The sequence below is a fragment of the Oryza sativa genome, chromosome 2 (genome assembly GCF_034140825.1).
Source record: "Oryza sativa Japonica Group chromosome 2, ASM3414082v1".
Classification (NCBI taxonomy): Eukaryota; Viridiplantae; Streptophyta; class Magnoliopsida; order Poales; family Poaceae; genus Oryza; species Oryza sativa.
Window position 1 is genome coordinate 25,370,171 of NC_089036.1, and position 70,222 is coordinate 25,440,392.

At 45.1% G+C, this 70,222-nt stretch overlaps 7 protein-coding genes across 10 annotated transcripts in view; 6 read left to right on the forward strand and 1 right to left on the reverse strand.

Annotated features, from left to right (window-relative positions):
• The first annotated feature begins 15,421 nt into the window (after nt 1-15,421).
• On the forward strand, nt 15,422-20,950 carry LOC4330028 (inositol phosphorylceramide glucuronosyltransferase 1). The gene is made up of 10 exons (XM_015770001.3): nt 15,422-15,863; nt 16,803-16,923; nt 17,088-17,273; nt 17,570-17,718; nt 18,753-18,860; nt 18,944-19,081; nt 19,169-19,309; nt 20,017-20,296; nt 20,367-20,490; nt 20,640-20,950. The coding sequence occupies exons 1-10, from the start codon at nt 15,606-15,608 to the stop codon at nt 20,776-20,778; spliced, it is 1,644 nt and encodes a 547-aa protein (XP_015625487.1). The 5' UTR covers nt 15,422-15,605; the 3' UTR covers nt 20,779-20,950.
• A 3,257-nt stretch (nt 20,951-24,207) lies between these two features.
• LOC136355277 (vegetative cell wall protein gp1-like) lies at nt 24,208-24,627 on the forward strand. The gene has a single exon (XM_066307663.1). It carries the CDS (start codon nt 24,208-24,210, stop codon nt 24,625-24,627), a length of 420 nt encoding a protein of 139 aa, XP_066163760.1.
• A 7,190-nt stretch (nt 24,628-31,817) lies between these two features.
• Nucleotides 31,818-38,012, forward strand: LOC9270575 (cryptochrome-1). Of its 3 annotated transcripts, none has more exons than XM_026022711.2 (6): nt 31,818-32,078; nt 32,157-32,681; nt 33,839-34,060; nt 34,328-35,043; nt 36,285-36,926; nt 37,739-38,012. In XM_026022711.2, exons 2-6 carry the CDS (start codon nt 32,369-32,371, stop codon nt 37,799-37,801), a joined length of 1,956 nt encoding a protein of 651 aa, XP_025878496.1. In that variant the 5' UTR covers nt 31,818-32,078; nt 32,157-32,368; the 3' UTR covers nt 37,802-38,012. The 3 variants fall into 3 exon arrangements, with proteins under 3 accessions (XP_025878496.1, XP_015625486.1, XP_015625483.1); XM_015770000.3 differs by having other exon boundaries at nt 31,818-32,031; nt 37,157-38,012; XM_015769997.3 differs by having other exon boundaries at nt 31,818-32,031.
• A 1,791-nt stretch (nt 38,013-39,803) lies between these two features.
• Nucleotides 39,804-42,186, forward strand: LOC4330030 (pentatricopeptide repeat-containing protein At3g29230). The gene has a single exon (XM_015768580.3). It carries the CDS (start codon nt 39,813-39,815, stop codon nt 41,292-41,294), a length of 1,482 nt encoding a protein of 493 aa, XP_015624066.1. The 5' UTR covers nt 39,804-39,812; the 3' UTR covers nt 41,295-42,186.
• Nucleotides 42,187-50,932: 8,746 nt separating this feature from the next.
• LOC4330031 (phosphoenolpyruvate carboxylase kinase 2) lies at nt 50,933-52,396 on the forward strand. Its single transcript, XM_015768034.3, has 2 exons — nt 50,933-51,785; nt 51,903-52,396. Exons 1-2 carry the CDS (start codon nt 50,963-50,965, stop codon nt 51,956-51,958), a joined length of 879 nt encoding a protein of 292 aa, XP_015623520.2. The 5' UTR covers nt 50,933-50,962; the 3' UTR covers nt 51,959-52,396.
• Nucleotides 52,397-56,790: 4,394 nt separating this feature from the next.
• Nucleotides 56,791-62,590, reverse strand: LOC4330032 (adenosine kinase 2). The gene is made up of 13 exons (XM_015771198.2): nt 62,402-62,590; nt 61,713-61,766; nt 61,516-61,562; nt 61,395-61,426; nt 61,204-61,305; nt 61,018-61,085; nt 59,729-59,805; nt 59,100-59,197; nt 58,960-59,030; nt 58,646-58,712; nt 58,445-58,567; nt 57,582-57,642; nt 56,791-57,134 (listed from the first exon to the last, which is right to left on the reverse strand). Exons 1-13 carry the CDS (start codon nt 62,482-62,484, stop codon nt 56,992-56,994), a joined length of 1,026 nt encoding a protein of 341 aa, XP_015626684.1. The 5' UTR covers nt 62,485-62,590; the 3' UTR covers nt 56,791-56,991.
• Nucleotides 62,591-69,093: 6,503 nt separating this feature from the next.
• Nucleotides 69,094-70,222, forward strand: part of LOC9266596 (uncharacterized) — a 7,108-nt gene continuing 5,979 nt past the window's right edge. For both annotated transcript variants that reach the window (XM_015768361.3, XM_015768363.3), the window contains exon 1: nt 69,094-69,339. The gene's annotated coding sequence lies outside the window, so the exon portion shown is untranslated. The remainder of the gene's footprint in view (nt 69,340-70,222) is intronic.

Sequence of the window (70,222 nt, forward strand, 5' to 3'; positions counted from 1 at the left end):
TAGGCAATATATAGTACTACCGACGTGAAGAACCCTATTTATACCAAATATGATTGTGTATAACTAATCACTCGAGGTAGTAGAACTCGTCTTATAGATAAGTCTTATGCCAACATTAGGAGCTCGTCTCTATACTAAATTAATTAAGTCTTGTCGACGTTTGAGAGTTATGACTAGGGTATTTGGATAGTATGGGGATCGTTGTACTAGGATATATGCGAGATTGAGGTAAAATAGATCGAGAGATGGATTTTTATACAGGTTCGGACCCTTTATCTTACAGGTAATAGCCCTACATCCTGTTGGACGAAGCCGGTGTTGCTCTTTATTCATCTGGATCACACAAATACAATATCTGGGCTAACCTATCTAACTGTCGTCGACTTAACGGCTAGATAAACAACCTGTAGTCGACGGCAGGGTAGTCTTCCTCCTCGAATGCAAACTCTTCGAGATCAGAGATAGCGCTAGATCCCTCTTGCTTGCTTCCGTAGACACCAGATGGGGTATGGCTAGGCTAATTTCTTATGTCGAGATCCGGTGACGTGTGTTGGCTTATGGTTTTGTGGCCTATGGTGGGTGTGTCCCCTCTCCTCCTAGGGGGCTTGTATTTATACCCATAGTTGTCCCCTTGTCCAAGTAGAACTAGGGAGATAAATATGATACGATCCAAGTAGTCCTTGTCGTTTCCATGCAGAACTTTATTTGTCCTGTCTTATCCGGAACTCCTTCTATATACGAGGTTTGTTTCCATATAAGACATGGTATGTGGTGGGTTCTGCCGAGTTTAGTCGATTACTATTAGGTATGTGGTATCCATAACCTTGACAATTCTTGTGAGTTTTAGATGAGAACTTCTATGGCTTGAAAAAATAAGGTGGATTTAAATTTGTAAGGATGTACTCACTCCGTCCAACATAAATACACCTAGGATTGGATGTTACCTGTCTAGATTCGTTGTAGTATGAAATATCACATCCAATACTGGGTGCGCTTATATGGGCTTCAAAACTTTGTAAATATCACATTCGTTGTACTATGAGTAGTCATAATATAGAGATCACTACTACCTCTAGTTCTTTTTGTCATGTTTACCGTAAAATCTCTCCAATTAAAAGGTACTAGCATGTATATCATATTACCTTCAACACACAAATCTTAATAACCCTTTTTGCTGGTTCACTTTTACACTATATCACTTTTTTTACTCTTTTTTTAAATATTATGTAAATGTTATTTCTTACCTCATCTTTTCTCTTCTTACTTCTCTCATTTATCTCATCACCTAATCCTACGTGATGTTTTTAGGGGCAGCAGACAAACACTCATGATACTTGCACTGATAGTCCAATTACTACAGAAAACTAAGCAACGTTTTGGACGGATGCCGAAGATTTCGAGTTATTTTTAAGATTGACCCGAGGACACCGCAGAAGTTTCTTTGCACGGCAGCACGTGCGCGGGTGCGTCCCTAGGTTGACCAATCTAAGGAGGACGCAAGCCAGTACTACGGAAGTACGCAACTGTGCATGCATTGCCACTGCCGCTGCAGGCTGCCCCAAGACCAAAAGTGACCAAAGAGAGCAGAGCAGAAGAACGGTCAAACCGTTCAACGGCCCTTCGCGTACATGCATGTGGGTGTGGCTCCGTCGAGTCAAACTGGCTGCGAACGACGATTGGCCGTTGGCGGACGCATATGCATTCGCTATAATTCTTTAGATAAGGTTATTGATATTTTAGATAAGATTAAAATTAATTTTTATAACTTTAACTATCAATAACTTTCATATCAAAATATTAAGTTTAAAACACTACAACAATATATATATATATATATATATATATATATATATATATATATATTTATATATTTGTCTTACAAGGTACAGTAACAAAAATAAAAAATATTTATTTATTATATATTAAAAATCAGTAAAATATATATGTTGTAGACCGTGCCATTATCTAAAATATAAAAATTAAAATTATGAAAACAGGAGAATGGCTACTTGAAGGCCAAAGCATCAATTAGAAATTTCTTTTTTATAATATTTAGGGTGTAATATTTGTCCAATTAGACGATATGCTAGATTATCAAACTTAGTGATAATATCTTGACAGTAGAAATGAATAAGTTAATTAACTATTACTAACTTCAGTTCGAAGATAAGGTTTTTGTTCCACTAAAAAAACTATCGCAAAATTTAAAGGTTGTTTTAAAATACGACTCTAACAAAATTATATTCAAAAATCTTTTGTAAAAACCGCATGAGCTTAAAAGGCGAACCCATAACCATCTGTAATCCATACATAACAAAAAAAAAACAGGGCTTTCGCGTACACTTTTTCCCACTTCGCCATCGAGTGTTTGATGAAATTAACCTCCCTAAACAAAATATAGACTTTGATCGACGAACTTGCATGCTTCAAAGATGAGGGACGGTTGACCACTGTCACGTTACGTTCATACACTTGATGTGTGTACTCGTCCATCACTCCATCGACCGTCGTACTATGCTGAAGTGTTGACACTGTCCTGCCGGCTATGTCGTTGTCTTCCCCGACGTTTTACCGGCCGCAACTTGCTCGATCGATCTCCGTTGGAAAGGTCTAATGCGAGAGACAAGTCACGCAGAGCTAGCTGCATATTACTCCCTTCCTTTCTCTAGTATTGATACATATAGATATTAATAAATACACACACACAAACATATATATATATATATATATATATATATATATATATATATATATATATATATATATATATATATATATATATATATATATATATATATATATATATATATATATATATATATATATATATATATATATATATATATATATATATTCATTACCATCTAAATGAATGTGGGCAATGCTAGAAAGTCTTACATTGTGAAACGGAGGAAGTACGTGCCAATGTGCTGTATTTAGAATGGCTAGTGAAGTGTGCATATATGCTTTCTGTGATCCCTAGATACTCTAACTGTCTTATAATATAAGGTATTTTGAAGAGATATGGCATTCTAATATATAAATCTGGATAGAGAGTGCCTTCAAAATTCTTATATTACATTTTAGGATGGATTAGTTATCTATCTTCTTCTCTCCTTGCAAAATCCCAGTAACCAATGTGGCGTGTCACTGCTTGTATTATATGCTTCTTCTAATATATTAATGTGTGTAAAGCTTTTAGGTGTTTGTAAAAAGAAAATTTGCTACAATAAACTTAAGAAATGGTTTCTGTACGACCTCTGCAGAAAATGTGTATACGCAAGGCAATATAACATGTTAATCAGTTGGAGTAGTTAGCAGTGCTAGTTTTCTTTTATGGTAGTGCCTTTTGGATAAACAGAAAACGCGGCGTACGTACGTAAGGTTTAATTAAACAGAAAACGTATCGTACAGTTCAGGCGAAAAAAGGAAAAAAAACAAAAAGAAGAACGACAACAAACGTGACCAGTTTAAAGTAAGACGCTTGTGCCCTCGTTTTTCTCCTGTGGGCTTGACAGTTAAATTAATCGCAAAAGGCAAGATACATGCAGCTAATATACTGACAATAGATCATTTAACTAATACTAATGTCCTGCGAGTATTTCTTTTTTTTTTTCATGAATGAATGTCCCGTGAGGATATTATTAATACAATACTATACTACGACTTTGTTTGGATTTTTCGGGCTATTAAATAGCTCTCCGGAATATTACTATTTAGAAGTATTAAACGTATATTACTGACAAAATCAATTCCATAATCCCTAAGCTATTTTACGAGATGAATCTAACGAAGTATATTAATATATGTTTAGTAGATGGTTACTGTAGTATCACTGTAGCAAATCATAGATTAATATACCTCGTTAGATTCGCCTCAAAAAAAAGCCCAGAGATTATGGAATGAGTTTTATTAGTAATATATATATATATAATACTTCTAAATAGCAAGATTTTAGAGTGCCATTATAGCCCGAAGTATCAAACATGGCCTACATGCACCTTTGATCGATACGCATAGGACAAGACACAGGTCGTTGCAAATTACAAAAGCCTACGACTATAGTAGAGAAACTGCCGCTTTGGCGGTCATCATCACCATATGGATACATTTCGTCGCCTTCTTCGATATATCCATCTCCTGCTGCCTTGTCCATTTGTCAATTTGTCATACATCAAAGCCCATCGCTCGCAGGTAGCAGCTGCCAGGATCGTTCCTAGCTGATCGAGCTGACAAAGTCATGTACAGTAATCTCAAGAGTGGATCTGCAGTTGTCGCCAATCATGCCTGAATTAAGCTGCGGGATCTCTGTCGTTGTACAAAGTTTCTTTATCCGATCCGTAGTAGTAGTACTACTAGTACTAGCATAGTGTGACGATGATAGTTTTCCAAGACACTCCCTCCGTACTTTAAAAAAAAGCAAACTCTGGGCTTCCATGTCTAATTTTGGCTATCCATCTTATATGAAATTTTTTTATAATTTATATTTTCATTGTTGTTAGATGATAAAACATGAATAATATTTATCGGTGATATGGGCCCGGGGGTAGCTTGGGGTCGGGCCGCCCCCAAACCCACGTGGCTCCCCGCGAGGGGGGATCAAGCCCGAGGTGGAGCGGTGGCTACCCCCACTCAGCTAGAGGGAGGAGGCTACCCCCTCCCAGCTTGGGGTCGGGCCACCCCCAAACCCACGTGGCTCCCAGCGAGGGGGGATCAAGCCCGGGGTGGAGAGGTGGCTACCCCCTCCCAGCTAGAGGGAGGAGGCCACCCTCAAACCCATGTGGCTCTCCCCGAGGGGGGTCGAGCACGGGGGTTGCGGCGGCTGCCCCTTCCCAGCTTGGGGTCGGGCCGCCCCCAAACCCACGTGGCTCCCCCCGAGGGGGGTCGAGCCCGGGGTGGCGCGGCGGCTACCCTCTCCCAGCTATAGGGAGGAGGCCGCCCTCAAACTCACGTGGCTCTCCCCGAGGGGGGTCGAGCCCGGGGTGTTGCGGCGGCTGCCCCCTCCCAGGTTGGGGTTGGGCCGCCCCCAAACCCACGTGGCTCCCCCCGAGGGGGGGTCGAGCCCGGGGTGGCGCGGTGGCTGCCCCTCCAAGCTAGAGGGAGGAGGCCGCCCTAGCTTGGGGTCGAGCTGCCCCGACCCCCTCCACGTATCAGCCCACGTGTATAGGGTTAGGTGGGCGCGCCTAACGGGCGCACCTAACGCCCACCTAACTGCATTTAAAGCGGTCTATGCAACCGCGCCATGCCGCATTTAATGCGGCGTGCTGCGCATCTGACCGGTCTGTGACCGGTTGAATGACCGATGGGACGACGACTGTGTACCCCCGTCCTGTCAGTGTGTCAGGCGGTGAGCGGCGTGCTCCGTCCCGTCCCATCATAATGATGAGGGGCTTCACAGCCTCTTACCCCGGTCAGAGCTGGTCCAACCAATCTGAACTGACCCGGGTTCCCGTTTTCTAGTGTGAACGAGAAACCGGAAGTCCTCATCCATTAAATAGCGAATGACAAGGGCGCCCTGCATGATTTGATGGGCCCCGCGCAGCAACCGACGTTCAGATAGCTTCTGGGTTAAGACACAAGACATGTAATTAATATAGAGAATATTTTCCCTTCTCCCTAGGTAGCACTCGCAGTACATGTGGTATCCCCTTAGAGTATAAAAGGAGGACCATGCCTAGCGAGGAGGGGGGATCGGACTGAGGATCCCTGAGCCAAAGCTTGTCTAACCCTAGCTTTCATACCAGGGATTCAGGGACTTTCTAAGCACAGAAGAATCATACACACAGGAGTAGGGTATTACGCTTCATAGCAGCCCGAACCTGTATAAGCCTCTTTTGTCTCATCGTCTTGGAGGAGCCTCCGAGATCAAGATCACACACAGTTTCGCCTCACCAAATCCTCGAATCTCACCCACTGCCCCCGGCCGAACTCTCAAAGGGGGGTCTCACAGCCTCCCGCTAGAGAGGGTCACCCCTCGACAGCTAGCGCGCCAGGTAGGGGGCGCGTTCGTGATTTTTGAGGTTCTGTTGAGCACCGGCGTGGTGAGTGTCGCGCCGCCGCAACGGGGGAAGGCGCAGCATTCTCAGGGGTGTCGCGCCACCCCAGGCAGGGGGCAAGGCCCCCCACATCCCCACCAGGTAATCTTGGCTACCAGGTCTTTGTGGCGAGTCTTCGGAATGTCTGAGGGCCCCCAAAGCTCCAGGCCTACCTCACCAAGAAGTACGACGATGGCACTGACCCCTCCGAGTCCCTCTAGATTTGCACAGCGATCATAGAGGCGGTGGGGGGTGGCGACCGGGTCATGGCGAACGTCTTCCCCATGGCCCTCAGGGGCCAAGCGCGGGGTTGGCCCATGAACCTGCTGCCGCCTCAGTTCACTCCTGGGAGGACTCTTGCAGTTTTGAGCTCCGGGTGCCATCGAAGCCCGGGACCCCTTGTGCTGGCTCTTCTGTAGCGGCTGGCTTTGGTCCCGCCGGCTGGCTACGGTGCTCGACTCGGCTTAACTGATCGTCCTTTCAAGCTTTAAGTATTTTCAATTTTTCAATTCATTAGCTTAAAATCTTATATTTAATTTCCCCCCATTCTATTCTCATGGCCCTGCGACGCTCGCGTGTTGGGCATTTGTTTGGCCCCTCGGTGGTAAGAGCCCAACCTCTCTCCCATCTACATGAACGATTATTCGCTAAGTGTGGGGGCTAAGTCTTCTAGCCTTGTCCTAGCCTTAAGTTGAGCTCCGGGTGCCATCGAAGCCCAGGACCCCCTGTGCTGGCTCTTCCGTAGCGGCTGGCTTTGGACCCGTCGGCTGGCTATGGTGCCCGGCTCGGCTCAACTGTGGACGGGGATTGCTGGCTCTAGAATTTTTCGGCTTTCACACTCGTGCGAAAGTAATCGTCCATGAAGAAGGAAGAGAGATTGGAAGGAGGCCACCGAAAGGAAAGAGCGAACAAAATGTGTAGCGTTGGGGCGTAGGCTCATGGGAGCTTGACCTCGTTTGCTAAGTGGTCGCAGGCTTCCCTAAAGAGTTCGGAGCCTAGGGTGGGGAGCCCTCTTCGAGCCAGGTTTGAAAGGTCGCGACGTGTAAACAAGGATAAACAAAGGTAACAAAGGAGGTGTTACAATACCCGGACCAAAGCAGATCTCTCTGGGAAAGCTCAGCGTTGGCCGGGGACTCTTTTTGAGCATAGCATTTGTAATACTTCCTTTAAGTATATATCTTCTTTATTCATGCTTATCAACAAAATTATCATGGCTTATATTTATCTCTCACCATCTCTTCCTCGCGGTCCCACGATTCCCACGTGTCGCACGCTCGTTTGCCTCCCTTGGTAACAAAAAGTTTGTATTCACTTCACCCATTCAAATGATTCTTTGCTAAAAGTGTGGAGGCTACGATTCCTAGCTCTATCCTAGCCCTGCATCGAGCTCTGGACGCCGTCGACGCCCGGGGCCCCTTGTGCTGGCTCTCCCGTAGCAGCTGGCTTTGGCCCCGTCGGCTGGCTATGGCACCCAGCTTGGCTTAATCGCGGGTGAGGATTGCTGGCTATGGAAAGTTCAGTCCTCACACTCACGCGAAAATAATCGTTTGAATAGATGAAGTAGAACATGAACAAAGGTTAACAAAAGGCAGGGGCAAGCGAGGTGCGCAGCATGAAGTCGCGGCCCGAGAGAATCTAACAATGTTTGCTGAATATATAAAGAAAATAAGTTCACAACCTAAGGTACGGGACTGCGAGTCGCCCTCAAGTTGGAGCGAAAAAGGCGCATGGGCCCTAGTGCCAGCAAAGAATGGAGAAGAGACCGGGCCCACATCGTTAGACTAGGAGAGTGGCGTCAACTCTGGCCAACAGGGGAAGGTTTTGGTCAGGGCTAACGCCGGGGGCTACTGTCGGTGATATGAGCCCGGGGTAGGTTGGGGTCGGGCCGCCCCCAAACCCACGTGGCTCCCCGCCAGGGGGGATCAAGCCCGGGGTGGAGCGGAGGCTACCCCCACCCAGCTAGAGGGAGGAGGCCACCCTCAAACCCACGTGGCTCTCCCCGAGGGGGGTCGAGCCCGGGGTGTTGTGGCGGCTGCCCCCTCCCAGCTTGGGGTCGGGCCGCCCCCAAACCCATGTGGCTCCCCGCGAGGGGGGATCAAGCCCGGGGTGGAGCGATGGCTACTCCCTCCTAGCTAGAGGGAGGAGGCCGCCCTCAAACCCACGTGGCTCTTCCCGAGGGGGGTCGAGCCCGGGGGTTGCGGCGGCTGCCCCTTCCCAGCTTGGGGTCAGGCCGCCCCCAAACCCACGTGGCTCCCCCCGAGGGGGGTCGAGCCCGGGGTGGCGCGACGGCTACCCCCTCCCAGCTAGAGGGAGGAGGCCGCCCTCAAACTCACGTGGCTCTCCCCGAGAGGGGTCGAGCCCAGAGTGTTGCGGCGGCTGCCCCCTCCCAGCTTGGGGTTGGGCCGCCCCCAAACCCACGTGGCTCCCCCCGAGGGGGGTCGAGCCCGGGGTGGCGCGGCGGCTGCCCCCTCCAAGCTACAGGGAGGAGGCCGCCCTTGCTTGGGGTCGAGCTGCCCCGACCCCCTCCACGTATCAGCCCAAGTGTATATGGTTAGGTGGGCACGCCTAACGCCCACCTAACTATATTTAAAGCGGTCTATGCAACCGCGCCATGCATAAATGCGGCGTGCTGCGCATCTGACCGGTCTGTGACCGGTTGAATGACCGATGGGACGACGACTATGTACCCCCGCCCTGTCAGTGTGTCAGGCGGCGAGCGGCGTGCTCCGTCCCGTCCCATCATAATGATGAGGGGCTTCACAGCCTCTTACCCCGGTCAGAGCTAGTCCAACCACTCTGAACTGACCCGGGTTCCCGTTTTCTGGTATGAATGAGAACCCGGAAGTCCTCATCCATTAAATGGCGAATGACAAGGGCACCTTGCATGATTTGATGGGCCCCGCGTAGCAACCGACGTGCAGATAGCTTCTGGGCTAAGGCACAAGACATGTAATTAATATAGAGAATATTTTCCCTTCTTCCTAGGTAGCACTCGCAGCACATGTGGTATCCCCCCTATTAAATACTAAAGGAGCGAGCTCTAGTTAGATACTTCTTTCTTTTTTTCTCGAGCTGATTGCAGCGGTGTAGGCGCTTTCCAGAGGTGGAAGATTTACGTTCTTCCTATTTGACCTGAAGAAGAGAGACGAAAGAAAGTAGTGAAAGAAGAAATAAAGTACGCGGATAAAAGTGAAAAATCACATAGCTAATAATGCTCCACCTGGAATCTGAAGAAGCTTACCAGATTCAGAAGCCATGTCAAGGAACGCTTGAAGCTTCAAAGCTCTCCTATAGTACATCATGCCTCTAACTATTCACAGAAAGTCCTATTGACACCTCGATCTTTAAAGAAAACTGACTCCTTCTCTTTTAGGATTTGATTGTCATTGGTCCTTTTTTCACTAATGATCTCACCATAGTAGTTCGCGCGAGGGACTATGTCGCTTCGCCGCGCCCAATAATTCTTATTCACGGGAACCGAAAGATTCGATTCGGACTTCGTAGAGCCGGTGCTGCTGCTGTCTGCATAGGGCCGTCCCCCACTCCCGCCTGACCTTCAGCTGAGAAATTCCATACCTTCCACCGACTTCTTTTGTGTGTGTTCTCGAGCTAGTCCATCTTTCTATACGAATTTCTTGAAAGAATACTTCTCTTATGATCTACTACGAGAGTGTCAAGCGGAGGTGGAGAGCACAAGAAGTGCTAGCACATGTGGTATCCCCTTAGAGTATAAAAGGAGGACCATGCCTAGCGAGGAGGGGGGATTGGACTGAGGATCCCTGAGCTAAAGCTTGTCTAACCCTAGCTTGCATATTAGGGATTCAGGGGCTTTCTAAGCATAGAAGAATCATACACACAGGAGTAGGGTATTACGCTTCATAGCGGCTCGAACCTGTATAAACCTCTTTTTGTCTCATCGTCTTGGAGGAGCCTCCGAGATCAAGATCACACACAGTTTCGCTCACCAAATCCTCGAATCTCACCCGCTGCCCCCGGCCGAACTCTCAAAGGGGGGCCTCACAGCCTCCCGCTAGAGAGGGTCACCCCTCGACAATATTTTATGCGTGACTTGTTTTTTAAATTTTTTTCATAATTTTTTCAAATAAGACGGACGGTCAAACGTTGGACACGGAAACCAGGGTTTGTCTTTTTTTTGGGACGGAGGGAGTACTCCAGTAAACTCTTCTACTGGTATGGTTATATATAGCGTTGACGACTGGATTGTTGTAGCTTGTTTTCAAAAGAAAAATAAAATAAAAAGAGACTGGATTGTAGCTACGTTGAACCTTTATTTCTTACCAACAGATTTGTGCAAACTTAGATGAATGCATGATAATATTACCATATATTGATGTACGTGGAACAACAAATCTAACCATATGACGTTTCAGTGTATTTCTAACATGCTTGTTTCGAAGTCTAGAAATTACTACTAGTACCTTAAGTCACAAATAAATATATTTTGAACATATATCGATACAGTCACCTAGACATTAATTGATGGTCAATTACTAGTATAGACCCTATGAAACACATATCAAGGTTATACTCTTTCCGTATCAAAAACAAGTGCAATTTTACACTGTTCATATATAACGTTTGACCATTCGTCTTATTTGAATTTTTTATGATTATTATTATTATTATTATTATTAGGTGACAAAACATAAATAGTACTTTATGTGTGACTATTTTTTTTATTTTTTTCATAAATTTTTCAAATAAGACAAACGGTCAAATATTGGACACGGATAACCACGACTGCACTAATTTTGAGTCGGAGGTAGTACTATTTTTGTAACTTCTTTGAAAACAAATATAGTCACATCACTCTCAAAAGTTGAACTAAATAAAGGGATTTTGATTGTAAAAATTTAAACGTATTGATTGCGCACATTACAGAACATAAGTGTTACGAGGAAGTAACATATTACTTCCTCATTCTAAAAGTCTAATACCTACTATTTCATTCTTTGGTTTTTCTAAAAGCCTAAGTTCTATTTGTAGTCATTATGTGCTAAATTAAATTGTTGATAGAATCCAAGAAGCCATTTTAATACTTATTGGTTGCATATTTATTGGTTTTGTCATATGGTGAATGAATTAATTGCTTCTTGGTCTTGGTGAAAAAAGAAATAGGAATCAGATTTTTGGGAAGGAAAAAAATCATCGTGTGATAATGGTGGGTCTAGATTACAATGTTTTAGATTACTGATATATCACCATGTGTAAAGTACAAATGTATTTATGAAAACCAAAACATGAGCTGTAAACCAAATCCCATTAAATTTTCTTTTGGAGGAAATCCAATTATAAGTCTAGCTCCGTAAAGTTGTGAAAAATCCAAGCTAAAAGTCAAGGGAAATTGTGTTATTGCTCTTATTACTTTGAATTATAATCATGATTTTACCCTTGTTTTTAGGATCTGTGATGTTGCTTCAATTTTTAGCTGAAATTCCAGCTTGCCCCTGTCTATTAAATCGTATTGATAGTGTTTTTTTTAAAACCGAAGCCGACAAAGCTGGTGTTATACTAAGTAGGGGAGGAAAAAGTATTTACAAGATCACCAAAATGGTGAAAGAGAGAGAGGGGGGAGAGAAGAAGCTACTAAAACAATGAAAAAAAACATCCTAGGTGGATAATCTTGCGATATTTGTTGCTCCACATATCTTTCATAGCTTGATTTCGTTATGTATCTTGTCTAGTAGCTGCGGCAGGTATTTTTCCTGATTTCGAAATACTTGTCTGTTCCTATTAACCATATTTTCCATATTTCCCATGCTACCAGCATGTGAACTGTTTTTTTTTTGATTTGGCTGTCTTTTCCACATTTTATATCTATACTTTTGTGATGAAAAGACATGTATACGCTTGTATATTGTTACAAATTTGCCCATATTATCTTTATACAATAGTTGTGGTTTTAACCATAATTTTATATAACGGTTGTGTTTCTACCCATACTTTTGTATCCAAAGCTTAAATAAGTGCTTATGCTAAAAATAGGAGCAAAATAAAAAAACACTAAAAAAAGGAGTAAAATCAGAATCGCACTTGACAATAAGGACAAGAACACAGTTATCCTTTGAAGTTACCGACTTAAGATTTGAATGGTAAAGCTGTGACATCAAAGTGTTAATTAGGAACAAATGGAACAGAGAAAAGAAAATAGATGCGCCGTTACATATGACTATATCAGCAACCATATTATCGTCATTACGCGGACCAAGTACTGTTGAATCCAAAGACCAAATTTAGCAAGATTGATAATCTGCTACTACGCTTATAATACGCGTAAGGTAAAGAGTCCCAGTCGAGGATCCTACAATAGAACTAAACTACACAGAGTGAACAAAAATTCGTCAAACGGCAGGCGATCGAGCACGTGTATTCACACTGGACCTTTGTGTTGGCCTCACTTCAAGTCATCTAGCTATCTAGGCACATAAGCAACTACGCAAGTTGGTACGCCTCACTAACATTTTGTTACTAATTCTTAACGATGCGAAATCTATGCGTTTTGACATTTTGACTACACGTCGACACGAGAAGAAGAATTCGTCTTTAACAAAATAAAAAAAATTAAAGCGTTGGAACATATATTTATATACACATGTAGGAACCGCACATATGCATAGATGTTCACATGTGTCCGATGTGTTAACGTCAGTTCGATCGTCATCTGATCGTCATTTGTCACCATGTAGTTTAGGTCCATCCGTGACGACAGTTACAACGACGCTGTTCCTGGTTTTCTCTGCTACCAAAAGTGAGCAAAAAAGCTAGTAGAAAAACTTTGTTTTAGTCTATTAACTCCAACACTAATCAAGCCAACGCCGAATCTACTTAACTTTCCGGCATTTTGGATCTTGGAGCGAGTATTGTGACCCTTGACTTGAGAAAAAAAACAGAGGCTTGAGGCGACGAAATGGGAGTCGCTTTTACCTCCCGGCCGTTCCATTTCCAAAAGTTTCTCTGGACTCAGCAAGTGAAGAAATTTGGCTTCATGATTTTAGTCTGCATGGCTTTATCGCAGAGTTGATTTTTCTGTGACCTTTAGGCTGTTAATCCACAGTACTCGCACTGCAAGTTGCAAGTGTTAAAAGTGAAGATGAGACGGTAAAAAAAGTTGCAAAGCTATATACGGCGTGGCTCGAAAGGAATTAACAGTTTAACACCGAGCCATTAATCAATCTAGCAAGCATCCATTGACGAAGGCTACCAAGTGAGTGGTCATGTGGAAAGTGGGCAGAAATTTGGGACTTTATTGAATTAGAAACTTTACCACGATTTAATAAGAGTAAAATAAAAAAAAGAGATTAAAAAAAGAATTACATTAAATATAGAATATAGATAAATAAACATACACATCTAGATATATTCTAGATCTTCTTTCTTGACTATATATTTTAGTATTTTAATAAATTCAATATTAAAAACCCTAACCTTTCCTATCAATGTGTATCTATCCGTAATATTTTAGAATATTTTCGAATTAGAGAAATTTGCACACTTTCTCATTTGATTCGTGAGGAGCTGGATGAGAAGAAACTCTCATGTCCAGTTTTGCAGTAGAGATGGAACTAAGAGAGAATCATCGACTATAACCCTAAAAGGACCAGATTTCGTAAATAACATAGAGGAATAATGAAGGGAAAATCCTACCGAGGCAATTGTATTTGTTTTGATAGATATGCTCTTCAAGCACTTAACCCACTTGGATTACGGCGAGGCAGATAGAAGCAGGACGAAGAGCAATGACACGATATGCACGTCATGGTGGAAAAATCTGGGCTCGTATATTTCCCGACAAACCGGTTACAATAAGACCGACGGAAACACGTATGGGTTCGGGAAAGGGATCCACCGAATATTGGGTAGCCGTTGTTAAACCAGGTCGAATACTTTATGAAATGGGCGGAGTATCCGAAACTGTAGCTAGAGCAGCTATTTCCATAGCTGCCAGCAAAATGCCCATACGAAGTCAATTTCTTCGGTTAGAAATATAACCCCCCAAAAAAGTAGTATTGAAAATAAAAAACCAGGTTCTTCTTTCTGGAAAGACAATATTTCTTTCATCTTTTTGCATTGAAATAGCAAATTGAAATCAAAATAATATAATTTAACCTCAGACCCTTTTAAATGTAGCAGATAATAGTGGAGCTCGAAAATTAATGTGTATTCAAGTCATAGGAGCTGCTAGTAATCAGCGATATGCTCGTATTGGTGATGTAATTGGGCTCTTCGATCGTGTAGTACTGTAGTCCTATTCCGGGTCACCAGCAGTCTACCGAGGGCAAGAACAACTTTACATTTTGTGGAGCTCACCAAGGTAGAAAAGCTATCGATATCAAACGCTTCGATTAACTATGGGGCGTTCACTTGATGGGTGAAACCGTTTCGGCCAAATACATCCTTGACTCAGAAGCGGGATTGATTTCATTATCAAAAAAATAAGTCAAACCGTCATTTGGACTGAAAAAAAGGGGGAGATTTTCGTGAAGAGTTGAAACAAGATGCTCATTTTTGGCCCGGAGAGGAGAGGGCCGAATGGCCTTGAGCTGGTTGCTCGCCAAGGGAGCATTCCAGCTCAGGCCGGCCCATCCAAATATTGCAAATCTCCTCAAGTCATAATGGGCTTATTACTTGTCTTGGTGACTTTCTAGTTGTACTACTAGTAATACGTCTATTTTACGCCCCTAAACTCTTGCTCTTGATTGAATCGCCCCCCTCGTCTACAAAACCGAGTGTAACACTGTGCCACCGCTGGTGAGGCATGTAACATCGATTACTTGTGCTCTCCTCAGTGGAATTTGTGCTACCGGTCTTGGGAGAGAGATGAAAAAAAGAGGAGAGAGAAGAGAGGAGTCGCTGACATGTAGGTCCTGCCCTGTTGACTTAGTAGGTCAACTGTGGTCAATCTACCACGTCAGTGAAATCCGCTTTCCAAAATACTAAACGAGACGATTTTTACCGGCTTTTAAAAATAGGGATACGTTATACCCGGTTTTATACGGTTAAGGAAGACGCTTCACTCATAAGAGAAAGATAAAATAGACTTATGCCGTACTATTGTGTCTACGGCCCAGGAGACTACTCCGTCGAAGTCGTAATGGGCCAATACTTGGTGGCCTTCTAATCTTCTCTCTCTCTCTTGGGCCTGATCTACGGGCCAGCGTCCACGTACGCGTCGGCCTGTGAGCATCCTTCTAGAAGTGGGCAGCAACATGCGACGATTCCCTTTCCAGCTCGCCGTGTCCAACTCAGATCCACCTGTCCGTCCGTCGCTCGCCGTCGATTTTGAACGTCAACGGCCCACGAAAATTCCAATTCTTCTCCGACGCCGCCGCAGCATCTCTGACCCCTCCCCCCCCCCCCCCCGAAACGGCGAGATTAAACGGCAAAAAAGCTGCACACGACACGAACGCGACGAGCAAAGAGCAACTCCTCCGGCGAACCGAACCCTCCTCGGCTTCTTCGCCGAATCGCCCGCCCGCGCTTCTCTTCTCTCTCCTCTCCTCTCCTCTCCTCTCCTCGCGGCGGCGGCGGGATCAGATCGGGCGGCCCGCGATGTGGCGGCGGCGGGGGGCGCCGTCTGGGATAGGGCTCTGGGCCGCGCTCCTCGTCGCGGCGGCCGTGCTGGCGGCCGGTGGCGGGGCGGCGGCGGCGGCGGCCAAGGACGAGGCGTACGTGACGCTGCTGTACGGGGACGAGTTCGTCCTCGGCGTGCGGGTCCTCGGCAAGTCCATCCGCGACACGGACACCAGCCGCGACCTCGTGGTGCTCGTCTCCGACGGGGTGTCCGAGTACTCGCGGAAGCTGCTCGAGGTACGTCCGCTCCCGCGATGAGGATTCCCCAGTCCACGAATTCGGTCGATTTGTTATGGGCGTGCATGGATCGGCGGTTGTGTGTAAGGTTGGTGTAGGATTGGGGAATTCAGCAGGGGAAAATTAACTTGATCCATTTGCCCCGAGCTTATGTGGTGTAATCAAGTTTAGTGGGACGCGTATCTCTTATATCTAGTTCAGTTCTGATTTAATATTATGCAGAATTGGCTAACTGGAGAATGCTCATGAATGGAAATAAAGTTGAGAACAAGTTGGAGAGTTTGTTAGGAGGTGTTGTATATTGGAGTAGTATTGTTGGTTAGTGTATATTTAGCTAAGTTGCTTTAAATCTGAAAGGAGATCTTTCGATTTTTTTTTTAAAAAAAAGGTTGAAATGAGAGCTATTTAATGCTTTTAGATGCAACGATTCTTATTTGCATTTGCCAATCTCTGAACACAGCAAACTTAAGGAGCACCTTTGCTGTCCAATCTCTGAACACAGTAAGCTTAAGGAGCACCTTTGCTATCTTAAACACTTAATTTAGCACTCTCCTCAAATACTTTTCAAAACACCGTTTTCATCGCACTGTCCAAACTTGATGAAGATGATCTGGTTTATTCAGATCTATGAAGTCCCTTTTCAGTTTAATATCGATAAATTTATCATGTTAGTGATTAGTGGTTCCTGAAAAATCTGTACAGATATTATCTTAGATAATGCATTATTAATTTAATAGTTCACTTTGCCACTTTGGAAATTGCATGGTTTTTTTTAGGTCACATTAATTTCTCAATGGACACTAAGTATGCATGATCATTAATTTATGTCTCACACATGCCATTTCAATTAGGGTAAAATAATCTCACCATTCCCTATATATTATTATGATATTAGAAATTCTGTTGTGGTCTTATCTGCACTGTAATCTTTGATGGCAGGCTGACGGGTTTATAGTGAAGCATATAACATTGCTGGCTAATCCTAATCAGGTAAGGCCAACAAGGTTTTGGGGAGTTTACACGAAGTTAAAAATATTCAACATGACAAGCTACAAAAAAGGTATAGTTGGATGATGTGTTCTGCTTTCTATACATCATGGGCATTTTGTTTGTTTTGGTTTCATTTGAATTGCCTAATTGATCTAACTATTCTGGTATGTTTTACCCCCACTTTTTTTTCCGAGGTCAGTATTGTTCTCATATTCATTTTCTTTTGTTTTCCAGTTGCTTACCTCGATGCAGACACCATTGTTGTGAAAAGTATTGAGGATATTTTCAACTGTGGGAAGTTCTGTGCAAACCTGAAACATTCTGAAAGGATGAATTCTGGAGTAATGGTTGTAGAGCCATCTGAAACTCTTTTCAATGACATGATGGACAAAGTAAACAGTTTACCTTCTTACACAGGAGGTTAGTACAATTCGTTACTTAGCATGCTTGTTCTTTCTGGGGCTATATACTTATATGTTTTTCTTAACTGGGTTGAACTATTTGACAGCAAAATTTCATTATTAAATGGTCACTTTCTTAGAGGCTTTACCATACAATAAGAAACACTTTTTCCTATTGCCTTCAGTTAGTATGAACTGTTGATTCTGCATATGCACGGTTTGAGTTGTCTTTGTTTATTGTCCTATTTGTTCTATACCTGTAATCTATTGTTTATATTTTACATCTTATGGTTTTGGATATTTTCTTTCTTGCAGGAGATCAAGGTTTTCTCAATTCATACTATGCTGATTTCGCTAATTCTCGTGTTTATGAACCCAATAAACCTACAACGCCTGAACCTGAGACTCAGCGCCTTTCCACCTTGTATAATGCTGATGTTGGTCTTTACATGCTGGCCAATAAGGTTATACTCAATGCATTCACACATCGGTCATGTCATCCTGCTCTTTAAATTTTGGTGGTTTTGTTGCTTTATATGGTTAATTTATTATAAGAAATATCACCATATAACAAGGATCACTGTATACTCAAATTAATTACTTTGATTGTTATCTTATCATGGTAATAAGGAGAGTATTCTGAAGGACCAATAAAACTTTATTCAAATGTTTTAATGCATTATAAAGTTTTCATTCATTGAAGCATAATTTTTTAAAAATCCTTTAACCATTCTTGACAAGCGGGATTTTTTTCCTCCATTACACAGTGTTTTGTCCCTTCTTGCAAGGAATGCTGGACCAACTTGCTGCTCAAATCTGACTTCTTTTCTTGTCTAAAACAACTGTTCCTCTCTTCACATAGGATAGATGGCGCTGGTGTTATCTGTTCAACTCAGCTGAACTTAAAACTAGTTCACCCTAACACAACCCCTCCCCCAACCCCCGGCACGCACACAAAAAAGCAGAAGAATCCTGTTTTTGTCTTTTGCAAAATTAAAATAGTATACAAGTCCATATAGAACTGGCTTGCTGTTTTTTCCCCCATTTTTGCAAATAATATCAAACAGTGGTTTTTCATGAAGAACAAGATGAGGAACGATCACAAACTTTTTGACTCATGACACAATGTAGCTCAGTATAATTGGCAGCATCTCATTTATGATTTTCCTAATCCTGGTCCTTTTCTCGATATTTGTATACTTGTGGAAACCAACCAGCTGATGTTTTTTTTTCTTTGTAATGTAAGTTTTAGATAGCCTTGTCTTATTTAGTTATTTTCGTAGGAGAGCTTTGATTATATTGCACAAATGTTGCATTAGAGGTTTCAAACTGTGTTAAGCACAGACATTTGATTCTCAGAAAAGATTCAATACCATCAGCTAACACACTATCACAACATTTCAGATTTAGAACGTTTTAACACCTTATGATATCTCATCATATATAATCCACAGCCTGCTGATTATTTGTAAACGTCGCCTTCCTAACTTTGCTGCAGTGGATGGTTGATGAGAAAGAACTTAGGGTCATTCACTACACACTTGGGCCTCTTAAGCCCTGGGACTGGTGGACTGCTTGGCTTGTTAAACCTGTGGCAGTATGGCAGGTAATTAGGTATTTCTTGTGTGATTTTAGTGGGATGTGAAGTAGCAGAATGGCTCAATGAACTTGTGTTATCCATTGTTGCAGGATATCAGGAAAAATCTTGAGGAATCTCTCCCTGGAACTGGTGGAGGGAGAAATCCTCATGATCAATCAGTGGTCAAAATTCTTTTCTCTCTCCCTTTATTCATGCTGATCTGTGGTTATTATGGTTCATGCTTTCAGGTTAAATTCTCCTCTTGCTGGAAATATTTTTCTTTAATTTCATGGACATGTGGCCTAAATGGTCTGTCTATCTTATGTACTATACAGACTAATAAGGAGCTGCTGTGTATAAGATCTCTGTGTGCTTTTGCTCGACGTGCTCGCTACAAATACAAATCAGAGGAAGCGCTTCCTTCTTATTCAACAATTGGAGCTGCTTCATCGTCCTTTGGTATATCACATCAAAAGGTTGATTACACTTAAAAGTTTAAACTATGAATTGTGAATCTTTATTATATGTATGTAAGATCCACTGTGTACATCATTGCCTTCAGAAAATTTTCAGTAATTTCCTGCCAATTTGAAGTAGATCTTTGTTACACTCTCTGTCCAATTCATAGGCGTATTTTAATTTGGCATAGTGGTCAAACTTAGACTTTGACAATTAATTTTCTCTTACAATATATTGCAGTGGTTACAAAAGCCAGTATCATATGATAGCACATTGAATCATTTGTATACATTAAGCATGCATATAATTTGACTAATTATTAGTTAAAACTTACAAAGTCTGGGCCTTCCAAATAGATGGACCCATGGACACCTTATAAAATTAAACGGAGGGAATAGTATCTAAGTTGCATATTAAGCACATTTGTGACATCAATAAGCCGGTAGAGTTTTTCCTGTTGGATAATGTTTTCTATTCAAAACCAGGATCGTTTTAGGTTCTAAAAACTTGCATAACTTTGACGAATGTTGGTAAAGGACCAGGCTTTGTTTTCTTCGAAAGAACTATCATGCAAAACCACATCTAGAGGGGAAATATTTATACTATTTTCACTTATCTAATTAATTTCCTGACCCTGATTCCACATATCATATATCATGTACCTTTTTCAGAAATTGAGTTTGCTTTCATGATAATAACTTGATGTTTGCTAACTCCCTTGCAGTCACATAATGGAGCACATCTGAAGCTGCCTTCTTATTTTGGTGCCATCACCGTACTAGTCTGCTTCATTTCTGCTTTAATATCTCTTGCCTTTGCCTTTATTATTATTCCACGGCAAGTGATGCCATGGACGGGTTTGCTGCTGATGTATGAGTGGACCTCTGTGACGTTCTTCTTGTTGTTCGGGAGCTACCTCCGTGTTGTATACAATTGGGGAAGTTCTAGTGCAAATCATGTCGGGCATAACAATTTAGATTCATCAGAAAATCATGCTGGTGCAGGTTTGTAAACTTACACAACTTCCTGCAAATTTGTATTTCTTGCTTAGGCTAATGTGTAGTCCATTTCCAGGACTTCAGCGGAATACGTCGGACTGTGACACAGATGCAGCTTTCTATTGGTCAGGGATGGCTATACTATCTAGTATAGCATTATTATCACCAACAGTCCTGGGAATAACTGCTCTTTTTGCAAAGTAAGATAGGGGGTGGTTCATTGTCTACTTTTCTTCATTTTGAAGGAAACTGGCAAAATAATCTGTAGCTACTGTTCAGCTGGCTCCATTTTTAACTTCTCAAAACAGTGTGAACCTAACAAATTCTGTTGTGTTCTTTCCTTTGGCAGGCTTGGGTTGATGGTAGCAGGTGGCGTGGTGTTGGCATCGTTTATGACATACGCTTCGGAGCATCTAGCTATCTCGGCCTTTGTCAAAGGCCAAAGAGATAGGAACGCCTCGAGAGGTAGCATTTGTTTTATGTGCTAGTCATTCTTTGACCGCGGCAATTTCTTTCACCTTGTGTCCGAAATGTGCCTGTTGTAATTTGTATCATAATGTTGTAAAGGAAAATTTTGATGATTTATTTAGTAGAAAAGGTTGTCAGAGAAAAGAACTGTGATATGTTTAATACTAGAACACATTGCCACCTCTGGCTGCAGTTTTGGTGATTCTTGATTTGAAAGCTTGAGTACTATCGCTTAACCCTAACCATAATAATGTACCACTAGTATGACTGTTTCATTTGCTTCCATTTGCAAACAGGTCACTAAACTACGAGGGCGTATAATTTTGCCCCAATTCATTTTATCAAGTCACCTAAAAATGACGAAAGCAATTGAAGAATAGCCAGTTTGGTTGCTCACTTTGATCTTTAACATCTTGCTCTCCCTTCACGAGATTCCGTAAAGCCATTCTTGGTTCATCCAAAGAGCCATCAGTACCCTAGCAATTGGTTTTAGCTTGATTAGCACTACAACCGTTCTTAAACAGATGACATCATAAAGTAACTTTGAAATCTTGAATTCATTAATCTTTACCTATTATTAAAATTGAAGATTTCGTACTCACCTTATTTTTTGTCCGTCATCCGAGTTAAAACACGTATAATCCTGGATCGGACCAAAAAAACCATCACTGATGATACATTATGCAAAAATTAGGATACATGCATGTGTGTGGGGGATTCGAACTCTAGTCTCCTAGGGTACATGCTACATGTTGCGCTCATCTAGTCACCAGAGCAATATAGTTGTTTTGTTAGGAAACTTTTTCTCTATTTGGCTGGCTTGTAACTCATCAATCTCTCTATCCCCAATCTCGTTCATAGGTCCACATTCCATCGCTCTTGTGTTGTCTGAGCTTCTCATGTGTCATTGCGAATTCTCGCATGCTCATGAAGAGTCTAATTGGGGAAAATTTATGTCTTTTGGAAACGTAGTGGATTCCATACCCTATCAAGGTAGAATATGGCTCAAGCAGAGGGGGCTGTAGCAAGCGCTTTACTAGCATATGAAGGCAAAACGTCGTTCGAGTCCGACACGATAAAGCAATGTGTCATGCATGCATGATAACGCGATCCTCCAAGTCGGACTCGATAAAGCGTCATGCATGTACGAGAACACAGATGGGTGTGCTTGGGACACGTTTTTTTTCTCATCCACATCGCTTCCCCACACAGAACCACCATATTCAGTCAATCTATACTATTATAATTTGAGCCTGCTATGATCTAATAATCTAATAGTAAAAGTCACTATAATTGGAATAGGTAAATTATTTTTACCCGTTGCAACGCACATGCATTTTTGCTAGTATATAAAATTATTAGAATCTAATATAATGTGTGATAATGATATTAACATATTTTTATAGAAACACTTAATAATTTTTAACAATTATTATAAATATTATTTGAAGATAATAGTAGTAATAACGTTAAAGTAAAAAAAAAACAATGATGTAGCAATGTAGCAGCCAGCTCCTTAATTTGTTCTAACAAGCACCTGCACCAATTAACATAAGCGGATATGGATTTTTATCCGGATGTCTCATCGTTATTTACATGTCATCTAAATATTTATTAAAATAATTTGATAACATGGATTAATATGAAATATATCACTCCATAAACATGTAAGGTTAAATTTAACTTTTACAAGTTGCAATAAACAGAACAACTTAAATTGAAAATAGTTGTCGTACATTCATAGTTATATTTGTTATTTTTATTAAAACTTGTATAAGTTAAATTTTTACTTACATGTCTGTGACATGTATAAAATAATGGGATATCCCTCTAAGGGATGAAAACGCTTTCCCAACCCAAGCAGCTAGTCCGAGAGCAAGTTTGGCCACCACACCACTTGCAGATGCTTGTTAGCTTTAGGAAAAGCCAGCCGGCCGGCCGGCCAAGCCAAGCCAGCACCAATTAGGCTGCGCTAGGTGCAGTGCAGGTGGCACATCACATTTGTCGTCTCCCCTCGCGCGATCGAGATGCAACGGTGGTGGTGCCGTCGCGAGATCTCTCTTGATCCCCCGGGAACCCATCGTCGATTTGCCCGGCAGATGCCGCCATATTTACCGTCTAGTTTGCACTCGCCGCTGCATATGCGTCCCCCACCGCCCGACGAAGACGACCTTGTGCCCTGGCTGCCTGCGGTCCGGTCACTTTCGACGACTACTCGCGCGCGCCTCCTTTTATAAAGTACGGTGGCGAGGAGCTGAGGAGATGCTGCAACCTGCAAAAACTGTTCGTCCTGCCGTCAATAGAAGGAGAAGCGGTATCGGTTATCGGTAGGGATGCGCCTGCAAGGCTGCAGGGCGGTTTAAAAAATTTACTGCGGTTATGTTTTTTTTTTAACAACTCGCACAAGACGGTGCGATATTCTATTTACAACCCTGGAGTGTCATAACCAGGAAAAAGAAAAAATATACCACCACCCACACACCGGCAGCGCCAACACACACGACAGGAGAAGGTTAGCACCGGACCGGCCACCGCTAAGCGTGATCGGCCGCCGCTAGACCAACAAAGGAGCACAGACAAGATCGCCACAGCAAGGGGGTGCCAAAACGACGTCTTCAAGAAGAGAAGCGACGAAAAACCGCCGCCGCCGTCCGTCAGGGCTCAAAGGAGCCAAGACTGGGTTTTCGCCCGGCAACCACCCTTGAGGGGTGAGACAGCACGACAACGCCCTCAGGAGGGGGAATTAACCATCGTTGTCAGTCCGGCCAAGGCCGAGCTAAGTTTTCACCCGCCGCTCCCACCTGCGAATCCACGGCTGACGCACCGATGCTCCACCACCACTCAAACTCTGCCGACATGTGGGGCCCCTACACCGACGCCCCCCGCCGGCCAGCCTTCGCGCGCCGAAGACCGCGCCACACCCACCGGCAGCTCCACCACGCACCGAGGTCGCCTCTTCCACCGCCGGCCACACCTCTCGCGCCAAGCCAGCCTCCTCCACCGGACGCGCCTCTTGCGCCAATCCGGCCTCCCTCCATCGGCTGCGCCTCTCGCGCCAAGCCGGCCTCCATCTCCGCCGCCCGCACCTCTCGCGCCGAGCCTCCGCTGCCATCGGTTGCGCCACTCTGCGACAAGCCGTTCTCCGACCCCTCCTCCAAACGATGCTGCGCCGGTCCGATGTAGCTGTCTGCCACGCCCTCGGCAAGCCGTCCGAGGCCGCCATGCCTCCTCCCACCACCGTCACGGTCACCATCACCTCACTGTCGCCGCCGTCACCTCACACCCGACTCCTTCCCCGCCTCCACTGCTGACGTCGCCGCCGCCTCCTCAGTCACGGCCGTCGCAAGCCAGCCGCCGTCGCCGCTGCCGCTGTCACCAGCCACCGACGCCAGCAGCCACCATCGCAAAACCGTCGCCACCTCCAATGCAGCCGCCCTAACATCGTCGCCATGCAGGGGGAGGGGGCAAATCGGCCTGCAGCACGCCAGATCCGCCCCCCGGGGGGCCAAAACGGCCTGCAGCGCCTGATCCGGCCGCCGTCGCCAGCCTCGCCGCCAGAGCCACCCGCCGTCGTCAGCCTCGCCGCCACCTCCATCCCCGCCGCCATCTCCATCCCCGCCGCCGGCGCCCCCTCACCATCCCCGACGCCATCATTGCCCCCGCCGCCGTCGTCGCCTTCCCCGTCGCCAGCCACCACCAACTGCCACCGCCACCTCGCCATCTTCAATCCCCGCCGCCACCACCACCAACTGTCGCCGCCACCTCAGGCCGACCCTCCGCCGGCGGCCTCCCCGCTAGATCCGGCCGCGGTGGCCCGGATCTGGGCGGTGTCACACCCTAATCCGGCACCGCCGTACAACGGCACCTGATAGGAGCGTGTCATAGGAAAAACGGTGCGAAACGCTTCCTACTAAACCGCGATCTCAGTACCAGTCCCAGGACATAGCGCTGGTACCCACGGTGACAAATATAATCATTGCAATCCTTAAAATAAATAGAGGACTTATTTACCTTAACTTAGGTTGCAGCTCAGGATAGCCCGAGATTACAACCGACGACACGGACGAGGCAACACCAACAACCGGCAGCAGCAGCGGAAACAATGGACTAACACCCAACACCACAGGCGACGGCTGGGAACTAGGACGAAACCCAAATCTTTGCTTCAACTTCATCTTCAGAGCTGGCAGAACTATATATATATATATATATATATATATATATATATATATATATATATATATATATATATATATATATATATATATATATATATAGAGCAAGGGTGAGTATTTACGTACTCAGCAAGCCAGGGGAACTTAGGTGGTTAATGCAAGCTTCAAGGGAAGGCTGTTATTTTTCAATCAGTTTTATTTGCAAGCATTTTGACAATCTAAGTGTGTTCATTCCGCGACCAGAGCGAGACAAGTCTCAGCTCGGCCGAGGGTGAGGAGTGAACAATATTATTTTATCAAGATTTGCACAACTCCCGGAGTTGGCCTCAAAGCTGGTTTCCCAAACCAAACCAATTTTCCAGACTTTCAAAGTTTTGGTTGTCTCCAAACAACCAGTCACTTTTAGGGACTCCCTGTCCCGCTGTCTCCCTGACAGCCACTTGCCTTTCCAAACATCAGGTTTCCCAAACCACATCACTTTTTCATAAAACAGGGTAAAACAAAAACTACGCTAAGGAATCACCTCACATCCACCCATGACCGTGGGCACGGCTGTTCGAACAGTTTGTTAACCTCTGCAGAGGGGGTAGACTTTACCCACACGACATTACTAACCCGGATCACCCAGCCCGTGGGGATCAGCCACGTCGGGAGACCTCCAAGCTTTCATGACAAGGCATTTCCAAAGCCGACACAGGTTTACCATATGCCGACGAGAGGGGTCCAAGATCAACAACAGGTTAGGTCCCAAACCATACTGTACCAGGAAGCCCAGGGGTCCCTCCCCGACACTACCCCGGCGAATCCACTTGTCTCTCGGCATCAAGGCTCCCCTGATTAGCTAATTACTCAGCCAGGGGTGTCCCATTCCACCCGTGTGGTCGCACTATTGTATGCTCGGATGTAATTGCAAAGGAATCGGTCCTTAGATGCGACCGCACAAGCATCCCGCCCAGGAATGGTCTTGTGTCGCGAGTTTTATTTTTTTAAAACTCATTTTCTTTCACAAGGCACCGACCCAGGCGTCGGGTTTTCCAATCCTTTTGTAAACCAAGTTTTACCCAAGATGTTTCTCATTTTTTTTTAGTTTGAATGCGACCATCGATACTCGTGTAGAGTGCACGAATACCAAGGCACGACTAGGCAGTTACAAGGGAACATGATATAGCAATTAACAATGGAAGGATCAAATGCAACAAGTTAGGTATGCCTACCGATCTGCCTCGCAGACAGGGCAAACATATTAAGTGCAAACCTATCAATGCATAATATTTTGAAAGCAATATAATTAAGTTCAAATATAGGCTCAAGATGTTCAAAGGTGGCTTGCCTTGCTCAGAGTCTTCACGGAGCTTCGCGAATCTTCGAGATATCCACGATCGACCGAAAATCCGGTAACCGCAACTAAGCGCAAACAATGAAAACCTAAACAAAAGACCAAATAAAATATCCTATTTGGACTAAAATAATAGTGCCATTAAATAGATCTCAATTTTACGGAATTATTGGAAGTGGAACGGAGTCAAACGGAGTTACGGATCACGAGGTATGAATTTTGGAAGTTTATTTGAATTAAGGGAAATATTTGTGGAACAAGGGAAATTGATTTATGAAATTTATAGAAATAATATTCTCAAGAATATTATTGACAATCACTTGACATGTGGGACCAAGGGAATGAATTATTGAAATCCGGGGATTAAGAGGAAGGATTTATGGAATTTGGAATATAGGAAATGATTTATGGAACAAGGGGAAATGATTTTTTGAACTTATGGAAAAGAATATTCCCGAGAATAATCTGTTTAGTCACTCATTGACGTGTGGGGCCAACAAGGGAGATAGACGGACTTTTGTGTAAGGGAGCTGATTTGGTGGAAGGACGAAATATGAACTTTGATTCAAGAGTGTGTTCACTGGGCTCGGACAGAGGGAGTAAAAGTGGACTTTGTTCCTTTTGGCCAAGGAGGGGGGTTGGCCGATGGGCCTGGCCCAAGAGCGGGGAGGAGAGAGGGGGAGACGGCTGACTGGGCAGGGGCAGGCCCGGTCAACGCCAACGTGGGCAGCCACGTCGGATGGGGAGAGAGGGGGGGCGGGAACCTCATCGGACGGCCGGCGACGCTTGGCGCACTCCGGTGAACGGTGGCGAGCCAGAGGAAGTGGCTAGCACTGGCGGAGAGAGGAGGACAAGGGGAATCAATTCAACGGTTTGGATTTGAGAGAGGAGGTACGACGGCTACCGGCGGCGGAGGCGAAGCTCGCTGGATGTCCGACGTGGTCGCGCGCGAGGAAAGCGAAGGGCGCATAGGCTCGGGCTCGGCTGACGCGGAAAGGTATTGCGATGCACACGCCGTGGCACGGAACCCAATGGTCGCCGACGACGCGCGCGCGGCGGCGCTATACGGCGGCGGAAGGGGCGGCACGGCGCGGGAGCGATTGGGGAGGCCGGCGGCTGAGGCGGCGGTCTAAGAAGGGCCAAGAGGGCTCCAGGAGGTCGGAGGTGAGAGGATACGGCGAGGGGATGGCCGACGGCAGTGCGCATCCATGCGCGGCGGCTGCCAGTCGAGCGGCACGGCGCGAGAGCAAAATGGGAGGTCGGCGGCCAGGGGAATGGATTGGGGAGGTCGAGGGGGCCCCGAGGAAGGTGATGGCGAGCGGGTTCGAAGAGAGGGAGACCGACGGTGGCGCACAGCCGGGTGCGGCATCGGCGAAGCTCGCCGCGGCTACTCGCGCAGCGGCGCCAAGCGGCGGTGGCGAGAGCTACACGATGCGGAAAAGGAAAGGGAGTGCCAAGGGGAAGGAGGAGCCGAGGAGCTCACCGTCGAGCGGGGAACGGCGTCGCCGGACTTCGGTGATGGGAAGGGGAGGAAGGCCGATGGCGGCGCATGGACGAGCAGCGGCGCACGGCGACAAACACGACACCGAGGTGGCATGGTGCCGTGGCGGGCGCACCGGGGAAGGGGACGGAGGCGTGCGGAAACGGCGTCCTTCGTCGCGGCGGTGGCGTTCTTGGCCGTGACGACGAAGGAGGCGGCGGTGCTCCGGGGTTGGCCGCGCGACGACGACCGGGGTCGAGGGAGGAGGCGGCAATACTCCGTTCCAAGGAGCACGGGGTGAAGGGGAAAGGATTGTGGGCATGGGGTTGGGATTTTATAGGCGAAGAGGCGCTCGGCTGGCAACAGCGGCGGTTTCGTGGGCGGTGCGAAAGCGGCGACGGCGTGGATGCATTGGGCGGCGAAGGCGGTGGATCGTGCGGTGGGAATCGAACAGCGAGCGCGGGCTAGCGTGGTCAAGGTGGGGGCGGCGAGCTGGCATGGTCGCGGTGGTGGCGTGGGCGCGGTAGGGTGCAAAGGCGGCGTCAGCGGCACCCTGTGTCCGCTCCCGCACCAGGACAAGGGAGAGAGCGAGGCGGCCTTGCCCGCAAGGGAAAAAGCGAAAGGAGGAGGAGGAAAGGGAGCCTTGCTCCTTCCATTTTGGGAGGAAGGAAGATGAGAGCACGAGCCCAGCCTCATGGCTTTGGACGCATGCGGCATGGAGTAGCGGAGCCGAGCGGTGAACGGTTTGGCGGTGAGCGAGGGCAAGACGGTCGACGCAGCAGGCGGCAACCGAGGGTGATGACGGCGACACCCAGACGGTCGGCCACGCGCGCGAGCGCGCCGGAACGATGGGCGGGAAGCGATGCCGAGAGAGAGAGAAGGCATCAAGAGAGAGAGAGGAAGGAGACGAGAGAGGCGCCGCTTCTCTCGCTCGGTGCGTGCAGCGCACGTGCGGGGGGAGGAGGAGCGGCCGAGAGGAGGAGATGGGCCGAAAAGGGAAAAACGGCCCAACGACCAAGAGGGAGGTGAAATAGACTTTTTCGGGGGAATTTATTTAAGGAATTTGAGGAGCATTTGAGTCGGGAATTGGATTCCAATCGGATATATGATCCTGGCAAAATATGGGGGGTGTCATGGAAGGGCTTCAAAGGCGGGAATTATATATTTCTGGAATATTTCTGTATTTGGCGGCTCAAGAGTTATTTGAGAGGGATTCAAAAGGAACCTCGTATTCTTGGAGTTGGGACAATTGTTTGGGAAAGAGTTCAAAGATAGATAGATAGATGGACAGAGAGATAGGTCGATAGGTAGAGGGACGGATAGACAGATGGATTGACGGATGGATAGGTAAACAGATAGGTAGGTATAGTAGATAGATAGATGGATCGATCGATAGATAGATAGATCGCTAGGTAGATCGATGTATAGATAGATTGATAGGTAGATCGATCAAAAGAGAGAGGGACGAAATGAACCAATCGATGAGTTTGAATTTTGAGGATTGACGACAAATGCGGATAGGGTTTTACAAGAGGAATCCGAATACGGAAATTCGAACTCTCGGATTGTTGTAGGTAGATTGATAGGTCTAGACTTTAGAGATAGGGAGAGAGATGGGCCGGAAGAGAAAGAAGAGGTGGACCAGGAAGAAAGAGAAAGAAGGGGAACCCAACATCAGGGGGAGGGAAAATGGACTTTCTCAGAGAGATTTTAGTTGATGGTGTTTAGGGTTGGAGGTTGGATTTGAACGTCGAAGTTGATACTCGAACTCGGTAGAATAGGGAGGAGTCAAAGAAGAGGGCAATATTCGGAATCGAATCAAAGGGAGATTGTTAGTTTAGAGAATGAGAGTGTATCTCGAGTGTTTCAAGTCGACTACTCGACGAGGTACGTGGATAAGGGATTTAGAAGAGAAACCTGAATAGAAGGGTTCGGACTTCAAGATTATCTGGAACGGATATTATCCTGGGATAGATCTGTACTCGGGGATTGTTCTAGGATTATTTGGATGGGGTTTCTAAGAGAGGGGAAATCTCGAGAATTGGGTTTCACAAAAAGGAATTCAATATGGATCTGCACCCGGGTATTCGGAGCAAATACTCGGAAATGGTTTCAACGAATGACGAAGCAATAGGTAGAGGGAGATTATAAATGTGGGAGTTGAGATCAATTATTCGAAAGAGAGTCAAGGGAAGGTAGAGAGAGGGAGAGATGAAATTGAGAGGTTAAGCTCGAATTCGAGAGTCGGTTTGAAGGAAACAAGGGAGAATTTAGGTCTCGGAGGTGAATCATTGGACTGGGTTAGGGTTCGGGCATTCGACAAAGATTAGGGATAGGGTTCCAGGAGGGATTTCCGAATAGAAGGAATCGAGCTTCGGGATTATATTGGATGGAAAATTTTAAGGAGACGATCTTTGATAACAGGGTATTGAGACAGGGGAGGGATTTTAATTGAGATCTTTGGCACAACTTAGACTCAGCACTCAAAGAATCAAAATTTTCGCAATTAGGGTTTTCGGTGCATTAGCTTTTAACGCCACGCGGAAATCGGGGCGTTACAGGCGGCCTTCGCTGTCTCGCGCAGGCCCCCACCGCCGACGGGAGAGGCAGACGAAGGCGACGAAGCCCCGCCGCCGCCGTCCTTGCGGCCGCGCGGCTTTGCCGGCGGCCGGTCGGGCGGCGGCGAGGCGGCAGAGGGAGGAAGGGGGGAGCGGCGACGCCGGCTGTTTTTGCCTCCCGTGTCGCCTGTGAGGGAGGGCGACGCGGGGGCGAGGGGAAGAAAATCGCGTTACTGCAGTTATGTTGTACGGTAACTTTTTGGCTAAGGATGAAAAGCAAGGAAGGAAAGCTTTTCGGTCCAAAACCAAGAAAAATTTTCATTAATATTTTTAATTATGATGTATAACAATCTTAATGTTTTGATTTATTGCTCGGTATTTCTATCACTGAAAAATCGTTTTTACCCGTTCGGGTATTTTTTTTTTCAGGCTGTGTGAGTCGTCACGAAGTGTCCGGGCGGCCTAACCATGTTCCCTACCTGGTTGTAGCTGTCAAGGAGATCAAGAGATTGTGGGTAGAACTAAACCAGCACTTTCTTCCTATGTACATAGAGACTATAGAGGGTATCATCGGAGTTACCTGAGCGGGCCATTTTTTTTTTTCTCGTGAAGGAGAAAGAAAGCATGCGGGTGGGTGAGAGAGACCGGAAGCATCATTGCTACAGTTGAAGATGAGATTTGAGATGAGATAAGGCCGCCGTCGAAGCTCTCAATGGAAAGATCTAGGCCCTCCCGATGGGCCCAGACGATCGAGGAGACGACGGCGACGGGGACGGGAGATGAAAAGGCGACCGGCCCCGGTTCACTGAACGCATCCTTTCGGGATAAAACCCCAACTTTGGTTACAGCCTGGGTCGCGTAATTGCGCGCGCTTCGCGTGCGGCCGTGCAGTGCATGGGCAGCGGCATGGCCTACTCCTATCCAGCATCTCCACTGATCATTGCTGCTCATGGCCTCACCGATCGTTCGATCTCCGGCCGTGGCCAGTCACCAGTCGTCAGTCCGACGCAGTGTTCCATGGGAGCCACGTATGGGGGGTCCCGAAGCGAGTGCAACAGTGACTGGGATTTGGCTGTTAAAGTTGGCGCCTTCGACCACCAGCCCACCCCGATGTGTAATCACTGTGCCAGAGTAGCGTAGACGAGGAAAATCTGCTTTGATGCAGCTCGCAACTGGGGCAACTGGCTTGGGAAGTGAACTGAAATCCACTGCATCGGGACGGCGCTGGCGGCGGTGGTGAGCTTGTGGCCTAGTTGTAGTACGGGGTAGTAGGAGTAGTAGTTTAAAGGAGTATATCACGTCGCTGGTCCCCGACTCCCCCGTGGTCGCAGCGAAATCGCACCGGTCGATCGGTGGAAGCTCCGGCCGGTGGAGCTGAGCTAGCGATGAAAAGTCGCTAAAAACTAAATCGACCGTATCATTTCGCAAATCCCGATTGGTCCCCGTGGCGCAGCGTGGCGTGAGATCTTGTTATACTAGTATTTAATTGGGATTTGGGGGGGGGGGGGGTGCGTATGCGTGCGTGTGCGCTGCTTCTTCTCTCAAGTGGTGGAGGGGAAGAGGAGCACAAGGAGAGGCAGACGGCGATAAGTCGCTCGCTCGCCAATTCGCCATGATCGGGTGGGGCTCCGCTACCGTACACGCCCCGGAGGAAGCCCAGGCCCCGCCCATGCTGCTGAGCTCGTGATCCTGCGCTCCTGGCCACAGGCTGCGATTCGGCGTTGGTGCGCCCACCCTCGATCTTGGCCGCTTGCGCGCTTCCACGATCTGAGTATCCTGTCGCGTACTGGGGTCTTAATTAATTTACTAGTGACCGTGCTCATCTTCTTCTTCTTCCTCCTCCTTGCAGGGGTTTCTGGTCCGAGGCGGCCATCAAGATCCGTGCTTCTTGTCCTTTGGCCCGGGCGGAGTGGTTTCTTTCTTGCACGGGACGTGCTCGACGGAATGCCTGTGAGGGGAATTCGCTCGCTGTGAGTTGGGAGGGGTGGTAGCTGTGCTTGCCTGCTTGGTCTGGTCATGGTGGATTGAGTGCTTGGGGGTGGTGGGATTTGGTCCCTGGGCATGGCCGGTTCGGAGAGGACCGTGGTTTGGTTCAGGAGGGACCTCAGGATCGACGACAACCCGGCGTTGGCCTCCGCGGCGAGGGACGGCGCTGTGCTCCCTGTCTTCATATGGTGCCCTGCGGATGAAGGGCAGTTCTATCCCGGCCGGTGCTCCAGGTGGTGGCTCAAGCAGTCGCTCCCCCACCTCAGCCAGTCACTGGAGTCGCTCGGGTGCCCGCTCGTGCTGATCCGAGCCGAGAGTACCCTTGAGGCTCTTCTGCGGTGCATTGATTCTGTCGGCGCCACCAGATTGGTTTATAATCATCTGTATGGTATGGCTACTTTCTCATGGCGTTTCCTGCATCAATGGAGTTTCTTATATGTTGTGTTATTCTATTTCTTTGTGAAAATATTTTTTTTTCTTTACACTTTGGATGCGAAGAAATCTGACCATGACGACTTTGAAAGTCTTAGCCAGCTACATCATGTACTTTTATGTTGTCAAAAGGCTCAACTTAATAAGTTATGTAACATTTGATCAAAAGCTATTCCGAGTGAAGCCTTGTAAACAACATCATAGATCTTTTTTTTTTAAGAAAATGGATTAAAATCATAGATCATGCCAGTTGCTTACATGCTGTTCTAAATGTAAATACAGTAGAAAGTTCTCTCAATTTATCCATGGTTATGTATCATAAGTCAGTTCATTTAGTTGGTATTGACATGATATGTGCTACAAACATCACTAATACACATTTTCCCCACAAATATAAAAAATATTCAAATTCATATATAGGAAGAAGGAAACTATCTCTAAACAATTAAAATTGCATTATATGTAGTAATCTGGCAGTAGTTTTTCCTATCAAAAATTCATAACAATAGCTTTCGAAAAGAATAAGGCAAAAAGCATATGCGCATGAAAATAGAAACTAGGCCAAGTATGATTAACATAAATACTTCCTCCGTTTCATATTATAAGACTTTCTAGCATTGCCCACATTCATATATATGTTAATAAATCTAGATATATATGTGTGCCTAGATTCATTAATATCTATATGAATGTGGGCAATGTTAGAAAATCTTATAACCTGAAACGGAGGTAGTACTACATAATAAAGTGCCAAATAAATCTTTAGGGGCTAACTTGAACCAACTATAGCTTATGGTCTTATTTGTCATAGTTCCACTCTTCAAATATCAAATACCAAATACTATAAACTGTCACATCAGAGGGGAAAATCAAACTCAAAGGTTTGACATTGCAAAATGAGACGGCCTTTTCCATTTGAGCTAGTACAATATTGATATGAAATAAACAACTTTGGGTTTTCTAGTTCAGACTTCAGAAACGTGTACCTCTAAAGTTGGTACGGAGTACAGCTGTGTTCTCTATTGTTCCATTCCACTAGCAGTTTTGTTTTAAAATTACTCTTTTCAGATATGCTGGTTTAATCTTATTTGTTCTCACTCTTCTAAATTTTAGACCCTGTTTCTCTTGTGCGTGATGACAAAATAAAAAAAGAGCTTTCGGCACTGGGAATTTCCATCCAGAGTTTTAATGGTGATCTGCTGTATGAGCCATGGGAAATTTATGATGATAGTGGACTTGCATTTACAACCTTTAACATGTACTGGGAGAAGTGCATGGAATTACCTATTGACGCATCACCGTCACTTGCACCTTGGAAATTGGTGCCTGTCCCAGGTAGATCGTGGCTAGTGGCCTACCATTATTTATCTTTTTTATTTTTGAAGATTTTCTATGTTTTTAATTTGTCTGTACTTACAGAATTATCTCTAGATTAAGTTGTTTACCTTTTTTCGAGAAGTTATTTACTTGCAAGCATTACTCGTTTTATATTTACAGATTTAGTAATTGATGCCCTTCAACCTTTACACTCAATGAGTCAATGTCTAGTTTGTCAAGATACAGCTACTTTAATGCTTAACAATTTTTCAGTTTGACATTCAGGTTTGGAGAGTGTTCGTAGCTGTTCTGTTGATGACCTAGGACTTGAATCAAGCAAGGATGAGGAATCAAGTAATGCTTTGCTAATGAGGGCCTGGTCTCCTGGTTGGCGCAATGCAGAAAAGATGCTTGAAGAATTTGTCTCCCATGGTCTCCTAGAATACTCAAAACATGGAATGAAGGTTGAGGGAGCTACTACATCATTGCTATCACCATATCTTCATTTTGGTGAGGTGAGTGTAAGAAAAGTATATCAACTTGTAAGGATGCAACAAATCAAGTGGGAAAATGAGGGAACATCTGAAGCTGAGGAGAGCATTCACTTCTTCATGCGGTCAATTGGTCTTCGAGAATATTCACGGTACTTGTGTTTTAACTTCCCATTCACACATGAAAAGTCATTGCTGGGGAACTTGAAACACTACCCTTGGAAAGTAGATGAGGAGCGGTTCAAGTCCTGGAGGCAGGGAATGACAGGATACCCATTGGTAGATGCTGGCATGAGGGAACTTTGGGCTACCGGATGGACACATAATCGGATAAGAGTTATCATTTCAAGTTTTGCTGTGAAATTTCTACTTATCCCATGGACTTGGGGTATGAAGTATTTTTGGGATGTGCTATTGGATGCTGATCTGGAAAGTGATATTCTTGGTTGGCAGTACATATCTGGGAGCCTGCCTGATGGCCATGAGCTCAGTCGTCTTGATAATCCAGAGGTATGCAGTCACTAAAGCACAAAATCCTTTTTTTTTTTTTTTTTTTGCTATCAGGTAAGCTTGATTAAGGCATGCTTGGTCTTTACCACATTTTCGATGGCCCTTGTGCAAAAATGTCGCTTGACACAGTATTTATGGTAATCAAGTCACCCACCACACTTGGGACATGAACCAAACTAGCCATACTTTATCGAATTTGCTTACATTGATGTGGCAAACTGTGGCATTAAACTAAATACAGGAATTTAGGAATTTCTCTTCATTAGAAAGTTCATATATGATGAGACTAGAATAGATTTTTATATCCATGAAATTCTCCACAGATCATCCACATTTCACTATTCAGTTAAAAGGTGTTGAAGAGAAACAGCTCAAGGAAAACGTTAGTTAAAAGAATTCTGACTGTAGTGTAGTTACTAACCTAGGCAAACTTTTCCTGGCTTGGCTGAGGCATAAAACTGAGCTAGGATTTGCACCCTTGGAGTGGGAAGCAAATGATTTTTAGGTATGCCACCTTACTATTTGTTTTTCTATAAAATGCCATGTGCACGTTTGTCATACTCTCACTGAGTGGCATTCTAGAACTTTACTTTATCACAAATGGAGTGACACTCAATCAAGTAATTCTACATAAAGAGCAAGCTGAATTTTGTTTTTTCCCTCTAAAAGACAGTGGCTGCCAGGCCAAGCTTGCGAACCTAATTGTGTACTGACGAGATCATAGCCCAGCGGCCTCAGCCAACTTGAAAAATAACTTGGCATGGCCAGCATATGTTGCCTTATTTTTTTTCCCTTTAACAAGGGTCGATATGATGAAACTTAAATTGGCACAGATAGTATATTTTGGTTATTGTAGTTTGGTTTTCATTGTTCTTGTAGATTATGGAAAATGTGATTGCTACGTATTATGCCTTGTGCATATGGTATTAATATATGTGATTTTACTGTTTCTGCCATCCACCCTACAATTTTCCCTTGTCACTTGTATAATGTATTGTCTATAATCAAAATTTTACGATATATGGTTTACCTTGGCACTTCCTACAGATGCATTGACAAAACTTTGTGGCCTTCCTTTCTGCTTAGTTTTCAACTTGTGATTTTTTGAAGTTTCACTGTACTATTAGGCAGAAGAGCTCCCTTGTGTTATACTTATTTTATGTGTCTAAGTACCAAGTGTTTTATCCATGACATGCAAGATATTTATGTTTCCCTATTTGGCTTTTTTGATGCAAAACTAGGTTCAAGGTCAAAAGTATGACCCAGATGGTGTATATGTAAGAACTTGGATACCTGAACTAGCTAGAATGCCGACAGAATGGATTCATCATCCATGGGATGCACCGAGCTGTATTCTTGAAGTTGCTGGAGTTGAGCTGGGGTTTAACTATCCTAAGCCAATCGTAGACCTTCACATTGCTAGGGAGTGTTTAGATGATTCCATCTCCACGATGTGGCAATTGGATACAGCTGAGAAACTTGCAGAATTAGATGGTGAGGTTGTGGAGGACAACTTGAGCAATATCAAGACTTTTGACATCCCAAAAGTTGTTTTGAGGGAAACATCTCCATGTGCTTTGCCCATTGATCAAAGAGTGCCCCATGCTAGCAGCAAGGATCATAATTTAAAGTCAAAGGTATTGAAGGCCTCAAATAGAAGTTCTATTTGTGTTGATATGATCAGGTCCTCAAAGATGGAAGCAACGAGCTCTGTAGCAAACTCACCGGTATCAAGGAAAAGATCCTTTTGTGAGACTGCATTTCATGTCCCATCTTATTCATCTTCAGCTGAAGTGCATTCGCATATTCAAGATCATGGTGGTTCCTTAGTTGGGCCTTCAAGATATCTCCTGCAGGAAGCAGGTAGAAACTATGTTGATGAGGTAAGCTTAATCATCATATTTGATAGACAAGTGCTGAAAAATTTAATGCGATATTTTCATCTTTGTAGTTTTTTTTATCAGGAAAGCAAACATCCCATGAAATTACCACCACAAGACCTATAAACATAATAACATTCAACCTCCAAAGTACTAGGTTTAAAGTTTAAACAGCTTCGAACACTCCATGATATAGATGGTATTCTGAAGTTGTGTCTTCTGCTTCTTTACAGCCAACATGAACTGTGTGGAGCGCCTGTATCGTGATCTTAGCTAATCTTAATTCTGACAACAGCTTCTGCTATAATGACAAACTCATGATATATTATTGCTGCAAGCTGACCAGCTTCTGTCGGCATAAATGGCTTTATTGGATAATCTAGGTGCTCAGGATGGGTAGTGGAAACCCACCCATTTCACACTTCCACTGCTTCTAGAACTAAGTCTAACAAGTCTTGATAGGATTAGTAAAACTGTGCAAGTCTTTGTAGTCAAATTTCACGGCATGTATATTTCAGTAGATATTGCTGGAGGTAAAGCCTCCATCGAGAAACAAGATAGCACCCAACCTATGTTTAACTATGATACTTTTTCTGGCATCTTTTTGGGATTTTTTGTAGGGGCATCTTTTGGGATTTTACTTCTGTGTGTATACCACGGGCACAAATTCTCTGCTCAGTAAATTAACAGCCACGGCATTGAACCATTATTTGCATGTCTTATCTATGCATAACATCCTATCCCCACTTAACTGACCATACATGTTACTCTACACTGCTTGACTGCTTCACATCCAAACTAATGCCACTTTGCAGGTAGAAGATAGCTCTACCGCAGATAGTGGTTCGAGCATTTCAAGACAACGAAAAGCCGCATAGTTGCTCTGCTTGACAAGGAAGGGTGAAGGTGTACTCAACTAAGGGTGTGTAGGAGTAAAACTTGTGTGATCATAAGGAAATTTTGTACATTCTGTAATCTGTTTATTTTTGCTTTTTGTGACACATTCTGTAACTAGCTGAGAACTGAGCTGACACGGTTTCCTCGCCCAAAAGAAAAAAAAAATGCAACATCTTTCCTTCGTTGCAATAAGAGAAACTTCTCATCCAGTGGGGTTCCAGTCCCTTTGTTTTTGTTTGTTTAATGCTTGTTTTATACCTGACTTAGATGGTCAAATATATTCAGTGGAGTATTTGACAGGTTTTGATCAAAAGGACAAATTAGCAGATGGAATTTATGCGACGATATCATGCAAGGGTCATCAAAAAAATCATGGTAGTCCCTGATCTATGGTATCAAATCTGATAATAGTCTAATCTAGCAAATCTGGTATTAGTGTAATCTAGCATTGGTATTGTTGTGACCTTAGGTCATGGACAAGTTTAGAGATAAACGGGAATGTTTGATGGTTAATACACATAAAATACATGGCTTTGATGGTTAATACACAAAATGCCTGCTAGAGGCTTTTGGCCGGTTTATATAGTCCACAGCCGTACATGTGAGATTATAACTTTGCCCCCGTGGGCCCTTTGAGTTTACAATTAGGCCATTGCCATGTCAGCAACCCTAGAGGCATTTTGGTATATTTAGAAGGTTATTATGGTCTTTTGGCGCCAGCTGGCAGGAGTGGTTCCCATGGAATCTTCTTTTGGCATCTTTATTGTTCGAATTGTGTTTTCCCTCGAGTCGTTAAGTCGAATCGTATTTTTCATCTTGGTTCGTTTTTTCCATCTTGAGAGCTCGAACACTTCTTCTCACCTGCCTAGCTCTTGAAATCTACCTGTCACTGGTTAGAAATGTACTCAGACGAGACGAGTTGTTTCATAAAGCTACTCAAATGGTACTTTCCCACTTGAATAGTACTTTTCCGCTCGAATGGCACTTAACCATTTTTACCACTCAAATGGTATTTTACCATTTTACCACTCGTATGATATTTTACCACCTTAACACTTAGAAAAGCTCAAGACCTCTTTCTCTTTAGTGTTTAAGCCGAATAGGGAGGATGGTGGGCTACAACACTGATAAAGAACATATGTTAGATTTATTGTACTAGGTAAATATCTTGTTTAGATTGGTTTAAGGCTGCTTTATTTTAGAGTAGAGAAATAAGTTTCATGTTGACATCTGCATATGAATTAGAGTGGATTACACTTTGGGTCATTTTTTATTACCTAAATTTCACTTTGGACCAATATCTATCCAAACTTTTCACCTTGAACTAGATATTTTTACCAATTTTGTATTTTGGATCACCCGAACTCTCTTCACGAGCACAACAGCAAAATCAAGCACATTGGCACTCTCGTGTCGACGATATTCCTTATTTTAGTGGAGCTCACATCTTTATCAAATAAAAGGTTGGATATGGCTAGACAAAATGGGTGGTCTAAAGCGTAACAAAGGTAAAAATACCTAGCCCAAAATGAAAAGATTGGATAGAGGGTGCTTCAAAGTGAAATTTAGATAATAAAAAGGTGGCCAAAAGTGCAATTCGCTCTATAAATTATTTCACCCACTAACGGCATTACCCTTATATAGTACTTTCTCCATCTCATAATAAGTTTATTTTTAAACCTCCTTATTTGTCCCAAAAATAAGTTCATTTATAAGTTATCACCGCATCGGAGTTTGTCAAAATATGGTATAAATGTACCGAGAGTAGATAAAGAGAGAAATAATTGCATTGAGATTTAATAAAGTATAGATATTGCACTGAAAATAAAGTTATTTTGGGACAGAGGAAGTATATATATATTTGTTTGGTCAAATGGGGAAATAAGGCCAGTATCTTCTTGTATGAGATCCTGACCGTTCATCCTCGATCGGACGAGCCATGCCACTCATAGAACAGATCGCAAATTCGCAATCGGTTTCGTTGCCTCCCCCATGGCGAGCGTCCGTACCGAGCGGCTCGCGTCGTGCCTCGCCGCCGTGGCCACCAAACCGGCCGACTTCCGCCGCGCGCACGCCATCCTCCTCACCTCCGGCCACCTCTCCTCCCGCTACTCCGTCAACTGCCTCATCCGCGCCGCCTCCGCCCCCTCCGCCTCCGCCCTTCTCCTTCGTTTCCTCCTCAACCACCGCCTCCTGCCGGACCACCTGTCCCTCTCCTTTTCCCTCCACCCCTGCTCCCGCCTCCCGAGCCACCCCGTCGCCAGCGTCGTCCACTCCCTCGCCGTCAGGCTCGGCCACGCCCGCGACGTCTACGTTGTCAACGCCGCCGCCTCCGCCTACTTCGCCGCCGCCGACGTCGCCTCCGCCGAGCGGCTCTTCTCGGAGGCGTCCAGGGATGTCGCCGACGTCGTTACGTGGACCACGATGGTCACCGGGCACGCCAACGCCGGCGACGTCGAGCGTGCGAGGTGGTTCTTCGACGCCATGCCCGAGAAGAACGTGGTGTCGTGGAACACGATGCTGGGCGCGTACGCCCGCGCCGGGATGCTGCCGAAGGCGCGGAAGCTGTTCGACCGAATGCCCAGCCGGAACGCTGCCACGTGGGGCTCGATGATCACCGGCCTCTTGCAGTCCGACCACTGCGAGGAGGCGTTGAGGGTGTTCAGCGACATGGTCGCGAGCGGCGTCGTGCCGAACGAGCCTGCGCTGGTGAGCACCGTCTCGGCATGCACGCAGCTGAGGTGGATGGAACACGGCACGTGGGTGCACGGGTACGCCGAGCGAGAGCTGAACGGGGCGATGAGCGCTGTCCTTGCGACGGCGATCGTAGACATGTATGGCAAATGTGGGAGCATCCGTGATGCCGTCAGGGTGTTCGCTGCAATGCCGGTGAGAAACATCTACTCGTGGAACTCAATGATCGCTGGGCTTGCCATGAACGGCAGCGAGAGGCAGGCCCTGTCACTCTTCTGGAAGATGCAGCTGGCTGGTGTTCGACCAAATGACATAACATTCATTGGTTTGCTGAGCGCTTGCAGCCACTCAGGTCTTGTAGACGAGGGCCGCTGGTTGTTCTACAAGATGGTGAATCACTTTGGGATCCAGCCAGTCCCAGAGCACTATGGTCTCATGGTTGATTTGCTTGGGCGGTCCGGTCATGTCAGGGAGGCAGTGGATTTCGTCAAGAGCATGCCTGTGGAGCCACACCCAGGCTTATGGGGTGCACTTGCTGGCGCCTGCAAGATCCATGGCGAGGTGGAGCTCGGTGAGGAGGTTGCCAAGAAGCTCATTGAGTTGGAGCCTCAGCATGGCAGCCGGTACATCCTCCTGTCAAACATATATGCCACCTCGAACAGATGGGATGACATGGCTAATGTGCGCAGGATCCTGAAGGATCGCAAGGTCCCCAAGGGTACAGGCAATGCCATAGTTGGAAATGATTCTCAGTCTTCAGGATATGAAATCGATTCGTGATTAGTGCTTCTTTGGACTGAGAAGTGCATTCAGTGTGACTTTGCACAAGCTGCGTGTGGTAGGGAGGGATGAACCACCACCTTGGAGACACCATTGTACTGAAACAAGCCCCCCTAAGGATATTACTTTTATGGGGCATTTGGAAAGTGCATAACGGGATATATTCTCAGCATTCTTGATGGGTTAGTTTGCAAGTGCTTGGAGAAAAAACACTCAGATTATGAAGAAATGGTGACCAAGGGAAGAACCACCACCTTGGAGACACCATTGTACTGAAACAAGCCCCCCTAAGGATATTACTTTCATGGGGCATTTGGAAAGTGCATAACGGGGTACATTGTTGGTAGAGACGGATCACTTCATTGGAATTTTCAAGAGCACTGTACTCGGCGTCACAATTTCCTTGAAGATGTACTACTAGATTTTGAGATTTGAGAATTACTGGATAAAACTTTTGAAAGCCTTGATGCTAATTCGTTTCTCTGTTCCTGTTCCAGTGCTCCATTCAACTTTTGGCTTTATTTTCCTGCAAGTAGGAGAGTTGAAAGATAGCGGTGCTGCAATGGTCTTTCTGTGGTCATTGGGCTGATACATCGAGGCTGTGATATCATGTTTCTGGCTTCATTTTCAGTAAAATGGAAATGGTACCACGAGTCTATGCTCTTTTCTTCCATGATAAAGAATGACATGTTTGTTTGAGATATGCCATCTAAAAGGTGAAAGGTGACTCATCGGGAATTACAAAACAAGTGTGTTATATGTATAGTGAAATAGTATGAAGGAAAGAAAAGATAAATATTTTAATAGGTTTATTATTTATAAGGAACTCATGGTGTTAACATAATTTACAGCAATCTGTCATTATGCTCTGAGTAAAAATATATCTTGGTTTTCCTCACGTGAACATGATCATTTTCGGAACAATCTGCTGAATGACAGAACTGGTGGAGATTGTGTGTTCCCTTAAAGGTCATGGATAATCTAGGAACTGATTGCATTTCTCAAATAACTGAGACTCTGCTTCTTCTTCTTTTTCTCACGAGAAGCCATTGAAGTGTTCGTGAAGTTCGGTGGATATGAGTGGAGTAATATTCTCATAGCAGCATCAGTATCTTGACAGATGCTCAATCATTCACTGACATACGTGATGATGAAATCTTTGCTACTTTCTCCATTCCAAAATATAAGATACTCTAGTTTAGTTTTGTTATCTATACTAATTTATATGTTGATAGTGGTGGTTGCAGTGAATCTGCCATCACCACCCCTTCCACTGACGTGTGGACCCACAATGTTGGTGGTGTTGGTGTTTCATCCTGAAACAATATACCTCAGTGTCTTTGGCTCTCTAGCTAACTCAATAAGCATAAAAAAAATGGATGGCCAAAAAATGGTTGGATAGGTAGATATTTTTTACTTTAAAATGAATGCTAAAGTTTTTTTTCTAAGATTTCATGGTAACGCATGGGCAAATCAGCTAGTAAATTAAACTTTTCTAACTTTAATATCTACATCATCAAATTAGTTCCATTAATATCTATATTGGTAATATATTTGTTTTGTATTGAAGATGTTAATTACTTTTTTCATAAACTTAGTTAAAGTTAAAAAAAATAATTTAGAACAAAAACTAAAACAACTTATATTTTAGAAAGGGTAATATTTGGCCAGAACGTTGATGCTCATGTTGTAAGTTGTCGCAGAGATGTATTGGAATTGGCCCAGTTATTTCATGGCCAAGAAGGTACTGGCCCATATCGGACAGCACAGTGTGATCGAACAGATTGCAGCTGAATCGAACCATGTTGGGCTGTTGGCTGTACCTCCTCCAGAAATCCCCCCCCCCCCCCCCCTCCCCTCACTCACTCATATCTCACTTCTCGGTGAAATATGAGTTGGCTGTACCTCTCTCTCTCTCACTCACTCATAATTCACTTCTCGGTGTATAATCACGTCATTGGCAACTCGCCAGCAAGATTCAGACCATGTTTAGTTCAGGGGAAAAGTTTTTACGTGTCACATCGGCTATACGAACACACCTTTAAAGTATTAAATGTAGTCTATAATAGATTCCGCTTATAAACTGCGAGACGAATTTATTAAGCCTAATTAATCCGTCATTAGCAAATGTTTACTGTAGCACATTGTCAAATCATGGAGTAATTAGGCTTAAAAATTTCGTCTCGCAATCTGTATAATTAATTATTTTTTATATTAAATAATCCGTACATATATCTAAACATTCGAACGGGGTGAAAAATTTTTGTTTGGGAACTAAGCAAGACCTCAGCCAGTGTGCCCGCTCTAGGAAGACTTTACAGGCTTACAGCCTAGCCAACCGAACAAGCTGCACGTTTCAGCCCCTTCGGCTGTGGCCAACGGCCTCCGGGCTCCCGCCTCCCGCTAGCCCTCTACACGCGCGAGGTGATCCGTGGTCTCTGTGGTCTGGTCATCTGGCGAGCCACGTCGCGAGGGGCGCACAAACAAACAGGGCTGCCGGTCAATCGGTTGCCCTTGCCCGCGCCGAGAAGCCGCGCGGTCACGGCACGCACCCCGTGCTCCGCGCTCCGCGTGCGCGCGCGCGCGCGTGTCGTGTCGACCGGGCGCTTGGCCTGAGGTGAGAGAGGAGGACACGTACTGTTCGGGGGCGTGCGGCGTTGGGGGCGACGTGCACGCGAGACGCCACAGTACTGCACCGTGCACGTCATGGCGGCCTGGTAACCGCGCGCGGAAGGGTTCTTTTTCTGTGTACGCGAGTGGCCAACGCTCGCTTGCGTTGCGTTGGTTCGCACGCTGCGTATCAGCGTGTGTGTGGAGGACGGAAATTGGAAAACCGATCGTGCCGAAGAAATTACTCGGATGGTGCATTCGCATGCGCGTGCGGCGTGCTTACCTCTGGCGGTTGGCCGCGGCTCGGTCGATCTGTGCTGCAAAAGCGACCATCGGGCGGGCTAGTCCGATTTTTGCCTGGTCGAAGTTCTCGCGGAAAGAAAAGACGACTGGGTTTTCCTGATCATTTAGCAGTACAGGCTGCTTTTGGAGAAGAGAGAAAGGTGTACTAATTAAGCTCAAAGATGCCGGTATTGTTCTTTCATGCGTGATTAATTAAGCTTTCTTGACTTGCAGGATATCAGCCGTCATACATACCCAATAAGTTGTCTATCAGATCATTAGCACTTATGTCCGTCCTCCATTTTTCTTCTTTGATTCTACTATTACATTTAATTGTAGGAGTTCTTTCTTTGGGCACGAAAAAGGCAGCACGTACCACTTGTGACCTCGGATGTCTGATTAGCACTAATTTCACGCCTTACACGACATAGGTGATGCCTTTTTCTACTTCAATTAATTATACCATAGTCTTACGGGTCTCTGCATTGTCAAGTTATCACGCAAGAAGATGCTTTAATCCACCATAATATGTACTGTAGCGTGTTGTGATGTCAAAGAAGGGCTGCGTCGCTGCGAGCATACTTCCCCGGAAGACCGCAATAGGCCGAGAATTTATGGGTCTTCAGAGATCGGCGTTCAACAAGGGAACAATTATTGGTATATTCGACGAACAAATTCTTGCGTGTTTTTTCTTCTCCAAGTGCAGAGTTCGCCATGTGTTGTTGTTGGGCGACATTGACCAGCTGTTGCGTCGGCATCAGGAAGAGAGAGGGAGAGAATGCAATGGAGAACGTCATCTTAAGAATGTAAGACCGTGGCAGCGTCACGCGTGAGATCAGCCAAAGTTGCCGTCAAACTGATACGTTGAAACTTTGGGAGCGAGAAGAACTAGCTAGCCGGAAATTTGGTCGATCAGTTATCTTGCCAATTAATTTAAGTTAATTTAATTTGGCCGGTCGACGTTTCTTCAAAGGTGTACATCGCGGTTTGAAACGAACCATGGAATGATGGAATTCACCGTCCGGACTTCTTGTAAATCTTTTTGAAGTCTCGCTTCCGGACGGTTCCATTAGGTCAACGAGTTTTTCTCCGAAGATTTTTTTGGTGCCCTACCCCATGCTTGTTGGGTTGTGCTGACGATTGAATGCGGATACGCCATATAATAAATCGACTGGAGCGGCCATAATTTTTATTTTGAACTATTAGCACCAGATAGTGTAATGATTCATTGAATATAGCAGGAAAAAATACAAGACTAGTGTCCGGTAAGGCAGTAACCAGGAAAGAAAAAAACCACCACTACCACCATCACACACCGACAGCTCCTACACACAGACAAGAGAAGGCTAGTATCGGACCAGCCGTCGCTAGACGAAGAAAGAAGCTAAAGTCGAGTCAGCCCAAAACCAAACCCTAACACCCGGCCACCGAACTCTATCCTATCCACATTTTTAGGATTAAGGAGGAGAAGGTGAGAGAGAATATGGAACCGCTCTCCCCCTAAGGCTCACCAATACGGCCAACTTACAGAAGCTAGGGTACCACCGCAAGCGGACAGGCGTCTAGAGTGAGCCAGCACCAACTGCACGAGAGAAGATTGGCAAGGGGCTTCCAAGACAACGTCTCTAAGGAGAAGAGTGACGATAAGATCGCCGCCGCCATCCGTCGAGGCCTCAGGGAGACCACGACAGGGTTTTTACCCGACAGCCCAACCAGAGGAAGTGGACAGCTCGACAATGCCCACAAGAGGGAAGATGACGCCTGAAGCGTCGTCATTGTCGGCCCTGTCCCAAGCTAGGTTTCCACCCGCCGTCCACCCCCACCGATCCACAGCTAGTGCTCCAAACCTCCACCACCAGCTAACCTCTGCCAGCGCATGGACTCCACTGCACCGACGCCCCCTGCTGGCCAGCCTCCCATCGACACCGGCTGCACCTCGCCGGCCTCCACACCGCCGGACACTTCCACATGCCGCACCTGCCTCCCGCCGCCGTTGGCCACACATCCACGCGCCATCGTCGGCATCCCGCCGCCACTGGCCGCACATCCACGCGCCATCGTCGGCCTCCACGCCGTTGGCCGCGCCTCCACGTGCCGAGCCGGCCTCCACACCGCCAGCCAGCCTTGCCTCCACGCTCCTCCACGCGCCACCACCACCGGAGCAACGCCTCCTCTGCTCCCGTTGCCGCCTGCATCCACACCGCCTGCCACCGCCCGCCGCCTCCTTTCCCGCACCTAGCTCTAGATCCGGCGATGCCCGAGGGCGCAGTCTCCGCCGTCACCGCCTTCACCCATGGCCCATACCCCGAGGAGCGTGGAGCGGCCACAATGGCTGCAGCTACTATAGGGATAATGGGTCTTTACAATAGCAAATTTGGAGTATTGTAACTTAGCAGTATCGGATCTCTACCGCAGACCGAAAATAACGTATTGGAACTTAGTGATCACTATAGCATTTAGCGATTGCTATTGCAACCTATATTGGCTTTTGGCAGGTCGCTATTGCGAAATTATGTTTTTCATAATTGGATATGGGAACTTAATGCCATGTGTCTTTTTTAAAAAAAAATCTTATTCATTTATATTATTTTGTAACTTTTATCTATACTACTTTAAAAGCAGAGGCCGGTGGACTTCTCCTTCCACCACCATCATATAGTAAGCACACGGGCAAAAATCACAGATGTATCACTATCATTTTTTACTTAGTCTTATGTCACGCACTCTCTTCATCCCACAAAAACTCAACTTAGTATTTGATGTTAGACAAGTTATAGTACTACGAATCTGGACAGACCTTTGTTCAAATTTATAGTATAACTTGTTATGGAACAGAGAGAGTATATTATATATAGTATAGGACCTCGTATATTCGGTAGTTAGGGGATCTTTTTATTCTATTGGTGGTTGTTAGTTTGTGTCTGCTTTTAGCTTTGTTTTTGTTATCGTGAACTTTTTGTGTGCTATAGTGAAGTTTCTGTGTGAGTTTTATAATAATTAGCGGTAGCTCTTTGAGTAAAGGCCGGGATATTTCATTCCATTATCCTAAAATATTCATACTGCTAGTTCACTAGAAACAAGAGTTTGTCATGTATGGTGTCAATGCTGAAACTACTGCCTCCGTCCTAAATTGGTTGTCGCTTTAACGTTTGACCATTCGTCTTATTTGAAAAACTAATACAAATATAAAAAAGATAAGTCAAACTTAGAATATTTTTTATAATAAAGCAAGACACAAACAAAATAAATAATAATTTCATATTTTTTTAAAAAAGACGAATGATCAAAAGTTAGAAAAAAAACTCAAAGCGACAAGTATTTTAGGATGAAGGCAGTATATTATACTGAGATTCTTCTCGAAGTTGGAGAAAATCTGTGAAAACAACACTTGTGTTTACAATATTAGCTTACCAATATATAATCCACAAACTTATAGATTTTGAAGGGAAATTTAATACCGATGTTATTAACCACACACACAAAGCTAATCTCTCTCTTCTCAAGTACGGCAGCTTTTTTTTGCTGACAAAAAAAATCCCATCCTAACAACCCCTACATATACAGCATTAACAAAGTTACATATACAAATAAAAAAACAGAAAGATTTTCTTAGCAACCAATCTGACAACTGTACATGCCAGCAGTACTGGTACATTGTCCACTTTGAAAATTATAAACCGGAGTTATTTTTATATGAGCACATGTCTCAGCAAGTACACCTTTTGAAACCCCCCTGCTTAAATCCACAGGAACAACAACAAATCAACCTGAATACAGCTATAAACACACACTAGTACAGGAGTAGTATCTTATTATAGCTACTAAAAACAATGAATATATTTTGATTCTCAAGAATCTCAACTTACATGTAGTGTCAGGCTATATTCAACACCTATGATGGATGCTGCATAATACAGTTTACTTCTACTGTAGAATATGAACATTAGTACAGTAAACACACTAATAGCAGGCTATTAACCAGCTGCAAACATATTTTAATGAGATAAAAGATGAGAGAGAAGAGCAGCGGGCTACAGATATGTAGCCCGCTGCAGCGCGGACTCCAAGACGCAGTGTGTGTATGACAGGTGAGATCATATATTAATAGTATAGTAAACAACTATTGTATGAATTGGCTATTAGATTGGCTATAGATGAATTGGAGCTTGTAGTGGGCTATACTATTAAACTTGCTCTATCACCTCACATGTCCACTTGTGACAAGAAAACGATGAACACAACAACACAAGCTTTCCAGAGGAGGACCTTGTCTAGCTGTCTTTACAAATTTCCCCTAACGAATTGATTAGTAGACCCTACACTTCACTAGTGCGCCATATAATACCAAGATTCTTGTTTAATCAAAGCCGTACAAGCCAAAGCCGGCAAAGTCCCCCACCGAAAACCGAAAACCAAAACCGGAGACGCCGCGATAGCCGGATTTTAGCCACGTCGCCGTACAACACCCGCCTATATAAGCCACCGTCCATATCAAAACGGCACGGCGTCACACGCCGTCACCGTCTCCAAACGGGAAAAGAGAGACAAGGCCCCCGTCTTCCGTGGTCAGTGGCCACCTCGCGCGCGCACGCGTCGCGCTGCGATTGGCTGCCCGTCGCGCCGGACAGCGACGTGTCGTGACGGGATTGGTCACCGCGTTCTCCGTACGTTGGCCGTCCGGAAAGGCCAAAAGGTCCCCCCCCCCATTAGAAAAGACGGCCGAAACCTTCTCGAAGGGACGTTAAAACGGACGGTGTGGTGGTGGTGGTGGGCCCCCACGTGAAACGCCGGGCGTGGATGCCGCGTCCGCTTATCACCATTTAATACACCGTACGTGGGGCCCACAGGACAGCGAGGCGTGTGGGCCCCACATAAATTAAAGCCGTCTGCTTCGGGGAGTGTGGGGGGGGGGGGTGATGGCTGCTCCGCGCCTCGCACTTTGCACACCTAACGTGCAGCGCAGCAGATGAACAACTTGCGATTAAACAAGGCTGCTGGTGTTAGCGGAAAACAATGTGTTTAGGCTACCTAATCAGATTCCGAGAGCTCACATTCTAAAACCCCAAAGAATATACTGTAATGATTTTTATCATTGACATTACGTAGAAGACAAAGCTTCGATGGCCCGTGAATGAATTTCCACCGGGCGGTTGAGTTGAGGTAGCGTACGATTTTCCTCGGCGAAATCATGTTCATTTTGAGCCTGGCGGAATCTCGTTTTTCTTTCTTTCTTTCTTTTTTTAAAAACGTCAATTGCTTCCATTATCTGGACTTATGGGTATGCATTATTGGTACGAGCGGGCAGTGGCCACTCAGAATACACTTTCCGATCAAAAAGGGCATGCTATCGAAGCATGAGCGGTTTCGCACTCGCTAGCCTCTCCATTAATTAGGAGCTGCCATCAATCAACTTATCAACCGCTGTGACAGCAGAATGAAATTTGGTGATTGACTACGATCGTTGCAATCAATTTAATCGATAATTGGGTAATTTTGCATCGTAAAAAAGAAAAAGAAAAGAAATGCAAATCCAGAGCAAGGAATCCGAATTGAAACACAAACAACACCTCGGTGCAACCAAAGTTTATCATCCCCCCCGGTGCACGCACTACAAGGAAAGGCGTCGTTCTGAAATTCCAACTCTACCCACTTTCAATTTTTTTAAGCATCTTTCAGTTGTAATATGTTGTCTATTCACTTAAAGGCACATGATGCGCAACCGAAGAGAGATCAGAAAGAAAACAAAATTATGGTACGTGGAGGCATCTCCACTTGCTTTCAAGTTAAGGAATGATATTAAACTTATCAACTCAAAGATTTACTGTATTACATTTTAGGTGTTTATATGTTTGTTTTCAAAGCAACAAGTGGATAGGCCTGTTTAGTTAAGCATTGTGATGACTTTTTTTTATGGTTAATACAATACCAGTACATAAACAACAACAATATACCTTAAAGTCATTCCTTCTTTAATCAAAGATATTGTAGAAATATGCTATGCCCATTTAACTTCACAACACATCTCATTGTTTGTTACCAAATCCGGTTTACACCATTTTACTCGTGTCCTATTTTTACCGTTTATACAACTATTAACTTAATTAATGTTTACCATATTATAGTTGGAAATAATTTATCTGGTAGTTTTTCTTCCCATAAAAATGTAATTTTATGGGCTCCTTTGGAACGCATGATCTTTAAACACACAGAAACAGGAAAATACAGGATTTAAATGCCTTGACACCCCAAATTCTATGGATTAAAAAATACAGGGAAACTGCAGGAATAACCACTTCGATATAGCACATGAAAAACATGGGAACCAGGAGAGAGATAGGCAAAAATGATTTTCTTTTCAAGAGGTTGAAGCTCATGTTAGAATTGTATTAAAATTCTTATGTCTTGAGCTAATCCAAAGGATTTTAATTTGATTTTTAAGCTATTTCATATGATCCAAGCGATGACATAGGAATTTTTATTTGTAGAATTGAATTCCTCTAAAATTCCTTCAAAAATCCTTTGTCCAAAGGAGCCCTATATTTATTTTTTTAAAAAATAAGTAATCATAGTAGTCATATGTCTCATTAGATTAAGCTAAGGACAATTGTGACTAGTACTAAATGAAACTAAAAGGGATCAAAGGGCAAAATGGGAAAGACATAAAGTGCTGGAGGTTCAGCCAGGCAGGATCCGAATATTCCGCTGGAGCGTCGTTAAATAGACCACCAATCGGTGGGATGGAGTTTACCCCCAAAATCACAGGAAAAACTACTAGCATGAGTGGAGAGCTGAAGAGAGACTACGAGATTGGCGAGGAGATCGGGCGCGGCCGCTTCGGCGTGGTCCACCGCTGCACGTCGCGCGCCACCGGCGAGGCCTTCGCCGTCAAGTCCGTCGACCGCTCGCAGCTGGCCGACGACCTCGACCGGGAGCTCGCGGAGCTCGAGCCCAAGCTGGCCCAGCTGGCCGCCGCGGGCAACCCGGGCGTCGTCCAGGTGCACGCCGTGTACGAGGACGACGCGTGGACGCACATGGTCATGGACCTCTGCTCCGGCCCCGACCTGCTCGACTGGATCCGCCTCCGCCGCGGCGCGCCCGTCCCGGAGCCCGTCGCCGCCGCCGTCGTCGCGCAGCTCGCGGAGGCGCTCGCGCACTGCCACCGCCGCGGGGTCGCCCACCGCGACGTCAAGCCCGACAACATCCTCCTCGACGTCGTCGACGACGGGATCGACGGCGGCGGCACGCCGCGCGCGCGGCTCGCGGACTTCGGGTCGGCCGCGTGGGTCGGGGAGAGCGGCGGCAGCGCCGAGGGCCTCGTGGGGACGCCCCACTACGTGGCGCCCGAGGTCGTCGCCGGCGGGGAGTACGGCGAGAAGGCCGACGTGTGGAGCGCCGGGGTGGTCCTCTACGTGCTCCTCTCCGGCGGCGCCCTCCCCTTCGGCGGCGAGACCGCCGCCGAGGTGCTCGCCTCCGTCCTCCGTGGCAGCGTCAGGTTCCCGCCTAGGCTGTTCGCCGGCGTGTCCCCGGCGGCCAAGGACCTCATGAGGCGCATGATGTGCCGCGACACCTGGAGGCGCTTCTCCGCCGAGCAAGTCCTCGGTAAGAACAACCCAACCAAATCCTCGAAATCTTCATGGATTTCACCTCATTTTCCGCCCAGTTTCCGATCCAAGAGAACAAACCATCTTATCGCTTGCCGCGCTGTTCGTAATGCAGGTCACCCGTGGATCGTGAGCGGCGGAGGAGCCCGAGCGATGGAGCAGCCAACCTGAACGGCGGCCGCGTCCACGTCAAGAGGGGGCAGACAGAGGCAGCGAATCAGTCGGTGCCACGTGTCGCCGTAGTCCTAGGGAGATACGGCGATATTTTACAGCCGTAGTCTATACGGTTTTGTATATACGACGAGACGGTAGAGAGAGATCCCTGCAGCGGATCCGCTGTAGGGTGTCGCGGTATTGCAGATCTGCAGTAGAGAGAATAATCAGAGTATTGATTGAAGAAGAAGCTCGTGCAGTCATGCTAGGCTTCTTTTTTCTTTCACGGTTCCAGGTTTGCTCTGTCTCTAGAGAGATCAGAGAGCCTTAATTTTCGCTTTGTTTTTTTTTGTATGATGATGAGTCAGGTTGTATATACGCTAACGTAAGTACTAAGCTTTTGTACAAATCGATCGGAGTTGAATAAAAATCGGGCTTGTGCTCTGCTTCGGCTTCCGTTTTTTTCTTCTCAATCATTTTCGTCCGGTTGGCCTTTCGGCCGGTCCATGCCTGGACGTGGAAAAAAAATGGAGATGAACAAAAACAATTCTACTCGCATCAGCGTTCCATTCAGAGCATAGAAATAAGGAGGGAGAGACCGAGATTCTGAGTCACTTGACACAGCAGTCTGCCTTTACGCTGAGCATGACTGTTTTTTTCACCATTTTTATGTGAAGGAGACTCTAATTCATGTCTCCTGATCAGCCTCACAAAAGTGTTCCACTGATCGCCGCACGCTAATCTCCAACGAACGTTCAAAGGATTGAGGTGAAACACGCAGAGTACTGGATTTTTTTCCTTCACCGTACAAGACGAGGTGAAGATGACCCGGGCCGGTGACTGACTGACAAGGATCCCACCACCACCACCGGCGATTTCCTCGCCTTTCACCTGTCCCCTCCTCTCCCAATCTGCTCCACACTTTCCACTCACACTTCTTCCCCACCACTCATCCAACTCCCCCAACTCGTTTTTCCCCTTTGCCCCTTTTCTTCGCTTGCAAGAAGAGATACAGTAGCAGAGTACTGTACGGTTGGTACTGTGCATCTCGCCCCGCGGCAGCGACGTCACGTGTGTCCCGTCCCACTTGGCGTCCTCGCGAAGGTGGGGTTTTGTGCGCGCGCGCGCGGCATATTCCGCGGTTTATCCCGCCCCGTCCTCGTCTCGCACCAAGCGCGCAGCTGTCGCCGTCCGCGTTTTTTTTTTCCTCTCGTTGCCTGCTTGGTTTGCAATGGCAAGCAAAAAACCTGTGGGATTCGGAGGAATCCCTGAGGCGGCACGCGGGGCGGCGCGGCCGGAACGGCTGGTCGTACGGCCTCGCACGCGGCCGCAGCATAGGTTCGCACGCTTTTTGACCGAGCCGTGTGGCTGGAGTATAAGCAGTTGGGGGCGAGATGATAGGGTGGTGCCCTTATTCTGGTGGACGTCTCTCTCCGAATCTCCGGTGGGCGGTGGCCCTCCGGCCAGGTGTAACCGTGGAATCCGACGCCGCCACCGCCAATAATGGAGGAGCTGAAGCCGCAGCTAGGCTGCCTGCCTGCTGGCAGTTTCTCCAGGTGTGCCAGCGGCTAGCGGCAGACCAAATCTCCCATATCTTTGCGATCAAACCTAACTTTGGGAGTGGAGTAGATAATTTAGGTGCCTTTTTTTAATAGATTTAGATTATGATTGTTGAAATAACTTGGTTCCCCCCCCCCCCCCCCTCTCCCCCGGAGAATGGTGGCATCAGTGCATCACCACAGTGTGTTACTGCTGCTGGTCCCGGTCAGTTGGGACTTGGGAGAGTATAAAATTTGTGATCGCTTTCGTCGTTCAGTGTCATAGTGGGATCAATCATCTATGCGCTTATCTCACGTTACCGCGGTCTCCTTCCTATTAAATTCATCGATCTAAAGCAGCGCCAGTTCAATCGGCTCGAGTTTAGTTCCAAAATTTTTCTTCAAACTTTTAACTTTTTCATCACATCAAAACTTTTCTACACACACAAACTTCTAATTTTTCCATCACATTGTTCCAATTTCAACTAAACTTCTAATTTTAGCGTGAACGAAACACACCCTCAGTTTTCCTTCTTGATTTCCTAAATTTTTTTAATTTGCAGGCAGTAAAATGTTGAGTTTATTCGCGCGGTCGGTGCTGAGTCCTGGCCATGTACTGGAGTAGTACTACTTCCCAAGGACGAGCTATCGGTTCACCATGACACACATGACAAAATGTACTTTTGCTCTATTTCGTGGTGTTCCTCGATGGTGGCGGACGAGAAAAAAAAATGGTACTCCCTCCGTCCCACAATATAAGGGATTTTGAGTTTTTATTGCAAAGTTTGACTACTCGTCTTATTCAATTTTTTTTGCAAATATAAAAAACGAAAAGTTATGATTAAAGTACTGTAGATAATAAAGTAATTCACAAATAAAATAAATAATAATTTTAAAAAGATTTAAATAAGACGAGTAGTCAAACGTTACAAATAAAAACTCAAAATCCCTTATGTTATGGGATGGAGGGAGTACATCCTGGGGATGCCGAGTTGCTGACTGATTCACGACGAGTTTAGTATTGCCACGCCAAAAGCCAGCTGATAGCGTGTAAAATCACGCTAGAAGTTACTAATTAATCACCTTTTTTTAAAAACCCTACTAATCACCTTCAATTCGGAGAAAAACGAGTAACCCAGAAAGTTTGATGCCAATTCGCTGCTAATTGAGACGCGAGATGCCCACGGAAAGCCGTTACACGTATCGATTCCGTTCGTGTATAATCGCGTGGGAAATTGAATGGGATCGTCGCAGCATCAGCTGCAGCATATATATGCGGTGAGCCGGCCGGGTGACACATACAGTGTTTTCAGGCATTACTCCGTACACACATGGCCTAGTTAGCTAAACCAAACGTGTCATCGTCATGACGAATCGAACTGAAGCGCTTAGTGTGATAGATACGATTAGCTACTATGGCTTCCTTGCCCTTATCCGTTTATCACCTCGATCGATCAGTGGAGTTGCGGGCCACGAACTTATCAACATATCGAATGCGACACGACACGATATGATAGCCGAGGTACTAGTAGTACTGTATGATTGATTAAATTAATTATGCGACGAATCAGAGCGGATCGGAAAGCGCCAACAGCTTCCACTACCCATCAATTGCCATGTGGGGGGGGGGGGGGGGGTGAAGGACGGAGAGGGGGACATGTCACGTTGCGTTGGGTGCCAGCGGCCGGTCACCTCGGCGTTCGGGCCCCGGCACGTGGGCGCTGTCGCTGCCAGCGCAGCTAGCGGGACACCAATCAGCGATCACCCGGGTGTGCAACAAAAGCGAGCGAGCGAGCCAGCAAAACCAACAAATACGCACGTACTCCGCGCGTACGGCGACATCTCGCGCGCTCGTCTCGGCCGCGGCTCTCGTTTTCCGGCGGGTACAGCGACAAAGGCCGAAGTCGAGCGCCTTCTCCTCTCGCTTATCCTTAAACACCATCGTTGGAGAAAGCCCGAGGTCGATGGAGACCGGACGACGCTTGGTCTGAACGTCTCGTTCCTTTGCAGCAGTGCCCGTGGCCTAACCCGACGACACGCATGTATACTCCGTACTACTGCTAGAACTAGGTACTGGAATTAGTACTCCTCCGATGCATCGCAATCAGCGTGTCGACGACGATGAGCACCAGATCAACTAGCCTCTACTAGCTCGATGGGGTACTCGCATGAACGATTTTCGTGTGCTTTACGTCTTTTCGGAAATTGGGTGACGCGCGAACTTCACCAATGGAGACAGGATTAGGAGGATACCACACTGAGAGCCTTTGAGGTTCGGAGCTCTGAACTTTCTGAAGGACAGCTGCTTTCGACGAATAGCTGGGCATGAGGACATCAGGGGACTCCTTTTCTGTTACGGACGAACAGAAAAAAAGGGCGGGAGTTTAGTACTTTGGTATACGTGCACTCCAGCTAGCTACTTGCGATTTGTTTGCTCTTTTGCTCGGTCGATCCACCACGCACGCTCAGGTTAGGTTCGGTTCGGTGCATTTCCTTCTCAGTACTGACGCGTTTTCTGGTTGTCTCTTTGCTCCTTTTTCTTTTCTCAGGTAACTTATCGCAATATCGCATACCTTTCTGGGTGTAAGTGTTGTGACTGTTTCATGATCAAAGCTGGTATCGATGGCCATTGTGGCATTGTAGCATAAGAAAATGGTCGGGTAACATGTCAATTTTACGCGGTGAAGATAAAGGCTGGTCTGAAGTTGCGTGCCACAGATTGTCAGTCGAGCACTTCTTGTTCCAAATCGTTATGACTCACACCGAAGAACCCAAGTGGATAAAGTGGTGTTTCTTGGGCTTCATGATGCGACAAGTATTGTATTGGCCTATTGAGAAAACGGGGCAAAATGTTGGGAATGGATAAGATTGTGTGTTTCTTTTTTTGAGGTTTGTGTTTCTGTTTCGGACAATAAAAAAAGTTGTTGTGATTGTATATTTGCAATTTTCCTAGATTACAGAAAACACACCCATTGGACTAGTTGGGGATCACCATGTAGAGCACGCTTCTATCTGCATTGGGCTAAATTTTGTGGAATCTGGGCTCTCCCACCTGAAAATGCTTAAATGCATCGTCAAAGCATAAGGCTTTCTTCAGTCTGCATTTTCTTCGGCCGAGCAGATCCTCTGCAGAAAAACGCACACCCTGAGGAATCATCAAGTCGCTAGACGAATGGGTAGCTTTCTGTTCGGCATTCATCTTATATCTAGTTGGGCTGAAAATTGGCGCAACAACCAGCCCGCTCACCAATTATAAACATATACGTCATTAAATACGATAAGAGCAAAAGAGAAATTGCAGAACAGTAAATATGACCAAAACAACACACCGATTGGCAATTGTGCCTTATACCGAGAATAAAGTAAGGTTTGCAGCAGTGAAACAAAAATCACGGCAAAAAAATATTGGCCGGATCATATGGAAAGCCTCGAGATGGTACAGGTAGAACACACCAAACCACTAGTAGGTTGGATGTGCGAATAATTGTTCCTCAATATGTGGTTGGGTTAGCCCTAGTTGAAATCAGGCTTCTCAGGGTAAGTGCAGCCAGAACGCTGGATGATAACATTTGCGGCATAGCAACCAGCCTTCACAGAGTCCTCAATGCTCTTTTGTTGAACCAATTGTGAGAGGAAGCCTCCAACAAAGGCATCACCTAAGAATAAAGGGAGGGTAGCTTATCAGGAACAGTAGACAAAATGAATAGGAACTTATCAGACAGCCTCCAGAGTTTATTAACTTGTTTCTTAAACATCAGAGCTTTTTAACAGTGTTTGCGTGTTACCAAAGACAGAAGCTCAATGTGTATACTATGCAATTGGCATTATCCAAACTTCAAGATGTATACTATGCAGTTGGCATCATGGCGAATATTCCTTAAAACATCTTTGTGCCAAACTGTCTTAAATATGGGAGTCCTCACTCAGAATTAGTTCAGGTGGCTTTGCTGTTAGAGTTAAGGTAGACGAGAGCATAGTTATCCTAGGACTATAGTAGTATGTTAATAATACTGACTGGTTGAGTAAGATTCTTGTAAAATATTGAGTTTTTTAAGGAAATGCCAGAAATAAATATCAATTCAATGCTATAAAAGAAATATTACCAGCGCCATTGGTGTCAACAAGCTTCTCCTTTGGCAGTAGGATCACAGGGAATGTTTTCACCTATCAGCAACATAATAGGCTCAGCATAAATCATATCATACTTGCACTATATCCCAGAATGTTTTTGAATGCTCAAAATGATAGATGTTTGATTCTTTATTTGAAGAAAACGGCACAAGACAAAAGGGAACATATCCTATGCACACAAGCTTCCCGTACACACTCCGTGCACACCAATTACCAAATGTCGTGAAAAGTTCTATAAAAAATTGAACATTTACTCCTAATAGTATTACACATATCTACAAAGCCTCATTCAAATTCATTATATTTTAGCCGTAACAAAAAAGTGAAAAATCTGACAGTTTTAAGAGTAAAAATCTGTCATAATTTTGTCTTTTTTGCTACGGCTAAAATATAATGAATTTGAAGATAAGATTTCACATGTAGGTGTAATACTATTGGAAGTATGTGTCGAATTTTTACTAGAATTTTCTGTAATACACGGAGTGTGCACGGGAAGCTTGTGTGCACAGGATTATGTTCCCTAAGATAAATGGACATATTTGACCAAGAAATAACTGTTAAAGAGACAATTTGTTTTCCCAATGTGCATACAAGGTTTTAGCATAGAACCATAAGCTCAAAGCCAAATTTGTTGCAAAACGTAAGCATGAATTGCATTCACCCCAAAAAAAATAAACGAAAAGAAGAATAATTTTTCCATTGGAGAAAGTGAAACCAAAAAAAAATCATATATTTTTACTATGAAACTAGCAGTTCAATTCAAAGATCAGTTTGCTTCTGTGGATAAACTGTATGATGAAAATGCAATTTGAAAGTTAATATCAGAGATGCATACCTGTCCATCCTCAGCGACAACTACTGGATCAGCACCTTGAGTAATCACGGCAATCCTCTTTTGTTTTCCAGAGGCCAATGGAAGCTGGGAAATCTTCAACGCGATCTCCTCAACATTCTCAGTCTACAAATTTATACAGGTAATTTGTCAGCTGCGCAATCACCAGAAAAGAATGTCTAAAGAAGAGAGATGAATAGTTACCTCCCATCCACGGACTTTAGCAAAGATTCTTGCTTCTGTTTCGTTACCGAAGATGTAGTCCACAAACCTACATTAGTAGCAAGTGAGCTTACCTTCAACATGACCATAAATCAATATAATGAATGAACAGAGATAACAGAAAGCCCTCAATGACATGACAGAACTATAACTGGCTAAAAGATTGGCACATGCCAAGCACAGGGAAGTGTCTTCACAAAACATGAATGGACGTTGCTTTATGTATTGTGGGTAAAGCATGTGGTTCCACATAAAGTTAAAAATATAAGCATTGCAGCAGAGAAGATATCACTTACGGAAGAACCTTCTCCTGGGCATCACGGAAAAACTCACAGATAAAGGGTGCAGAGAGGTTCATCAGGAACACCTGAAAACAACACGGTTAGTCAAACTCTAAAAACCACTTCAAAGGGAACTCTTTAGTGATAGAATTTACCTTGTTGTTAGCGGCAGCATGCTCAGCAACAAGCTGAATAGAATCTGGGGAGACCGTAAGGAAAAAGCCAGCAATGTAGATGTATTTTGCTTTCTCCACTGTCGACAACAACGCCATATTCATCAGGACAATAACCATTTCCCCATTTAAAATGAATGAAGTTTGATGAACTCGATGAAAAAGTCTAACAGTGCCGCACAAGGTAAGGTTGTGGCAACAGTACTTCTCAGAAAAATGCGGATTCTGAGTTTCTGACACACCCAAATGGTTATACTAAAATTCATGACAACAGTCAACTGACAAGCGCATGCATGTTTCAAAATATAGGAACATTACTTCTTTTGTCAAGTCCACAAACAATCTAACAGATTACCAAAACATGCAGAAAACAAAGTTAACATGAGCTGGTAATTAGGCCGCATTGTTCTTCAAAGTCAGTAAAGCATGTTCAGGTCTCAGAGGCTACAAATTAACAGAAAAGTATGTACAGTTTGCATACATAGTGAGCAACTCACAAGTCTCAAACCCAAGAGTTTGCACAATTAATGCAGCTGATATGCACAGAAATCCCCCAAATTAAGTGATGAAATATGTGGTGGCAAAAAGCTCAGAATATCTCAATAAATTACCTAGTGCCCAGTTCTCCGGTTTCTTCAGATGCTCAGATTTGTAGCAGTTTGCTGCTGATAAGTTTGCAACCAGTGATCTGGTACAGACAGATAAATAGCTAAACATCAGATATTGTTAAAGAAAAAGGTGCTGACGAAATATTGAGAACGGACATAGTACGAAATCAGCTTGAAATCAAGATGTATGAAGATAACAACACTTATGACAGGCATAAACTATAACAAATTACTCCCTTCATCTACTTTTGATAGTCATATTTCATAAGGATAAGTAATTCTACTTATCATTCATTTAAACATGCTACTAGTTATTCCTCGTAAACAAGCGATTCATTAATATTTACATTTCTCGATGCCCAAGTAGCCAATCTTGTGTGGTAGAATGAAGAGTCACGCATTAAATCCGAGAAAGTCATTAAGAGGATAGGTGGTTGGATTGAAATATGCCTATCAAAAGTATTTTTTTTCAGATTTGGAAATATGCCTATCAAAAGTAGATGGAGGGAGTACTATGATAACACTTATAAACGAACATAGCATGTCTCATAATTAGTTCCATTATAGACCATACAGGCAAACACTGTGTGGCAGATTGATATTCCCTCCATTCCAAAATATAAGCATCTCTTGTGGATTCAAACTTTGTACCCCCAATATAAGCATTTCGAAGGCATTGATTCCAATGCACAGAAATCTATACATTTTCAGCCACTGAGATACTTGGGAAGGGAGTCTAAGCAATTCAAAATTTGATCACTAAAGTGAGTAAAGGAGAATCATTTCTCTCTACCTTAGATTTTGCTAAAGAACATAGAAATGCTTATATTTTGGAATGGAGGGAGTTATGTCTAGTTTAAATCAAATTAAGTATTACATGCACAAATTTGGTAAAGCATGACTCCCTAGTGCCTAATGCAACCTACGTAGGAGTAGCATGCAACTGTGGAATATGACCAAAATATCCATGAGCTATACATAGCCAACAGAAGAAATAAGACACAGAGAAGAATGCAGTCAGATCTACTTTATTTATGGAAATATTAGCACTGTTGCAAGTGCTGTTCCAACATTCATTTGCTACAAAAATAATATACAAATTATGGACAATGGTAGTGCTGCAACATAAAAAAGATTTTGGCAAAAGAGGAAGTGAAAAAATAAAAATAAGCACAAATGATCGAAATTGTGGCATAATCTTCCTTATGAGTAAGGATAATGTAAATCGTAAGTTTATAAGTGGCAGATACAAATAACCAGTAAGGCCGGGAGGGGTAATAGAGATGACGGACCTTTCACCACCAACAACACAGACAGCACATGTGCCCGTGGGAGCAGCCTCATCCTCGTAGTAATGAGCCTAACCGAGCGTGTGTCAAGAGCAAGACCACCTTAGTTAGTTGACAAGCCACTGTAGGATATTATTGCATCAGATGCCATGAAAAAGAGAGAGAGAGAGAGAGAGATTTAGAACTAACAGTAACACCAGCAGCTTGGGCATTCTTCTTCATCTCCTCACCAAACTTATCCTTTCCAATGCAACCCATGTAACTTGTTGCACCAGGAGTTTGAAGCATCCACTGCAAAGCAATGGCATACAGTAAGCAAACAAGTATATATACAGGTTTTTGTTGCTCTTGCTCATGGTTTTAGTGGATTCAGAGCTTACTTGAGCAACCCTGATAGAGTTCTGGGTGGCTCCTGGAAGAAGAGAACAATGAAGATTAGACAATCAAAAGATTCACCAATATGAACCATATTGTAAGCTCAGGTTCAAGACAAAGCGTTACCTCCGGCAATATATTCAACATTGCCCTTGCTGGCCAACTCATCATACCTGCAAAGTAAAAAGAGTGGATTATTAAGTAGCAGTTTAAAGAAGAGGAAACTACAACTCTACCAGTATAATTAAAAATGGAAGCGGCTCAAACACATGCATAATAATGACAATAGAATATTTAAGGGTGATACTAATATAAATACTTACATAGGCAAGTGCTTTTCCTCAGCGAGAATTGCATTGTTCAGCTTGACGTCATACCTAAAACATTGGAGAAGCACGTCAAATTGCCAACCGTGATGACACCATAATAAGCAACATAAATAATCATGTACTCCAGCATATCATTAAAGCAGTAAACAAGTCAAGCGCTAACTTGAGCGTACGCACTACTTGTCAGACTCCAAATTTGGAGATCTATGCCAAAAAAACACAAGCGGAGTATATTAAACAAGCGCTAACTTCAGCGTACACACTACTTGTCAGACTCCAAATTTGAAGATCTATGCCAAAAAAACAAGCGGAGTATATTAAACAAGCGCTAACTTCAGCGTACACACTCGAAAACAAGCGGAGTACATCTATGCCACGTGAAATTGGAGTTCTACTGATCAGTATATTATGTAAAATTTCTCATATATCACGTCGATCCGCTGGTGCTGGCACTTCTCTCCTGATCAGTTTTTTTTTTTACTTTTGGTCCCGTGCTGCTTGCATCTGGGATTAACTTACTAGACCACAAAGCATTTTTGTCGCCTCGGATCTGACGAGCCGACGCGACAAAAGACCACCAAACCATTCGGATCCAAACGAACGCAAAACGAAAAGGCAAAAAAAAAAAAGGGATCAGCGGTAGATCAGGACTAAGGAGCAGGAGGAGACGAGCGCGCGCGTACTTGGTGAGGAAGGCGTCGTCGACGACGGCGGAGATGTCGAGGAGGGGGTTGCCCATCCCCAGGAGCACGCCCTCGGACGCCATTCCCTCTACTCTCCGCTCGGTGGAACGCGGCGGCGGCGGCGAGCGGCGAGCGAGCGAGATCTGGCTAGAGTTTAGCGCACGATGGGTGGAGGTGAGGAGGAGGGAGAAGTGGCGAGGGGTGCGGCGGGGGGTTTTAGTTGGGCTCGCCCAAACCTCGCGGGGCCCACTCGCCAGCCTCCGGGGCCACCCCCGCGGTTGGTGGGCGCTGCAGTCCTCTTACCCACTCCGAGTTGGTACCCCTGCACCCGCCCCGACTGTACCTACGCCCACTGACGTGCGGGCCCGGGTTGGCGATGCTGCGCGCGTTCAGTGCGGGGATTCGGTGCACGCGACGCTCAGCTCGCTTTGATGCGATGCGATAGACGGGTCGTTTTCGCCCACCAACCAACCATGTTGAGGGAGGCGGGGCCGGTCGCCGGTCCGGTAGGTGCTCGGATGTGGCGTCGTGCCTAAACTGAACCGCACCGAGGCCGCGTGGGACGTTAGGTGGGCCGCGGGGACTCATAAGATTGGGCCTTGGAATACGTCGGCCCAAACGGCCCGTGTAAAGGGCCTAGGAATATCGCAGCTAGAAGCATTCTGGCCCAGACTGATTGATGAATGTCAGGGATGTGTGTGTGCAGGCGTGAAGGCCTGCTCTGTTCAGATTTCAGAAGAACTCGGCTTAAACAAAAGGGCCGTAGTGTAGTATAGGAGTGTAATACTACTCCCTCTTATTCCAAAATAAGTTAACTGCCCGTTCCAGTGGCAGAGCCAGCCAGCAAGCAGCCACACCTAGGGGATCATTTGCATTACCTTGTTTTGATGTTCTACTCATCCATACGAATTTTAGAAATTCAAATAAAATATGCATGGAGTTAGGAACCCAAGCCTAGGGCTTAAGCCCTAGCTGCCTTAGGTGGTCCGTTCAATAGGGCTTCAACTCTTAACTCCAGGAACTAGGTCTAAGGTTTAGTTGTGAAGCTATCTAAACCTATTTTCATCTCTCTAGTTTATTTTGTGAGAGCACTCTAGTCAATTTTACTCCATCTTTTAATGGAGCTGAAACCGTTTGGTTGGACTCTAGCTCCATGAGAGATGGAGTTAGAGCATCTCCAACAGTTTCTCCATCCCACTTTCCAGGCCAAATTTTAGCCAAAAAAATGCTCCAACAGCCTCTCCAACCGTATGGCTAAGCCATCCGGCTAACCAAACCCCCCTCTACTAGCCAAATTTGGCTAGCCAGAAATCATTGGCCAACCGTGGGCCCCACACAGATTCCTCCCCCATCTCCTTCGGCTCTTCTCCACGATGGCACAGGCAGCCCTGACCTCGACGCCGCCGCCGACACAGGCGACGTGCAACGCCGTGAGCATCGGCTTCCGTGCACTGCCTGCATCTCCACAATGGTACGGCGGAGCCCCTCGGCCGCGCGCGCTGGGCCACTGTTGCCCGACGAGGAGGGGGCCATGGCGGGGTTCTTGGGGAGCTGAGCTCGATGCGGCGCAGAAGTGAGGGCCGGCGGTGGAGAGCACGACGGCGCGTGCCACGGCGAGCGTCTTGAACCCACGCCGGAGCGCCACCATCGTCAATGAGGTCGCCAGCCACTGTCGCCGTCGTTTGCACCGTCGCTAGTCGTCGCCATCCACTACCGTCATCCCCGAGGTTGCCGTTGCCGTCGTCGACGGGGCGCCTTAACGGCGCATGAGTCCTTCCTCAGCGTCGGCCATCGGTGGCATGACGAGAGCGGTAGGGCAGCTCGATGGCGAGGGCACGACGGCGAGGGAGGAACAAGGAAGGCCGGCGAGGAGCGGATCCTGTCGTTGCCTCATGCGTCCGTCGTCGTCGTCAGGCGGCCTGGCACCGGCCATCGTCGTGTGAAAACGGTGTCGCCACCGCCGGCTCCCCATCCACGCGCCCCCTCGCCTTAAGCCACCGCCTCCTCATCTGCTGGGTGGGTTGGAGATGGGAGGGAGTGGCGGTGGCGGCGTTGCTCGACGGCAAGGTTGAGGGAGACGAGGCGGCCGGTGAGAGCTCGGCCAGAGGGGCACCAGCGGACGGAGCCCGAGCGTTGGCGGCTGCAGCAGAGGGGAGAGGGAAGGGGATTTGGGGAGAAGGGGAGGAAGAAGAAAGTTGTAGAGACTGACATGTGTGCCCTATTGTCATGGACTCATAATAGAGAGGATGAATGGGAAGGCTGTTGGAGTAAAAGACAGTTTGACTAGCTAAATTAGATGAAGAGTTGACCAAATAGACATTTGGAGAGTGAGATTTAGAGAAACTGTTGGAGATGCTCTTAGAACTAGAACTATGCCAAACGAGTCTCTAATATTAGGGTGTGACATACTCTCGTAGTACTATAATCTAGAGACATCACATTTCGTAATAAATTAACTCATTTTGTGGCATATGAAGTAGTTATCCTATAAGCCTCCATTCTTTCCTAACTCACATTCCTTATTTTCCACGCGCACGCTTTTCAAACTGCTGAATAGTGTGTTTTTGCAAATGTTTTCAGTAGGAGAAATGTTTTAGAAAATCATATTAATCTATTTTTTTAATATTTTAAACTAATACTTAATTAATCTCGCTCTAATCGCTTGTTTTGTTTTATGTGTCAGGAGGATAGCCTAAAGAATGCATCGAGAGCATAGGCAGTGTTTAGTTCCCTACAAACTTCCAAAAATTCCATTACATCGAATGTTTGGACATATGCATAGAGCATTAAATATGGAAAAAAACAATTGCACAGTTTGCATGTAAATTGCGAGACAAATCTTTTGAGCCTAATTACACAATGATTTGACAATATGATGCTACTGTAAACATTTGCTAATGATGAATTAATTAGGCTTAATAAATTCGTCTCGCTAGTTTATAGGCATAATCTGTAATATGTTTTGTTATTAGTCTACGTTTAATACTTCAAAATGTGTGTCCATATCTTTACCTATTATTAAAAGTTTAAGATGTTTTTGCCGAAGATTTTCGTACTTCGTGCAATTCGATTCCCTCCAATACTCGAAACGGACAACTCCAGAGTTTGCTATATGGCTTGATTCCGAGATCGATACGATGCGATTTTGCTCTAATTCTTGGAAAAACGGAAAGAGAAGGAGATAAGGATCAAAACCCCTCAATCAATTTCGGATTATCTCCGTGGATGCGGACATATTTCACGGTGGGGCGGTGGTTTCTGGCGGTGTCGCGAAGCTGTGGAGTTGGCAGAGGTAGGAGACGACACTGTAGCATTGGGATCCACGCGACAGGGAGAAGAAAAGGGATGCTGATTAGACTTTGTGGTTGCTTGATGGGCCGGATGCACGTTTTCAGGCCGAGGTGAGGAGAAGTGAGGTTCACGGGCCGGCTCGGCTACGGGCTAAAGAAAAAATGGGCTCAAAATGGCCCAGGGAGAAATGAGGGCTTTCATTTAGATTTTCATTTAAATAAATGCTAAAATAATGTTTGTATTATTAAAATTAGCAATGGAGCTCTAAAAATACCGAAAAAATTTCACATAGTGTAATTAATCATGGAAAATTTAATAAAAATTAAATCCATCCATAGTTTATTTGGAAAATTTTATTTCCCACATTAACCTTGATTTTTATGAGCCTTTCTTTCCTTCAACATCGTATACATGTATAGTTGCGATTTTATATTTTAATTAATTATATAATGTAAATATTTCTCAACCTTTTCTTAAATTTCTCATGTTTTTTTCTGGTTGCAACGCATGGGTATTTTTTTAATTAATTATAAAAATTTTAACGCACGAACTAACACACGGCCATAAAGTACACGAACACGCGATGCTACAGTAGAACATGCCTCTGCTAGCTCCAAACAGGTTTCATGAAAAAGAGGCTTGTAGCCGTGTCAGGCCCGCGCTGACAGAATTACGTGATCTGCTCCAAAAGATTTTCTTGGGACTTTGATTCACAAAAGGACAGGGACATCCTAGTGGTAGTACGAAAGGTGGGTAACAAGACGCTATCCGTCTCGAAACAAAACAACTATGTAGATGAATCTGACTAAGGGGGTGTTATTCATGGTAAAATTTTGGCATGTCATATTGGGGTTTTTTTAGTGTTTATACACCAATAAAAAAACTAAGTGTCATATTTGGTTTTTTAGTGTTCAGGCACTAATAAAAAAACTAAGGCACCAAAAACTAATTATAGAATCTATCAGTAAATCGCGACACAAATTTATTAAGCATAATTAATGCGTCATTAGCAAGTTTAATGTAGCACCATATTGTCAAATCATGAAGCAATTAGGCTTAAAAGATGTCGCAATCTGTGCAATTAGTTATTGTTTAGCCTATGTTTAATACTTCATGCATGTATTTAAACGTTCGATGTGACAGGGTGTATAATTTTAGGGTGTGATCTAAACACCCCATAAGCATGTTTCCAGAGTAATCCTCAATGTTGTTTTTTTTTCGGAGGAAGTACTTTAATATCATTGAGGAAGTAAATAGTAGATGAGTTAGTAACTATATCCATCGATAGCACTACTACCTAGTGGCAACAAGCCCTGAAAAAATATTAAACTCTTCTCTATCTCACCCATTTTTTAAAAAACATAGTACAAACACAGGCATCCACAATACGTGTACAGTCACCACTATAAACACACACTCATACTCTACCCTTATGAGCACATCCGAAAGACTGGATCGTCATTTCTCTATATGTAGACTTTAGTTTACTATCTACACATTGTGTAAGATAGAAATAATTATAACCCGGTTCAATGTATGCTTATTTAAGTGGGTAAGTACTTATTTTTAATTCTCACAATAGATAGATACCACATATGTACCAAAAATATAGCTATTTGTAGCATAATAACTTGTCAAAAAAAAGTTATTTCTCTACCACCCCTCATCTCAATCAATCACAATTTCATATATATTTAATTTCTCATACAATAGTACTTTCTTTTCTCGACCAATTGCAACCTACCAGCTACCACCAATCATTTTTACCTACCTTTTTAATAACCGTGCTAATATTTGCTTATTGCTTCTTTCAGATAGCATGTTAGTTTTAGATGATACTTCTACCCATCTTACAACCTGCCCTCACAGCGATGAACCAAATATTAAGAATTCTTACCGCCTATTTTAGGCACATTGTGGATGCTTTTAATCTCCTTTAATACTACTTCATCCTCCCCTGCCCGTTTGTCCCAAAATAGGCTTTTTTAAATAATTATCGTATTGGAGTTTACGAGGATAGTAGACAATACATTGAAATTAGATAAAGTTCGGAACAATTGCATTGGAGTTCGATACTAAAGGTATTATAATCTTTTTATATATATTGATACGTGTGTGAGTACTACTACACCTAGTAATAATATTAATAATGTATACTTTTGTCTTACTCCTTCCATCCCATATTATAAATGATTTTGGATGGGTGTAAGATAGCATAGTACTCATGAATTTAGACAACAAACGATGTAACATATCCTATCACTACGAATCTAGATAGGCTCCCTGTCCAGATTCATAGTATCTGGATACGCCGTATCCACCTAAAATTTCTTATATAATACGGCACAATTGGCGTATTAACTATCATAGTTTGAACACCATATTCTTGGTGGCAATATAGGCTGTATTTAGATTAAAAGTTTGGATCCAAACTTCAGTCCTTTTTCTGTTAGGAAACGATAGGCGAACAAACGATAAAGAACAATAGATCAATCACAAAAGACACGAGATTTAACGTGGAAAACCCTCCCAAAATAGGAGAGAAAAAACCACGGGCGCCAGCCAGCAAAATATCTTCACTATATCTGAGGTGAGGTTACATCGCCGCACGGCGGCTTACAATAGGTATATATATAGTGGAATCCTAAAAGGGATGATGATCCGTACCGCGGGGGCTCCGCCCCCGCACCCCCGGGCGTCCCCAGGCGCACAGCCCAATGGGCCAGCTTCAGCCTTCGCTCCACTACGGCAGAAGCTGGCCTTTATTAAGTGCAAATGGGATCACAACTCAATATTTTCATCACATCAACCTGTCATACACACACAACTTTTCAGTCACATCATCTTTAATTTTAACCAAAATCCAAACTTTGCGCTGAACTAAATACAACCATAATGGTACCTCTAGGACCAAATGTGTTTGAACATGGGACATTCCGCTGACTCCTTCTAATGGACGATCAGATCATCATCAATGTGAGGGGTGTCGAATTGATGGACCCACACTTGACGGAGATCACTGCTCTCTTTAAAAATGGTATAGACAGTCAATGGTTTCCGCACACTAGAGACGCCGTTTGAAGCCTTCATTAGCAACAGAAACCTTTGTCACGTCTCGCATTGTGACCTGGCACTTTCGCTCTGCCGCTTGGCAGCAAGCGCGCTGTACTGCTGGCCAGCGCTTCGGCGACCCCCTGCTCATGCCCACGGCTCCAGCCTCCAGCAGCCACCGCTGCCACGCGCCCACGCCCCCGCCCACGCGACGAAGGGGCATGAGCGTGGGGCCCCCACCCACCCCCACCCAGCAGTGACCCAGGGGAGAGAGGGGCAATCCCGTAACTTCGCCTCGACATGACCCGTCACACTATAAATCCGACCCCCTTTCTCGGTCCCGTCTCTCCACACCCACGCCCACACACGCAAACACAGAACACACCACCCCGCGCCGCATCGATCGCTCCCACGACCGACGCGAGCCGCAGCGGCGGCGGAAGCGGTCGGGACCGACGCGGACCCGTCGATCTCCTCGCGAGCGCGAACCCTCGCCGGAGCCCCTTCCCCGCCGGCGGACTCCCCCGCGTTCTCTCTCTCTCTCTCTCCTCGCGCCAGGGGAGCGGAGTGAGGCCTAGCTAAGCTCCGGTTCGTAGGTGAGTGGGGGGTAACACACTCTTCGCCTTTCCTTCCTGTGGTGGTGCAATTTATGGATTGATTTTTTTTTTGTGTGTGTGTGGATTTATCCTTTCCCCCCGCTTTACTCTCACTTGCTTTCCGTTTGAGTAGCGAAGGAGCAAGCGCTTGAGAGAGGGGAAGAATCGCGTGCTTTTCTCGGCGTTGTTGCGGGGGCTGGGGTTTGGAAGGTGGTCGGGTTGGGTCGGGTTTAGATGAGGTTTTATGGGATCGGTCTACTACTCGCGGGTCGCGGTGGTGTGACTTGTGCTTTTAGCCCATCAAGAAAGCCGTTCTTTTTTTTTTCTTTTTTTCGTTGGCGTGATGAAGAAACGTTCGCGTTCTTTAAAAACAAAAGATCGATCGGGAGTGAAGTTTCTTTGAATGTGCAAGATTGAAGATTGGTTCATGTAGTCAATCCGAAAATCGGTAGCCTGGTGGGTGAGAATCTAACTCTGGTCTTACACCAGATGACCAGGGGTAGTAGGGTGCCATATCAATAATTTTAGCTATGCCCATATCAATAACTTTAGCTATGCCTGATTATTAGGATCTTCAATGCTGGTAAAGTTAAGTACTTATGTGCGTTTTTCTTGACATAATACTTGTGTGTGTTTATTACTGTATCTACTCTTCATTATTTCAGTAATAGATTCTTTTACAATTGACAATATTGTTTGGTTGTTAACCAACGCAACCAGGGAGGTGGCTCATGGTTATGGTTAGTACTTAGTACAGTAGTAGTATCTAATGGAATTAGACAATATATTTCCTTATTTTGTGGATACAGTAGTAGTCTACTACTATTCTCTCTATGAGAGAATCCATTATATGCCACTGAAAATTGGTCTGATCCCTTATATG

Excerpts from the sequence above, each read along its gene's own strand:
- LOC4330028 (XM_015770001.3), top strand. The coding sequence starts at position 15,606 with ATGTGGCGGCGGCGGGGGGCGCCGTCTGGGATAGGGCTCTGGGCCGCG. Across the intron at positions 15,864-16,802 it reads ACTCGCGGAAGCTGCTCGAG|GCTGACGGGTTTATAGTGAA; the intron begins GTACGTCCGCTC and ends CTTTGATGGCAG. Across the intron at positions 17,274-17,569 it reads TTTACCTTCTTACACAGGAG|GAGATCAAGGTTTTCTCAAT; the intron begins GTTAGTACAATT and ends TCTTTCTTGCAG.
- LOC136355277 (XM_066307663.1), top strand. The coding sequence starts at position 24,208 with ATGCAGGGGGAGGGGGCAAATCGGCCTGCAGCACGCCAGATCCGCCCC.
- LOC9270575 (XM_026022711.2), top strand. The coding sequence starts at position 32,369 with ATGGCCGGTTCGGAGAGGACCGTGGTTTGGTTCAGGAGGGACCTCAGG. Across the intron at positions 35,044-36,284 it reads GTCGTCTTGATAATCCAGAG|GTTCAAGGTCAAAAGTATGA; the intron begins GTATGCAGTCAC and ends ATGCAAAACTAG. Across the intron at positions 36,927-37,738 it reads GTAGAAACTATGTTGATGAG|GTAGAAGATAGCTCTACCGC; the intron begins GTAAGCTTAATC and ends GCCACTTTGCAG.
- LOC4330030 (XM_015768580.3), top strand. The coding sequence starts at position 39,813 with ATGGCGAGCGTCCGTACCGAGCGGCTCGCGTCGTGCCTCGCCGCCGTG.
- LOC4330031 (XM_015768034.3), top strand. The coding sequence starts at position 50,963 with ATGAGTGGAGAGCTGAAGAGAGACTACGAGATTGGCGAGGAGATCGGG. Across the intron at positions 51,786-51,902 it reads CTCCGCCGAGCAAGTCCTCG|GTCACCCGTGGATCGTGAGC; the intron begins GTAAGAACAACC and ends TTCGTAATGCAG.
- LOC4330032 (XM_015771198.2), bottom strand. The coding sequence starts at position 62,484 with ATGGCGTCCGAGGGCGTGCTCCTGGGGATGGGCAACCCCCTCCTCGAC. Across the intron at positions 61,086-61,203 it reads CCCAAGCTGCTGGTGTTACT|GCTCATTACTACGAGGATGA; the intron begins GTTAGTTCTAAA and ends ACGCTCGGTTAG. Across the intron at positions 59,198-59,728 it reads ACCGGAGAACTGGGCACTAG|TGGAGAAAGCAAAATACATC; the intron begins GTAATTTATTGA and ends TGTTGTCGACAG.